The 63,340-nt window shown below is 42.0% G+C and overlaps 3 protein-coding genes across 6 annotated transcripts in view; all 3 read left to right on the forward strand.

Moving 5' to 3' along the window:
- LOC309516835 (vomeronasal type-2 receptor 26-like) overlaps nucleotides 1-8,342 on the forward strand; it is an 11,958-nt gene extending 3,616 nt beyond the window's left edge. Inside the window, exons 3-6 of the mRNA XM_082195783.1 lie at nucleotides 3,438-4,298; nucleotides 4,880-5,107; nucleotides 6,713-6,839; nucleotides 7,335-8,342. Of these exons, the coding sequence (XP_082051909.1) occupies nucleotides 3,438-4,298; nucleotides 4,880-5,107; nucleotides 6,713-6,839; nucleotides 7,335-8,236 (2,118 nt within the window). The 3' untranslated portion in view covers nucleotides 8,237-8,342. The remainder of the gene's footprint in view (nucleotides 1-3,437; nucleotides 4,299-4,879; nucleotides 5,108-6,712; nucleotides 6,840-7,334) is intronic.
- A 4,784-nt stretch (nucleotides 8,343-13,126) lies between these two features.
- On the forward strand, nucleotides 13,127-24,990 carry LOC309516924 (vomeronasal type-2 receptor 26-like). The gene is made up of 4 exons (XM_082195882.1): nucleotides 13,127-14,013; nucleotides 14,792-15,019; nucleotides 23,479-23,605; nucleotides 24,072-24,990. The coding sequence occupies exons 1-4, from the start codon at nucleotides 13,177-13,179 to the stop codon at nucleotides 24,971-24,973; spliced, it is 2,094 nt and encodes a 697-aa protein (XP_082052008.1). The 5' UTR covers nucleotides 13,127-13,176; the 3' UTR covers nucleotides 24,974-24,990.
- A 7,712-nt stretch (nucleotides 24,991-32,702) lies between these two features.
- LOC309516832 (vomeronasal type-2 receptor 26-like) lies at nucleotides 32,703-60,432 on the forward strand. 4 transcript variants are annotated; one of them, XM_082195776.1, is made up of 7 exons: nucleotides 32,703-32,819; nucleotides 35,099-35,192; nucleotides 35,547-35,673; nucleotides 51,910-52,770; nucleotides 57,016-57,243; nucleotides 58,625-58,751; nucleotides 59,234-60,432. In XM_082195776.1, the coding sequence occupies exons 1-7, from the start codon at nucleotides 32,813-32,815 to the stop codon at nucleotides 60,133-60,135; spliced, it is 2,346 nt and encodes a 781-aa protein (XP_082051902.1). In that variant the 5' UTR covers nucleotides 32,703-32,812; the 3' UTR covers nucleotides 60,136-60,432. The 4 variants fall into 4 exon arrangements, 3 of the variants coding, with proteins under 3 accessions (XP_082051902.1, XP_082051903.1, XP_082051904.1); XM_082195777.1 differs by lacking the exons at nucleotides 32,703-32,819; nucleotides 35,547-35,673 and adding an exon at nucleotides 34,125-34,246; XM_082195778.1 differs by lacking the exons at nucleotides 32,703-32,819; nucleotides 35,099-35,192; nucleotides 35,547-35,673 and adding an exon at nucleotides 35,685-35,953.
- Nucleotides 60,433-63,340: the final 2,908 nt, after the last annotated feature.

Consider the following 63,340-nt stretch of genomic DNA (forward strand, 5'->3'; position numbering starts at 1 on the left):
TTCCTACCTACCTGAGTACCAAGGGAAAGTACATGGTGGCTGTGGAGATCTTTTCAATTTTGGCCTCTAGTTTTGGATTACTGGGCTGCATCTTCTTCCCCAAATGTTATATTGTTTTGGTGAAGCCCGAGTTAAACAGCAGGGGAAAGCTTATTATAAGAAAGAATTAAATCATGAACAAGTCTATTTCACAAAACTGTTCCCCAAAGCCAACAGAGGAGCCCATGTAGCTGTTCTCCCTGGACTTTCCCCTGACAAAGTACTCTGATTAAGGGAAGCAGTGGATCATGTATCCTAGACTTATAGAGCTGGAAGGGACCCTAATTCCAAGATGCTGACTACACATTTTAGAAACTCCATGGGTTACAAGGTCTTCTTTAATGAGGTTCTAACTTCTAACTTCATCAATACACCACTGATCCCTTATTAACTAATGAAAGGGAAATTAAAATTACATTTCTGAATATGTGACAAAAACATTTTTTTCAGCAATTCCAACGGGATTCCTTAGCATTGAATGATTAACTATGGGCTATAATTGAATGATTAACTATGATGATTAACAGGGCTATAATTTGAGCTTCTGTTTCTCAAAAACCCCTGTGGACTTACAGGCACAGTGGCCACTGGCAAACCTAATGCAACGTATACTAAAATTAATTAGAATTAAACAGACTTGTGATCCACAAGTCACATTTTAGATACTCCCAGATTGTGTCTTCTCAAGAAAATAAACTACCATTTAAATGAGACCATATTTATCTTGGAGAAGATAAAACGTTTTCTCTGCATAGAACAAACAGTTGCCTTTGTGTTGAGAATGGTGGTTTTAGTGGTCTTGCTGCTGGAACTGTTTTCTTACAAAGTATGTCAGGCTCACCTAGCAAAATGCAGGCTCCAAGGTCCACACCGTCCACTTCACACGTATCATCAGCCAGGAGAGTTCCTCATTGGTGGCATTGTTTACCATGGTGGCTTCATGTCTTCTCCAGCAACATTGACTGAGGAACCCCCACCAGCGCTGCCTGAAAAGCTTGTGTAAGAACTAAGCCACTCATTTATTACAGCACAGGAATGATCAAACCAAGAGTTGCAGTCTCAGAATAATGACTGGGGCTGCAAACCTCTACCCATTGACCTAGGGGTAGCCACTTTTCATTTCAGTGGGACATATGCTGATGTAAAAATACATAGGAATGTCTTCTTAATTAAGAGAATAGTCTTGAAGCTCCCATTTCTCGATAGGGAAATGGATACAACTGTATTGAAATGTATATATATTTGTACATCTGGGATATCCCTTTTGAACAGCCTTGGTTTTGATAGACTTGGTTTGAACACACCTATTAGTAAGAATGAATTTTTAAAAGCAGCAACACCTGTACTGAACCTGAATGCTCATATCGTTTCATTTTCTGACTCAGGCTAAAGTTTGTTTCACATTGAAGGTATATATTATGAAGAATAGAATTCTGTGAATTACAACCACCGTCACTTCCTCATGAATAAGAAAGGCGTCTAACAGGAGAGAGCTCAGAAACTTTGTAAATGTCAGGGAAAGTCCTAGATGTGTCAGAGAAAGAGCTCAGGGGTTCCACCTTTCCTATGGGCACCACATTAGCAACCCCTGGTCTAGATATCATTGGCCTTAAGATTGGAGAACTGGGACAAAATGAGCAAAATGAATTTCAATAGGGACAAATGTCAGTTTCTGCACTTAGGCAGGAAATACCAGCTGCACAAATCTAAAATGGGGAACACCTGGCATGCCAGTATAACATGTGAAAAGGATCAAGGATAACATGTGAAAAGGATCAAGGAGTCTGCATCAACAGAAGTATAGTGCCCCAATCAAAAGAAATCATAGAGCAGCTCTCTTTTGCCTTGCTCAGACCTCACCTGGCGGATTGTGTTCAGTTGTGATAGCCATTTTCAAGCATCTCAAGGGCTGTCACCTAGAAGATAGAGCAAGCTTGTGTTCTCTTGCTCCAGAGGGTAGAACCCAACCCCATGTACTCAAGTTGCAAGAAAAGAGATTCTGTGCAAACATCAAGAAAAACTAGCTTGTTATAAGAACTGTTCAGCAATACACTGCACTGGGAGTTAACTCCACTGAACTCGATATGATTAACTACTGTGTTGATATGTAAAAGGATATATCAGTTCCTTATGATACTGTTTGCAACTCTCATTCTAGGGTGGTGCCTAAGGTTTACCAGCACATCGTGTCCTTGGCATTTGCAGTCAAGGAGATCAACGAAGACCCTCACATCCTACCCAATATCACCTTGGGTTTTCACTTATATGACAGCTATGCCAATGCAAGGAGCACATATCTTGCCACATTGGTACTTTTATCCATGGAAGAGAAATTTGTTCCTAATTATATATGTGATGTTGAAAATAATCTGGCAGGGGTCATTGGGGGACTTGATTCTGAAATCTCATTTTATGTGGCAACAGTTTTGGATATCTATAAGATTCCACAGGTAGGACACCTACGTACAATACCTCTATCAGCTTACACAAAGAAAGAGGCTGAATTCACAGTAACATTTCAGGGTGAGGATAAAATGGGGAACAGAACCATGTACACCACCTTCGGAGCATTGAAAAATAAAGGAGATACAGAGTTAAAATAAAATAAAGTAACCTAAATAAGAATGGCTGCAATACCAGAAAAAAAAATGCCACACCCCCAATCTCTAACACACACCTCAAGGACATCCCAAAGGCCAATGATGGGAGAAGGGGTTTCTTCATCACCAGCCATAACACCATATGTTAATGTTTAGGGGGAAAGGGCTTTCAAATTAAACATACTCTGGAGGTATGAAAATTGCAGATATAATCCAGTTATGGAGGAGAATAGTAATAGTACTGAGCAGCTGGCTCCAATGTGAAATAAATGTTCATATGATGTCTAAGAAGTTTAAAAAGAGGAGGCAGAAATGGCAGTTCTGCTTTGTCCTGGGATATGTGCATTGTGAAGATGACAGAAGCTACACAAAAGAAATGTTGCAATTCCAACCCAAGATGCAATTCTGACGTGGCTGCAGTAAATAATATCTAAAGCAGTGCAGGGCAATCCTCTCTTTAGGGCATGGTGTGTCCCTTCAATCAATTTTATCCTTCATAAAAGTCCCTACCACATTTTGCAAGCATGAATAAGCTTTTAAAAAATAAAGTTAAAATAGGAACATTATTCCTCTCTGCTCAACAGAACAAATGCTTAACAAGCAGGAATTGGAGAAGATTCCAATTTTCACCCAATCTGCACCTGTGTCATTTGTATAAATGAGAGAGGGCATGCAACCCCTGGTGGGTGACAAAGGGCATGTCTGACTAACAGGATTCACCACAAAATGTATATTAATAGTTTGAAAGAACAATGCAAATATTACAGTGTCTCATCTCTTCCTCCATTCCCTCTTTAGCTTATTTATGGATCTGCTCCAGTGATGAATGATAAAAGCCCAGGTCTTCCCTTTTACCAGATGGCAGCCTCAGAAGCCCTTCAGTATGAGGGAATTCTCTCTTTGCTTCTGCATTTCAGGTGGACGTGGATTGGAGTCATTGCAACAGACAATGACAATGGAGAAAGATTTGTGCAAACCATTTCCCCAATGTTTACCAAGAGTGGTGTCTGCTTTGCATTCCTAGGAAGGATCCCCAATTTTAGTTTTATTTCTGAAGTTGGTGACATGCTACGTCAGGGGGCAATAATAAGCCAGAAAATTTTTAGTAGCAAAGCTAACGTAGTGGTTGCCTCTGGAGAATCTTATTCCATGGCAACTTTTAGATGGCTTCCATACATTTCAGAACATGATGACATAAAAAATAATGTAAAAAGTAAAGTATGGATAATAACAGCCCAGGTTGAGTTCGCTTCATTTGTCTTTCAAAGGTACTGGGATGCAGGAATATTCAGTGGCGCTATAGCCTTTGAAATTCACTTTAGAAACCCACCAGGATTTTATCAGTATGTTCTGCACAGAAACCCTTCCAGTACAGATGGGGACGGTTTTATCAGGGACTTCTGGCAACAGACCTTTGAATGTGTATTGCCAGATATCACTGCAGACAAGGTGGAGGGGAATATTTGCACCGGAGAAGAGAAGCTGGAGAGCCTTCCTGGATCCCTTTTTGAAATGAGCATGACAGGCCACAGTTATAGCATCAATAGTGCTGTCTACGCCATGGCCCATGCTTTAAATGCCATGTCCACATCCAGACTCAGGCACAGAGGAATGGTGTACAGAGGGAGAGGGAAGAATCCAAATCCACAGTTTTGGCAGGTAAAGGCTGAACATCCTCAACTCGCAAAACCCAAAATCTATAATTCTGCAGACAGAGTTGGTGATATTGTGCTGCTTGCAATTGGCAGTAGACCCTATAGGGAAGGGAAGTGATGGTTGTGTCCTTCTTTGAGTAGGTACTGCCCTGTGTTTGAGCATAAAGCATTTGTATGAGAGAAGCTTTGCAGCTTAATGAGATCCCATGCCATTCATAGATAGGAAGCTGTGGTAACGGTTGAGAGAGATTTTCAGCATCCCCTCTATCCCATATCAAACAAATCCTTCATTAGAGCAGGTGTAGCACACCACTGCAGTGTCTTATGTGATGTTCAGGGAGAGGGATGGAGGGAGAGGGGGGAACCTCACTACCTACACCTGTTTAACTTGTGGGCACTCAGAGAAGGATTGAAAGGAAGACTGAGAGAGATGCCTGTGTGTGAAAGAAAATTGGTTGAGTCTCTCCATGCTTGGACCTGAATCCACTGACGGTTGACTGAATCACCCCCACCATTTCTTAATCCTCCGCCCTGCATTAGACTGCAGTCTTTTCCAAACAATTGCCTTTTCTGCTTTCAATCTAGCTCCATCACTTTCTGAGAAGTAAATCGTTTAACAATACATCAGGAGATGTGGTCTTCATCAACCAGAATGGAGAGGCAGCATCTAGCTTGGATATTATCAATTGGATTATATTCTCCAACCAAAGTTTGCACAGAGTGAGAGTTGGGAGGATAAATCCTCAGGCTTCACCAGATCAATCATTCATCCTTGATGAAGATGCCATCACATGGCACAGTTGGTTTAACCAGGTAGAGTTGCATTGTTTGCTAATTCAAAAGAGAGTCAGTTTTGAATAAACAATCATTATCCACCAGCATGTTTTCTCACTCTTTTCTGAGCTGCTGTTGAGGAGTGGTGTATGACCAAAGCATCCAGGTACCAGATTAAGAGCCAAAAGCTTACTGCTAGAAGCCACACAAGGAATAAAGGCAAATATTTTATTAAGGGGGTTACAAAACAGAAGAACCATTTTACTACAAAATACAGTTAAACAAGTCTAACAGACTTTAGGAGGATCCTAGTTCAGATGAAAATAAGAAAAGCTAGGTTTTCTCACCCTAATCCCAACCATTCACAGACCCTACTACAAGCTACATCCAAGCAAATGTGGTTTTTGCATCACACAATTCATCATATGAATGTGGGTCATTAGGTCCAGGTCAAATACCAGTTTTTCTATGAAAGGGCCTGGAGACAGGAGAGAAGGTTTTCTGTCAGTCAAATAGAGCCTCTGGGTTCATTTCCTCATCACAAGAGGGTATACATGCTCAGAGACCATGAAGCTATCATCTTCACGATCATTTTCACCTTGAAGCAAACTTACATCAAAAAGTGCACACAAGTGGTAAGTTGGACTAATTAAATTGATTATTTTTTTCCACTAGAAGACTTCAACCAGAATCCTAAGTATAAAATAAAACTATTGTAAAATAAACCAAGTACTGATTTCTGACTGAGTGAAAAATGATGTATGAATTGATAAGCCCCAGGAAATTGTCTTTCCTGCTAGAGAATTGGGGAAAGTATGCATAATAATACCAGAGGAAGAAACTAAGAACAGACAGCAGCAGGTGCAGGAGAACACTCATCTTCTCAGGGTGCCAGTGGAAGAGGTGGAAGGAGGAGAAGTGGTGGAGAATGAGAGAGTGAGGGAGCGACATGAGAGCAAAAGTTGTGAAGAGCAAGAAGACAGAGCATTAGAAAAATGAGTTATCTCAAAATATGTATTCAAAAGCATTTTCTTTTTAACATGCTCAGAATTGTGTTGCAGCATGCCAAGGAGGGCCTTAGGGCTTTGATAGCTTCCTTCCAATTCATGTATTTGTCCAGAATATTTTTGTATTGGAATTTACAAAGATTGTGCTCCTCAAAAATTAAAAACAACACCAACTATAATACCACCCCCATTCCTAGTAGGGTTTTCCAGCCACTCTGGGTAGCATTTTCGGAACTCTTCTCCAGGCAGCATCTGATGGGTCCAAGAACAGATGTACTCACCAGCACTGAAATCAGTTCTAGAACTGTCTACCAAGTGGACAAAATACTCAAAAGTAACAATTATAACAAAATTAACAGGGAAACTAGAATAACTTCAAAGTGTACCTTAATGGACAAAGCAATCTTTGCAGAACAGATGGGGCACCGCACATCCTAGAGCAATATAGAGGGAATATCGCATAATTTCAAACATTACTACTAATAATAAGAAAAGAAGCAATGGCTCTTTGTATAGCCATTACACATTACTGAAAGGCTGTGTCAGTTTAGTAACATAGGGAAAGTCCCAAGAACATAAAAGGTTCCAAACTAATTAGTCTCTTGATGAACCTTCTGCTGTTTCATTTATGGATTAGATTCAGCCTCTTTCTGTCTGTACTGAGAGATGTCTTCCAGGATCCAGCAAGAAAGTGAAGGAGGGACAGCCACCTTGCTGCTACGATTGCATTCCATGTGCTGAGGGGAAGATTGCAAACCAGGATGGTAAGAGAAATAAATAGTTAAATAGATCCAGACTCAGTACTAAGCATTGAAAGGTGCTGTAAGGACGGATGACTTAATTTTCAAAAGAGGAGATGATCTACTGTGTGTGAGATCCTTCAACTTTGTGATCATTGCCCTTCAGATAATCTAAATATGCTGATCGAATGAGAATGACTATGCACTGAGAGTAGTTGGATGGTATGTGGTTCAAATCATATCTAGAGGGGGATTTTCATTCCTTTTGACTTACACAGGCTGCACCCAGGCTAGTGTGATGATATGTTCCAAAATCATGAGGAGGAATGGCCCTGGCTCTGCAATTTACAGACCAATATCTTTGAACAGATTAAATGCAACAATACCACGTTACAGAGCATCAGGCAGTATTAAATGTGTTTTAATTTGAGCAGAGCACTTTTCTTCTCAGACAGAAAGTCAACATTTCAGGAAGCTGACGTGATATGAACTAAAGGTCATTTCCTTATTTTTTTCCAGATATGAATGACTGTAATAAATGCCCAGACAAAGAATATCCAAGCAAGAACCGGGATGCATGTCTACCCAAGGATATCAGCTTCTTGTCTTATGAAGAACCTTTGGGCATCAGTTTAGCCTGCTGCTCTCTTTTCCTTTCCCTGATCACAGCTCTGGTACTAGGTACATTTATAAAACACCATGACACACCCATTGTCATTGCAAACAACCGAAACCTCACCTACACTCTCCTCATCTCTCTCCTGCTCTGCTTCCTGTGTGCTTTGCTCTTCATTGGCCGACCTGAGAAGGTGACATGCCTCCTCCGACAAACAGCTTTTGGCATCATCTTCTCAACCGCTGTTTCTTGTGTCCTGGCAAAAACCTTCACTGTGGTTTTGGCCTTCATGGCTACAAAACCAGAATCCAGGATGAGGAAATGGGTGGGGAAAGGACTAGGCCACTCCATTCTCCTTTCCTGCTCCATTGTTCAAGCAGGGATATGCACTGTGTGGCTGGCAACCTCTCCTCCATACCCAGATGTGGATATGCATTCTGTGATGGAAGAAATTATACTAGAATGTAATGAGGGGAGTGTGACAATGTTTTACTGTGTCCTCATCTACATGAGCTGCCTGGCAACTGTGAGTTTTGTTATGGCTTTCTTTGCCAGGAAATTACCAGACAGCTTCAATGAAGCCAAGTTTATCACTTTCAGCATGTTGGTCTTCTGCAGTGTTTGGCTGTCCTTTATTCCTTCCTATTTGAGCACCAAGGGAAAATATATGGTGGCTGTGGAGATCTTCTCCATCTTAGCCTCTGGTGTTGGGTTGCTGGGCTGCATCTTTTCCCCCAAATGTTACATAATCATTCTGAGGCCTGAGCTGAACAATAGAGAACAGCTAATAAGGAAGAAAAAGTAAATAAATAATAACCTGTCCTTTGCTGTATCTTGTGCTTTTTTCTTTGTGTGCAGTAGAATATTTGCAAACATGTGTTCAGCTGCTGCCTTACATATTTTTTTCTAGATGTTTTTTCTAGATTTTCCTTGTGGTGATTTATGTTAGGCAATCATAGATATTGACTATTGAAGTCACTATGGAAAAAAGAGTGAACAGGGGAACCACCCCTGATGCTCTGAAAAAGCCATTTTCTGTGTTGGGGAAGCAGGAAGCTGTCAGCTCCCAGGAATCCTGACAAAGTTAAGGGACTTATAAGAACCATCATCCTGCCTCATTTTGGGATATATTGAATAATTCCCCAATGTTCAAAAAGTCACATTGTCTCCTGATTTTGAAGTGGATGTTAGAATGCTGAAGACAAATATACAGAATTCAAGGGACACTGTCATCATGTCTATTTTGTCTCTTCCTTTCTTAATGTGGGTGAAGGATTCCAGTTATAGGGAAGTTCACCACATAAATATGATGTACACTCAATAATTCATATTATTTCCATATGACACTATCAACCCATTCCTTCACTGCAGAGAAATAATTATGAAATAAAAGCTCCACAATTTATGTTTGGATTGTATAAAAACTACTTTATCACTTACTAACAGATATATCCCATTTCCACATGTAATGATCACTGCAGTTCAGGTTATAGCTCCCGTTGCTCTGTCCCAGCTTCTGCCAACCTAGCAGTTCAAAAGCATTCCAGTGCAAGTAGATAAATAGCTACCACTGTGGCTGGAAGTTTTGGATGACTTCTAGTTTTGGATTACTGGGCTGCATTCCCCCCCCAAAAAAAAATGTTATATCATTTCGCTGAGGCCAGAGTTAAACAGCAGGGCACAGCTTATCATAAGAAAGATTTAAAGCATGAACAAGTCTCTTTGACTAAACTGTTCCCCAAATCCAATAGAGCAGCCCATGTAGCTCTTCTCCCTGGACTTTCCCCTGGCAAAGTACTATGATACCAACAAGGAACACAGACAGCTCTGTGGGCATGAACCATAGCAGAGCCATCCTTCCAAGTTCATTCTTCTCTGAATTTGATGTTCTTTCCCCCTCATACTAAAGTTTAAAAAGGAACACTTCTGTACAAATATTTTAAATTATGAATTAAAAGCTAAGGGTTGCATTTCAGACTACTAAAGATATTGTTGTAAAATTCATCATATTTTACAAGTGATTTAAAAACCATGGAAGCGTAGTTCCAAGTAACTACTATGTGTAGGGTTGCAGTCATGCCACATGGCTGGTGTGAATCCAGGTCTGCTCATCCTGACTACACCATACTACATTTTGGGATCTCCATTGGTTCCAAGGTCTTCTGTGATGAACTTCTAACTTTACCAATACACCACTGGCCCCTTATTATCTAATGAAAGGAAATTAAAAATAACAGTCCTGAATATGTGACAAACACATTTCCTTCAGCAGTTCCACGGGGAATCCCTGGCTCTGAATACCTACATTCCTCCTTCGTTATTAACAGAGCTATAATTAAATCTGCTGCTCCTCAAAAAAAAATTGCTCTGGATTTTCACTGGCAACTGGCAACATAACACAAAGGATACAGCAACTTAACCAGAATTACTTAAATAGTGTCTGGGATACACCCAGATTGCATCCTCTTAGGAAACTTAACTACCATTCAAATGAGACAATTTTTATCTTGGAGAAGCTGATTATACTATTGCCAGAGAAATCATGGTTTCTGTGTAGAAGAAACAGTTGCCCTTGCATGGATGGAGGTTTTAGTGGTCTTGCTGCTGAAACTGATTTCTTACAATGCATGTCAGGCTCACATAGGAAAATGCAGGCTTCAAAGTCCACACCGTCCACTTCAAATGTACCATCAGCCAGGAGAGTTCCTCATTGGTGGTATTGTTTACCAAGGTGGCTTCCTCTCCTCTGCAGCAACATTGACTGAGGAACCCCCACCAGTGCTGCCTGAAGAGCTTGTGTAAGAACTAAGCCACTCATTCGTTACAGCAGTGGAATGATCAAACCTAGAGCATAATGGCTGAGGCTGCAAACATCTACCCATTGACCTAGGGGTAGCCACTTTTGATTTCAGTGGGACATATGCTGATGTAATAATGCATAGGAATGTCTTCTTAATTAAGAGAATACTCTATAAGTTCCCATTTCTCAATAGGGAAATGAATATAATTGTATTGAAATGTCTATATATTTATTAGCCCTTTTGAACAACCGATTTTGATAGACTTTATCTGAGCAGGAGAGTTAGTGAGAATGAATTTAAAAAAACTTTACAGAAGCTGAATGCTCTTATTGTTTCATTTCCTGATCTTAGGCTAAAGTTTGTTTCACAATGACGGCATATACAGTGGTACCTCGGGTTAAGTACTTAATTCGTTCTGGAGTTCCATTCTTAACCTGAAACTGTTCTTAACCTGAAGCACCACTTTAGCTAATGGGGTCTCCTGCTGCCACCGTGCTGCCGGAGCACGATTACTGTTCTCATCCTGAAGCAAAATTCTTAACCCGAGGTACTATTTCTGGGTTAGCGGAGTCTGTGACCTGAAGCGTATGTTTCCTGAAGCTTATGTTACCTGAGGTACCACCGTAATATGAAGTAGAGAATTGTGTGAATTACAACCACCATCTCTGCATCATGAATAAGGAAGGGGTCATTGCAGGAGAGAGATCAGACACTTTGTAAATGTCAGGGAGAGACTTCAGATGTTTCAGGGAAAGACCCCAGGGGTTCCAATTTTCCTATGGGCACCACATTAGCACCCCCTGGTCTTGATACCATTGGCCTTAACAGGCCTTAACTGGGACAAAACAAAATGAATTTCAGTAGGGAGAAATGTCAGGTTCTGCACTTAGGCAGGAAAAACCAGCTGTACAAATATAAGATGGGGAACACCTGGTTTGCCAGTGCTATGTGTGAAAAGTCTGCATCAACAGAAGCATAGTGCCCCAATAAAAAAAACCCACAGAAGAGATCTCTTCTGCGCTGCGCAGAACACACCTGATATATTGTGTTCAGTTGTGTTCAGCACAATTTAAGAAGGATACTGACAAGCTACAACATGTGCAGAAGAGGTTGACACATATGATCAAGGGTCTGGAAGCCAAACCTTATGAGGAAAAGTTGAGGGGGTTTGCTATGTTTAGCTATGAAAATAGGAGACTGAGGGGATATAGGATAGCCATTTTCAAATATCTCAAGGGCTGTCACCAGGAAGATGGAGCAAGCTTGTTTTCTCTTGCTCCAGACGGCAGGACCAGAAACAATGGATTCAAGTTGCAAAAAAGGAGATTCTGTGTAAACATGAGGAAGAACTTGCTGATTATAAGAACTGTTCAGCAGTGGAATGGACAGGGAGTTAACTCCACTGAACTCAATAGGATTAACTATTGTAATTAATATCTGTTCCTTCTGATACTGTTTGCAAATCTCATCCTAGGTTGTTGCCTAAGCTTTACCAGCATATTGTGGCCTTGGCATTTGCAGTCAAGGAGATCAATGAAGACCCTCACATCTTACCCAATATCACCTTGGGCTTCCACTTATATGACAGCTATAACAATGCAAAGAGCACATATCTTGCCACACTGCTGCTTTTATCCAGGGTGGAGAAATTTGTCCCAAACTATATATGTGATGTTGAAAATAATCTGGCTGGGGTCATTGGGGGACTTGATTCTGTAATCTCCTTTTATGTGGCAACAGTTTTGGATATCTATAAGATTCCACAGGTAAGACACCCATGTAAGATACCTCTCTTAGCTCGCATTGAGAATGAGGCTGAATTCACAGCACCAGTTCAGAGTGTATCACCAGTTCAGGGCGAGGATGAAATTGGGGGCAGAACCATGCACACCACCCTCACCAGCCATTTTTGGATTTGCAGCATTTCCTGCTTAACAGGAAGGGTATCTGAATTGAGTTGCAGGGGAAGCAGGGGAATTGGTAATAGGATAAAAATTCACAAGTATTTATGAATACAATAATTATTTGCCTTCACAACACCACACCCAATATGTCAATATTTAGGGGGAAAGGGCTTTCAAATTAAACACAATCTGGAGTTATGGCAAACTGCAGATACAGTCCAGATCTGCAGGAGATCAGCAATAGTATTGAGCAGCTGGTTCCAAAGTGAAATAAATGTTCATAGATGAAGTCTGAGAAGTCTTGAAGGAGAAAAGGCAGAAATGGCAGTTCTGCTGTGTGTTGGGGCATGTGCTTTGTGAAGACAAAAGAAGCTCCAGAGAAGAAATGTGTATCTGAACCAAGTGGCAGTTCTGAAGTGGCTGCAGTAAATAATGTCTAACACAGTGCTAAGCAATCCTTTGTTTATGACATCGTGTGTCCCTCCGTTCAGTTTAATTCTGACAGATTGGGAATATTATTATTATTATTTAAAAAAGAATATAATAGGGAAAATGCCCCTCTCTGGGCAACAGAACAAATGCTTAACAAGCAGGAATGGGAGATGACCTCAATTTTGAGCCCATCTGCATGTGTGTCTTTTGTATAAATGAGAAAGTGCATGCAACCCCTGGTGGGTGGCAAAGGGCATGTCTGACTGATAGGATTTACCACATAATAATGTATATGAATACAGTGGTACCTCAGGTTAAGAACTTAATTCGTTCCGGAGGTCCATTCTTAACCTGAAACTGTTCTTAACTTGAGGTATCACTTTAGCTAATGGGGCCTCCCGCTGCTGCCGCGCAATTTCTGTTCTCATCCTGAAGCAAAGTTCTTAACCTGGGGTACTATTTCTGGGTTAGCACAGTCTGTAACCTGAAGTGTCTCTAACCCGAAGCGTCTGTAACCCGAGGTACCACTGAAAGAACTCTGCAAATATTACTTTGCCTCTTCTCTTCCTCTATTCCCTCTTTAGCTCATTTATGGCTCTGCTCCGGTGATGAATGATAAAAGCCCAGGGCTTCCCTTCTACCAGATGGCACCCTCAGAAGCTCTTCAGTATGAGGGAATTCTCTCTTTGCTTCTGCATTTCAGGTGGACGTGGATTGGAGTCATTGCAACAGACAATGACAATGGAGAAAGATTTGTGCAAACCATTTCCCCAATGTTTACCAAGAGTGGTGTCTGCTTTGCATTCATAGAAAGAATCCCCAATTTTAGTTTTCTTTCAGAAATTACTGACATGCTACAACAGGGTGCAACAATAAGTCAGAAAATTTTTATCAGCAAAGCTAACGTAGTGGTTGCCTCTGGGGAATCTTACTCCATGGCAACTTTTATGGTGCTTTCATACATATCAAAACATGATGACAAGACAAAGAATGTAAAAAGTAAAGTATGGATAACAACAGCCCAGGTTGAGTTTGCTACATTCGTCTTTCAAAGGTACTGGGAGGCAGGAATATTCAGTGGTGCTATATCCTTTGAAATTCACTTCAGAAACCCACCAGGATTTCATCAGTATGTTGTGCACAGAAACCCTTCCAGCACAGATGGGGACGGTTTCATCAGGGACTTCTGGCAACAGGCCTTTGGATGTGTATTTCCAGATATCACTACAGACAAGGCAGAGGGGAATATTTGCACCGGAGAAGAGAAGCTGGAGAACCTTCCCGGATCCCTTTTTGAAATGAGCATGACAGGCCACAGTTACAGCATCCACAGTGCTGTTTATGCCATGGCCCATGCTTTACATGCCATGTCCACATCCAGACTCAGGCACAGAGGAATTGCATATGGAGGGAGAGGGAAGAATCCAAATCAAGAGTTTTGGCAGGTAAAGGCTGAACTTCCACAACTGGCAAAGCCCTGCTGCTTCCTGTCACTTTTTGGGTTCCTAAAATCCTATCAGCTTGCTCTTTCCTCTCAGAGTTCAAGCATTTGCACTAGTGTATGTGAAAGAAGAACCCAGAATGGAATTTATAATTCTGCAGACAGAGTAGGAGGTGGCACTGATATGATGGTATCCGAGATGATTTCCCCATATATTTTTCTGCTTGCAAATGGCTGTAGAATCTATAGGGAAGGGAAATGATGGTTGTGTCCTTCTTTGAGCAGTTATTGCCCCATGCTTGAGGAGAAAGCATTTGTTGTGATGGAAGCTTTGCAACCCAATGAGATCCCATGCCATTCATAGATTGGAAGCAGTGGTAATAGTTGAGAGAGATGTTCAGCACTCCCTCTATCCGATATCAACCAAATCCGTCCTTAGAGCTGCTGGTCACAAACCACTGCCTTGTCTTCTGAGATGCTAAGAGACGGAAGGAGAGAGAGAGAGAGAGAGAGAGAGAGAGAGAGAGAGAGAGAGATTGCTGCTTAAACATTTTTAATTTTTGGACAATCAGAGAAAGAATGATTGTAAGGAAGATTGAGAGAGATGCATGTGTGAGAAAGAAAATTGGTTAACTCCCTCCATGCTTTGGCCTGAATCCACTGACAATTGACTAAATCACCCCAACCATTTGCTGTAGGTTCTTCCCATAGAAACAAAATACTCCTCCCTGCATTAGACTGCAGTCTTTTCTAAACCCCTTTCTTTTCTGCTTTCAATCTAGCTCCATCACTTTCTGAGAAACATCTCATTTAACAATACGGCAGGAGATGTGGTCTTCATCAACCAGAATGGAGAGGCAGCATCTAGCTTGGATATTGTGAATTGGATCATATTCACCAACCAAAGTTTGCACAGAGTGAGAGTTGGGAGGATAGATCCACAGGCTCCTCCAAACCAATCATTACTCCTTGATGAAGATGCCATCACATGGCACAGCTGGTTTAACCAGGTAGGGTTGCATTGTTTGCTAATTCAAAGAGATTCAGTATTGAATAAGCAATCATTATCCACCTGCAGGTCTACTCACTGTTTTTTGAGCCACAAGTTGAGGAGTGGTTTATGACCAAAGCAATGAGGTACCAGATTAAGAGCCAAAATCTTACACCTAGAAGACACACATGGATTAAAGGCAAATATTTTATTAAGGAGGTTACAAAACAGAAGAACCCTTTTACTACAAAATACAGTTAAGCAAGGCTAACAGTGTAAATATGCCTTAGGGGATCCTAATTCAAATTGAAATACAGTGGTACCTTGGATTACAGACGCTTCAGGTTACAGACTTTGCTAACCCAGAAATAGTACCTTAGGTTAAGAACTTTGCTTCAGAATGAGAACAGAAATCACGCAGCAGCGGCGCGACAGCAGTGGGAGGCCCCATTAGCTAAAGTGGTGCTTCAGGTTAAAAACAGTTTTGGGTTAAGAACGGACCTCCAGAACAAATTAAGTTCTTAACCCAAGGTACCAATGTAACAAAAACTAGATTATCTCACCCTAATCCCAACCATTCACAGACCCGACTACAAGAGCATCCATGCAAATGTGGTTTTTGCATCACACAATTCATCAGCTGAATGTGGGTCATTAGGTCAAATACCAGTTTTTCTTTGAAAGGGCATTGATATAGAAGGGCAGGTTTTCTTCCAGTCAAATGGAGCCACTGTGTACATTTCCCCAGCACAAGAGGGTATACATGCTCAGAGACCATGAAGCTATAACGTGGATTTGGAACACATCCCCAGGAATCAGATGGGTGGAAGAATAAATGTACCCACTGGCACCAAAATCAGTTCTAGAGGGCGTGTTCTCCTTCAAAATGAGAGCACGTGTTGCGGTTGGGAGAATACAAGCCACCCTGCTGTTACTAGGCAGTTTTGGATAAAGGCAGAACCCTTAAAGGGTTAATTGAGTTACTGGGGAGTTTAGCATGTTGCCGATTTCTGGAGGAGGGCAGAGGCTATAAATACAGGTCGCTTACGTCAGGGCGTCCTCTTGGCCTCTGCATCGGATCACGGAGCAGATCGTGTCTGGAGCCGGTTGTATTTTAAGCTGCTTCTAATTATTGTTTGTTTTCTTTTAAGTCCCCTTCTGCCTTTGTTCCTTCCTCCTTTTGTTTTATTTCCCTCCCACACTCCCTCCCTTTATTTTCCCGTTTCTTTGCCTACCTTTTCTTGAGTTAATTTTAATTGTGTTTAAACAGCGTTTTACAGTGAGTGGTTATTCCGCGCCCCCCCCCAGCCCGGGGGAGGCTTTCCTCCCGGCCTCGGGGAAGCCCCCGCGCTCGTACCGGGCCGCGGCCCACTCTTCCATCTCCCCCCCTCCAAGCTCCGTAGTTGCGGAGCGCCCCCGGGGAACCCTCCTCCTTCCCTCCCATCGCCGCGTGGCCGGCGCTTACCTGGACTCGCTGCGTGGGCGGCCGGATTAGGCCCTATTCTCTCCTGGGGGCCGTTGCCGCGTGCGGCGGCCTCCCAGCGTTCCAGGCCGGGCCCGCGCGGCTGCGCCGCGACGCCGAGGGGGCGCTTACCGGCGGGGTTTCCACAGGCCTCATTCTGAGCGCTTGAACGGCCCGCCTGTCTCGCACTAACGTGCAAGGGCCTGTCGGACCCGGGGTGTCGTCGCCGCTGCGGCCTGAGCCCGCTGCGGCCTGGTAACATTTTGCTGTGTAATCCCTGTTAGCTCCGCCATTTTCTTTAGCGTCTTGCCGGCGTGGTGCTCCCCCTGGTGGCGCTGAGGGGTATTGCGCCTCTTTTGGATTGTTGAGGAGCTAGGCCGCACCTCCTTCCTACCCCCCCTGCTGGCCGTTTGGGTATTGCACCTTGTCTATTTGCTTTACTTAAGCTGGTCAAGCATAATTGTTGCCTGCTATTGTTTTTTCTTGCCTCTGGGCCGGCTCTGAGGCCTCTTAGGTTGGCTCCAGTGTTTAGGAGAGTTTAGATAGATAGATAGATAGATAGATAGATAGATAGATAGATAGAAGTTAGTTAGGCACACCTTTGGGCTAACGTTTGGCCAAGAGTTATTATTTATTTATTTATAACTTCTGCATAGATTGCATTTGAAGAGGGCTACTGAGTAGTAGCTGGTGGTAGGCCCAACAGTGGTTAGTGGTTGGAGGTTGCTAGCGGTTTATCTGCTGTAGTGCTGGGAATTTAACTGGTTTTGATTTTATTTCCTGCTAGCAGGTATGGCTCCAAAGAAAGCTGCTGCTCGCTCCAGCTCTGCTATCACTTCAAAGCGGCCTATTAGAGGTCCATCCCAGGCGCTTCGTTCACCCTCTTCCAGCCAACCAGTGGGGCGAGTGCAATCATTGGTGGAAGGCATGGCTGGTGACCCTGTAGCTTTATCTCGCTTCGCAGCGGATTTGGACGCCTTCTTGCAGCATCGTTCCGCCCAACCGTCCACATCTGGAAGGCCGCCCTCCTCAACACTGGTGGCATCTACGGTTTCATCGTCATCTAGCGAGGATGAGGGAGAGGGATCGTCGCCACAGGGTTTAATTTTGAATCCACAGTTATCCCAGTCCCCTGACGTACCTGCAATTCGGAACCAGCCTCGGAGGTCGGGCCGCCTCTCTGGGCGGGCCTCCAGAAAAAGTGCCCCTTTGGCTGCGTCCACTCGCCGGCGAACGCCCGCCCGGTCTCCCACGGATGGGGCATCCGCTTCTGGTATCTCACGTGTTCTCTCTATGCAGTCTGTTTCAGTTCCGCCTCAACTGAATCCCGATTCGGAGTCCTCTATCGAAGACAGTCTACCGGTCCCTGCCAAGAGGTCGCTGGGAGGGAAGCGTCGCCACAAGAGGTCATCCCGAAAGCGTGCAAAGCGGAGGAAGGATGACTCCTCTTCCTCTCTTTCGGGTACGTCTTCCTCTAGCTCCGACGATGAAGGTAGCCACATGGAACTTTATTGGGGTTTTGGCGAATCGGTGTCAGGGCTTCCTCGGTGGGCTTGGGAGCGCAGGTCCAACACTCATCGGGCGAAATATGGAGCTGTTCAGGAATGCAGGGATGGCGTGTTGGTTCCTGACGTTAAAGTCTCAACTAACTCGGCCAGGGACATCATTCCAGGCTCACATTTGTCATCGAAATTGCGTTCCCGGATATTAAATGGACGATACGTGGATATGTTCAAACTGGCCCCACCTTCTGAGGAGCAAGAGAAGGGGAGTGTTTCAACCAAGAAACGCTCAGGGGTCTCTGCGGCAGGCAGGACTTTTGAACATTGGCTTGACTCCTTTCAGGTCTTTGCTGGTATAGTTATGGCAGCCTATCCGCGTAGGTCCCTTCATTTGTTGGTTTATTTATCCATCGTGCGCTCTGCCTTCACCAAGGCTGGGGAAAAAGCTGCGATCAAGTATGATGAGAATTTTAGGCGTCGTGCGGCTAAGATTCCCTCCGCACGTTGGGATCGAAAAGATCTAGATGTGTGGACTACTTACGTTGCTCCGCTTATTGACAAAAAGGTGCCGGAGCAACAGAAATTGGGTATCTCTCCTTTTAGGCCTGGCCGTCGGTTGCCTTGTTGGGATTTTAACAGGGCTTCTTGTCAGCGTTCGACCTGTAGATTTGCGCACACTTGTGAGAAATGCAATGGATTGCATCCGGCTTCCTCTTGTTTTGGTGGGCGGCGGCCCTTTCGTGGAGGAAAAGGGGGCTCTCAACAACCCCCCAAGTCAGTCCCCCCCACACCCTCAACCTCAGGAACAGCAAAATAAGGTGCTGACTTCCTTGGCCCAGACTCCCATACGTCTGCCGGCCCTTAAAAAGTGGCTCAGGTTTTACCCAGATAGGGAGGCCGCTCGTTACCTGAGCGATGGTTTTTCTGTTGGTTTTCGGATTCCAGTAGCCATGCCTCCCGTGGCTCGGAATTCGGCTAATCAGAAATCAGTTCGTGAATTGCCCGAAATTGCCCGAAAAAAGGTCACAAAGGAGGTGGCTATGCATCGGATGGCTGGCCCCTTTTGTGCCCCTCCATTTCCAAAATTGCATGTTTCCCCACTGGGTATCGTGCCAAAGAAAGCCCCTGGTGAATTCCGTTTGATTCATAATTTATCACACCCTAGGGGTACTTCAGTTAATGATGTGATTCCTCCAGAGCTTTGCTCAGTTAAGTATGCTTCTCTTGATCACGCGATCAAGATGATTCGGAAATTTGGACCAGCTGCGTTATTGGCAAAATGCGACATAGAGTCGGCATTCCGTTTGCTGCCGATTCATCCGGAGGATTTCTGGCTGCTCGGTTTCCAGTTTGAGGGAAAATACTATTTTGACAAAGCCATGCCCATGGGCTGTTCAATAGCGTGCGCAGCTTTTGAATCTTTCAGCACCTTCTTGGAGTGGGCCCTCAAGTTGAAAACCGGGTTGGATGGGGTTACTCATTATTTGGATGATTTTTTATTGGCTTCTGATTGTAATACTGGCAATTGCTCGGTTCTGTTGCGTGCCTTAGCTGCCCTTACTGAGGAAATAGGGGTCCCGTTAGCGGCAGAAAAGACTGAGGGCCCCTCGACTCAGCTTACGTATTTGGGTATCCTTTTGGATACGGTGTCTCAAACTTCCAGCTTGCCAAAGGTTAAGCTGGTGGCTTTGAAAAAGGTTATAGAGGAATTGCTTCCCTTAAAGAAGGTGTCCCTACTGCAAATCCAATCGCTGTTAGGTCACCTGAATTTTGCCTGTAGGGTGGTGGCCCCGGGTCGCCCCTTTTGCTCCCGTTTGGCTCGCCTCACGGTGGGCTTGAAGGCCCCGCATCATCGTGTCCGTCTTTCTAGGGAGGTGAGGGCTGATCTCAGCATATGGCTTGAATTTTTGGAGGAATTCAATGGGGTATCGCTATGGCAAGACACTTTGAACTTGCAGAACGATTTTCAGGTGCATTCAGACGCAGCAGGGTCCCAAGGTTTTGGCCTATATTGGATGGGCAGGTGGTGTGCCAAGCGCTGGCCTCTTGATTGGCAGGGAGCAGCCATTACGCAGGACCTAACTTTTCTTGAGTTCTTTCCCATTGCAGTGGCAGTGCACTTGTGGGTCGAAGAGTTCAGGGACCGACGTGTCTGCTTCTGGACTGATAACCAGGCGGTGGTGAATGTGCTGGCCAAGCTGTCGTCCCGCTCTCCTAGGGTGTCGGCCCTTTTGCGGGCTTTTGTTTTACATTGTTTACGTTATAACATAGTGTTTTCCGCTCGTTTTGTTCCGGGGGTGTCTAACGAAATTGCCGATGCTCTGTCCCGTTTTCAGATGGAGCGGTTCAGACTTCTGGTTCCAGAGGCTCGGAAACGTCCGGAATGTTTCCCGGATCATCTCTGGAGCCTTGGCAGGAGCTAGTTTTTCAGGGAGTAATGGCTTCTATTTCCCCTTCTACTCTCAGGTCATATACCAAAGCATGGACTGATTTTTTGTCCTTTACATATCAGTCAGCCGGGGAGCAAAGGTGGACTCCCCCCTCTACTTCTCAGGTGCTAAGATATTTGGCGCACCTGTTTCAGTTGGGACGTGCAGCTAAGACGCTAAGAATTCAGGCAGCTGCCATTGCCTTTTTCTGCAAAGCTTATTTCGACAAAGATCCTTGCGCTAAGTTTGCCGTGCGTAAGGCCCTTGAGGGATGGGGTAGGCTTTGTCCTTCCCAGCCAGCTACTAGGCACCCTATCTCATATGATTTGCTGTGCAAGATGCGCAAAGAGTTGAGGAAGGTTTGCTGGTCCAGGTATGAGGCTTGCCTTTTTTCTGCGGCCTTTTCTATTGCTTTCTTCGGAGCACTAAGGGTGGGTGAGCTCGTATGGGAGGAGCACAAAAATGGCCGTTCTAGGGGATTATTGCTTCAGGATGCGCAGCTATCTCCGGATGAGCTGAGACTCCTCATTAGGAACTCAAAAACGGATCAGGGTGGAAGGGGAGCCCTCATTCGTCTCCCGGCTACAAGGGAGGTGGGACCATGTCCGGTCAAAGATGTCAGGAAGTACTTGTCCATCCGGGCCCCGGGGGAAGGTCCACTGTTGCAACACGAAGATGGGTCGCCTCTGTCTAGGCGACAGTTTGCAAGGGTGATGCGGAAGGCCATTGTGGCTTGTGGTGATTCTGCTAGTGGTTTTGCCCCACACTCTTTCAGGATTGGGGCTGCCACGACGGCAGCGCATTGGGGCCTGTCTGCAGGCAGAATAAAGAATTTGGGTCGCTGGAAGTCGAACGCGTTTAGAGGCTATGTTCGCTAACATGATGTTTTTGTATTTTGTTGTCTATACCAGGTTTAGCAGCCGTACGCATATGGATGGTGGGGCACAGTATCGTACATTGGGCCGGCGTTGGAGCCCGGCAGCTCAGATTGGGACCAGGTCTCGGCCTTCCTCCTCACGTGCACGTATCTTGGCTGGCCAGAAGGGGAATGTCCTGGACAGAGTTTCTGCCACTGATTCGTAGGCAGCTGGCTGAGGAAGGGCCGCCCACGGCCATCGTGGTGCAGCTGGGTGAGAACGACCTGGTTTCTAAGGACTGTGCTTCGTTACGTGCCGCTATCCTGGGTGATCTTGAAGTGCTGCGAGCATTGGTGCCGGCAGCAAAAATTTTCTGGTCAAAGCTTTTGCAAAGGCGCAGTTGGAGAGGCAGTCGTTGCCCAACTGCCACCGAAAGGGCTAGGAAGCGGATCAATTCAGCGGTCTCAAAAAAGGTTTTTGAGTTGGGAGGTGACGTGATTTCCCATCCTGAGATTCTGGCCAGGGATGAATCTCTTTTCAGGGATGATGGGGTGCATCTTTCAGCCTTAGGGAATAAGGCGTGGCTGGGGGCTGTGGTGGCTAAGCTAAGGTCTTGGCTGGGTTCGTGAGTGGTTTGGCGGTGAGCGTAGGGCTCCATTGGCGGTTAGGCATTGGTTAAAATTGGTTGGTCGAGGGGTAAGTGCCTACCCCTCCAATGGTGGTGCAAAAAGGGAATTCCGTTAAAGGAATCCAGGGGCTTGCCATTCTTTCGTCCTTGTCCCCGGAGTCGGACCTGGGCCGTGCAAGCCCCACAGGAACATGAGGGTGAGAGGTGTGGGACTGTTACCCAGCTTCGCCTTCTCACCCAATACTTGTTTCCCAGGCTGGCTTCCGCTGGAATCCGGAAGGCCAGCCCTGTCCCTGGGCGAGGACAGATAGTCATAACCAATGCCTAAGCAACCACTCACGTATTTGTATTTTAATAAAGTTGTGGCCAAAATCATGCCAAAAACCTTAAACAAAATTAACGTGTGAAGTGTGAATTATTTGGTGAGGGTGGCTTTGTGGGACTCAACACGCAAGGCGTGTTCTCCTTCAAAATGAGAGCACGTGTTGCGGTTGGGAGAATACAAGCCACCCTGCTGTTACTAGGCAGTTTTGGATAAAGGCAGAACCCTTAAAGGGTTAATTGAGTTACTGGGGAGTTTAGCATGTTGCCGATTTCTGGAGGAGGGCAGAGGCTATAAATACAGGTCGCTTACGTCAGGGCGTCCTCTTGGCCTCTGCATCGGATCACCCGCCCACCCTCCCTTTTAAAGGGGGGGGTTTCTGGTTATTTGACCTTGCTATGCCTGTCATGGGGTCGTCCGCCTTGGTGCGGGGGCCTGGTAGGAATTTACCACTTGGCTGATTGGCTGGTGCCATTTGGGTTTCGCCTACTGCGTAGCAAATAAGTCACAACTTGTAAGGTTGGCGGTTAGGCATTGGTTAAAATTGGTTGGTCGAGGGGTAAGTGCCTACCCCTCCAATGGTGGTGCAAAAAGGGAATTCCGTTAAAGGAATCCAGGGGCTTGCCATTCTTTCGTCCTTGTCCCCGGAGTCGGACCTGGGCCGTGCAAGCCCCACAGGAACATGAGGGTGAGAGGTGTGGGACTGTTACCCAGCTTCGCCTTCTCACCCAATACTTGTTTCCCAGGCTGGCTTCCGCTGGAATCCGGAAGGCCAGCCCTGTCCCTGGGCGAGGACAGATAGTCATAACCAATGCCTAAGCAACCACTCACGTATTTGTATTTTAATAAAGTTGTGGCCAAAATCATGCCAAAAACCTTAAACAAAATTAACGTGTGAAGTGTGAATTATTTGGTGAGGGTGGCTTTGTGGGACTCAACACGCAACTATCTACCAAGTGGACAAAATACTTAAAAGCAACAATTATAACAAAATAAACAGGGAAACTAGAGTAACTTCAAAGTGTACTTTAATGGACAGAAAAATATTTGCTTAACAGATGGGGCACTGCACATCCTACAGCAATATAGAGGGAACATCACATAATTTCAAACATTAATATTAATAATAAGAAAAGACGAAATGGCTCTTTGTATAGTCATTACATATTACTGAAATGCTGTGTCAGCTTAGTAACATAGAGAAAGGACAAAGAACATAAAGGGTTCCAAATTCATTAGTTTCTTGATGAACCTTCTGCTGTTTCATTTATGAAATAGAGTCAACCTCTTTCTGTCTGTACTGAGAGATGTCTTCCAGGATCCAGCAAGAAAGTGAAGGAGGGACAGCCCCCTTGCTGCTACGATTGCATCCCATGTGCTGAGGGGAAGATTGCAAACCAGGATGGTAAGAGAAATAAATAGTTAAATAGATCCAGATTCAGTACTAAGCATTGAAAGGTGCTGTAAGGATGGAGATCTTAATTTTCAAAAGAGGAGATGATCTACTGTGTGTAAGATGCTGCTTCTTTGTGATCATTGCCCTTCAGACTATGCATTGAGAGTAGTTGGATGGTATGTGGTTCAAATCAAATCTAGAAGGGGATTTTCATTCCTTTTGACTTACACAGGCTGCACCCAGGCTAGTGTAATGATATGTTCCAAGATCATGAGGAGGAATGGCCCTGGCTCTGCAATTTACAGACCAATATCTCTGAACCGATTAAATGCAACAATACCACGTTACAGAGCATCAGACAGTATTAAACTTGTGTTTGAATGTGAACAGAGCTCTTTTCTTCTCAGACAGATAGTCAACATTTCAGGAAGCTGACGTGATATGAACTAAAGGTCATTTCCTTATTTTTTTCCAGATATGAATGACTGTAATAAATGCCCAGACAAAGAATATCCAAGCAAGAACCGGGATGCATGTCTACCCAAGGATATCAGCTTCTTGTCTTATGAAGAACCTTTGGGCATCAGTTTAGCCTGTTTCTCTCTTTTCCTTTCCCTGATCACAGCTCTGGTACTAGGTACATTTATAAAACACCATGACACACCCATTGTCATTGCAAACAACCGAAATCTCACCTACACTCTCCTCATCTCTCTCCTTCTCTGCTTTCTTTGTGCATTGCTCTTCATTGGCCGACCTGAGAAGGTGACGTGCCTCCTCCGACAAACAGCTTTTGGCATCATCTTCTCAACCGCTGTTTCATGCATCCTGGCAAAAACCTTCATGGTGGTTTTGGCCTTCATAGCTACAAAACCTGAATCCAGGATGAGGAAATGGGTGGGGAAAGGACTAGGCCACTCCATTCTCCTTTCCTGCTCCATAGTCCAAGCAGGCATATGTACTGTGTGGCTGGCAACCTCTCCCCCATACCCAGATGTGGACATGCACTCTGTGATGGAAGAAATCATACTCGAATGTAACGAGGGGAGTGTGGCAATGTTTTACTGTGTCCTCATCTATATGAGCTGCCTGGCAACTGTGAGTTTTGTTGTGGCTTTCCTCGCCAGGAAATTACCGGACAGTTTCAACGAAGCCAAGTTTATCACTTTTAGTATGTTGGTCTTCTGCAGTGTTTGGCTGTCCTTTATTCCCTCCTACCTGAGCACCAAGGGAAAATATATGGTAGCTGTGGAGATCTTCTCCATCTTAGCCTCTGGTGGTGGGTTGCTGGGTTGCATCTTTTCCCCCAAATGTTATATAATTATTCTGAGGCCTGAGCTGAACAATAGGGAACAGCTAATAAGGAAGAAAAATTAAAGAAATAATAAATGTCCTTTGCTGTATCTTGTGATTCTTTTCTTTGTGAGCAGTTGAATATTTGCAAGCACGTGTTCAACAGCTGCCTTATATGGTTTTTTCTAGACGTGTTGATTGTTGGTAGCCATTCATAAATATAGAATATTGCATTCCCGCCGGAGAAAAGTGTGAGCTGGGGATTAACCTCTGATGCTCTGAAAAAGCTGCCTTAATAATGATGCTGTATTGTTTTTAACACTTGATTGGAAGCAGCCCAGAGTGGCTGGGGAAACTCAGCCAGAAGGGTGGGGTTTAAATAATAAATTACTATTATTATTATTGGGAGACCAAGAAGCTGTCAGGTCCCAGGAATCCTGACAAAGTTAAGTGACATGACTGGAAGAATCAACTTCTCATCCCCAAAACACACAAAACCCCCGAGGGCATGGGGTTTGCCAAAGCCTCCCTTTTGTAATTATCTCTGAGGTGGCTATAATTTATGACTGAGATAAGTTTTTATCTTTTCTGGTGGAAATTTACATTCTGTGATTGAGCTGCTTTCTGGCTTTTAATAGAAGGGAAGAGAAGTCGATCATGAATGGGCTGAAGTCAGAATAAAATGTATGCGCTAATTAAAAATGTTTTAAACAGGCTTCCGGTTCTGGGTGCCTTGATGGAGCCAGGTCCCACCATAATGGGAGATCATTGGCAAAGATGAAACAAGGATGATTGAGAGTAATTAACCTTGCAAACTCTCTCCCAGGATGGGGAAAATGGGCTGCGCTCGCAGTTCATCTTGGTACCTGGCTCCCGCTCCAGCATGGAATGCGCAAGGCAGGGAGGCACTGAGTGCAAAAGGTATCCCTTTCTTGTTGGTATCCCTCCTATGACACCATTAAGGAGCAGAGGTTCTTCTGTTCATTAGAGATTATTTTGTTACATAAATGACTCAGCAAACCCACCAAGAATACCAAAAACTTTTTTATGTAGCAAGTGAAGATGAGGGGAAACGGGAATACAGATATGGATTACAATTCCAAACAGAACTAAATAAAATAAAATAATTTTTAAAAGGCTTGGAATTCATAACAACTGGGTGGAGTTAACTTTCACTTTATCTCTGGCTGAGCGGAGAAAAATTGGAGCTTAAGGACTTGCCAAGGTTTTGCCAGGTTGCCAGATCACTCTTCTGTGAGTAGATTTCTTCTCTTCGGTAGATTTATTGCTTTATTGTTCGGCGCCCAGCCACGCTTCCCCTGGGAGCCGTAGATTGTAAAGCAATTAGCAGAGTAACACAGCGACGTGTGTCGAAAGAGCAGTAAAAGAGTCCCAAACGTTTCTTCTGCCCTAATATCTCTTTATTGGCACAAAAGTAGCGTATTTACAAACTCCAACTTCCATCTGATTCAAGCTGCACCTTCTCCCTCTGCTTGCAGCGACGCAACATACTGCTTTCGGTTTCCACTCAGTACACAGCATTCCAAGCTGCTTTCGTCACGTCCTGGCTTACTTCCCTTGTAAGCCCATCCCCTCAGTCTCGAGACACAGAAGGTTAATCCTTCACTACACCCAACAATAGCTATGGGGCTTTTTGCTGGACAGAGAAGGGAGAACCTGGAGATGTGCCAGGGCTTTGGCGGGGAAGCTACTCCTTTTCCTAGACTGAAAAGAAATGGCGAAGAGCAGTGACAGAGCTTTGCTACTACATCCAGAGGTGTTGAAAAAAGAAGAGATTTCTTTAGAACGACATCGAGACAACAATGCCACAAGGCATGATGGGGATCAGGAATAACCAAGATAGACATATGATTTGGCAAGGACAAAGGGGAATAATTTGGTTAAAATAAATACCACACACAGGAAGAATAAAGGAGAGCTTCACTTGCAGATTCATAAATTATTAAATGTGTCAACACGAATTGAAGTTAAAAACATTGTACTATTGGATAAGGGATTATTATTAAGATTGGATTGTAAGTGGACTGAACAACAGTTTGGAAGCAGAATTAAAGGGAATTATTAAACCTTGAAATTTAGCACATGGGGGGCCACCTAAATTGGGTAACTGGCTATCTGATTGATTGGTATTTGAATTGGTATTGTAATTTGGTATTGATATAATAAAGCTTACATTGGATTTTTGTAACTGAAAAATAATAAAAAATATTGCAAAAAAGAGAGGGAATGTTTTACACAAAGGAGTTCTGTATGCTAAGAAATTTTATTTTCTTCTTATTTATCAGTTAAAGTGTAGCCAAGAAATTGAAAGTAACTTTACCACTTCATGTTTCCTCTGTGGGAAATAAAGGTGTTTAATTTTATAAGAGTTAACTCTGTGAAAATCTCAAGGTAAAGATGGGAGATTTAATGCATATTTATTCACCATTTTATGCATCTCAGCTCTGAGCTCCTTCACTTGCTCATCCAATAATTGCTGCATGATGCCAACACTCCGTGGGGATGTTCAACAGTATATTTGCCACCCTAGCAGTCTCTGCCTTGAACACTTGTGTCTCTCTCCTTATCAGAGGAGCACATTCCTTCCCACAGTTTCCCACAGATTTCAGTTTCACTTTGAAGCCAGCACTTTCACAAAAGGGATGAAGCGTTAAAAATAATACAAAATGAAAAGTTAACAATCAGAACACCTTTCCCTATTAATAATCTTTCTTAGTTGGAAATAATAATAACATGCTTTTTGTTTTGTTTTCAGCCTGTTAAAAATGACCTCTTCTTAAGCTAGCTGTCACCTCACATACCAAGCAAAATTTCCAATTAGCAGACTGATCACATGTCATAATTTATCACCATCCTTAACCACCACATAGTTCTATTTAACAATGGAGTGTCAACAGTAGATGACTAGCCAACCATCTTTGCTCCCAGAAGTCTTCACTCTCTTGGTCTCCCGTTCAGAATGACTCTGAGAAGACTTTTGCTGAAAAGCAATAAACATGTTTTCTTTAGTAATATTGCAAAGAATCTAGAACACAAGTCAAGCGATTACCTCACCTGTAATTATCCCATTATTCATAATAGCATCCTTCCAATGCCCTCAGGACTTATCCTGGCCATATGCAAAGGAAGGTCTCGTTAATAACTATTCAGAGCTGGTTATATATTGTACTATTCTGGCTTTGCATCATCTGAGGGAGTGACCATTCAAGTCAGGCTTTGCTACTCAGGATCATTTGAATAGCAATGGCAGAATAGTTAATTTTTTGCCAGAAATAAAGAATCCCTTGCAAGATGGTAGTATTTTTATTGCAGGTGGTATTACTGCCGCTACAGGGTTTGTGCAAGTTTCTTCCTCTTCCTCTGTGTTCTGTCAGAGAGCCAGTCCGTATTCTTCACAAATATTACCAGGCAGGTGACCTCATCGTTGCTGGTATTATTTCTCAGATCTATATCTTTTCAGACACCATGACCTTTGAAAAATACCCAGCTCAGGAACTTTCAGATGACCATATGTAAGTAGTTGAATTTTTAAAAGCCATGTTCTAAAATGATGCTATTCACAGCCAACCTTGTCCTTGGACAAAATAAAAAAATTCCTTCCAGTAGCACCTTAAAGACCAACTAAGTTAGTTCTTGGTATAAGCTTTCGTGTGCATGCACACTTCAGCTTATACCAAGAACTAACTTAGTTGGTCTTTAAGGTGCTACTGGAAGGAATTTTTTTATTTTGACTATGGCAGACCAACACGGCTACCTATCTGTAACTTGTCCTTGGAGTTGGACTTCCACTGGATATACCCAGTGGGCTGGCAAATTATTGGAGTTTCAGTGGTTCTACCAATTCATTTAATCTACCCCCATTTGATCTTGTGTTTATGCATGTAGTTCTAATATTTGTCTCCACATGGCCATCCTGTTTTGCTATGAGACACCATGCGTAAGTAATGAATTCATGCAGCATGGGAGTTTAACAAGCCATTTTTATTTCTCTTCTATTTTTGATGTTGCTGGCAGATTTAAAGTGGTTTGACTGCAATATGAAGTCACATTTTGAATGGCATCTTTAAAAAAGAAATCTTACGATTCACTTGGGGTTCTGAAAATTTCCTATATTGATTAAGCCTGTAAACAAAGATATAAGAAATCAGAACAAAATAGGTATTTTTTCCAAGACATCTTAACATAAAGTGTGATTTTAATTCAAAGGGCACTGCATACATCCAGTACATGAAGTCATATGGATGTTCCTTGTTCATCCCCCTCTAGTCTGCAGGATTATCCTTGAAGTTTCACCCTAGTATTCTGCCTGACAAGATGGCTTTTCTAAAGATATGTCTATCACTGCTGAATTTTCATGATGATTTTTTAGGATAAATGCAACATGATGTGATCATGCAGAAAATTAAATTAGGAAAAAAGAAATGACAGATTGCTTCATCTCTAACACACAAATACACACAAAGAGCAACCATGAAGGAGTTGCTAGGGCTGTGCAGCAGATTCAGACAATGTTTGAATCTTGAAATGAATCAGGCAAATTTGGGTGGACCTGGACTTTGACTGAGTTAGGTGGAAGCAGCCCCAGACTGCCCCAGGTTGGGTCTGGCCTCTAGGAAGCCTCTGGGACAGTCATAGTCAAGGTGTCAGGTGTCTTGCCCAACAAACCCTATCATAGAATATGATTTTGAGAACAGCAGCAGCAGCAGCAGCTGGGAAGAGATGAGTTCAGGGATATAGTATATTTTTTAAAAAAATAGTTTCATATGTTTTGTGTCTTTATTTCTCAATTGATCCTTTTACGTGATTTTGTATGTTTTCGGTATTTTATGCATTTTGACTGGCTGTTATTTTTATTGATTATAGATTGGTATTTCTTTATTGTGATTGATGTGCAAACTGTATTTATTATTGACTGAAGTTTAATTTTACTGTTTCCTATAAGATTCCGATGGATTGTTGAATATTGCTTTGTTTGCTATAAATTGTTTATTTTAAAGTTATTGTGACTTTTATATTGGATCAGATTGTTACTATTAATGTTTGATGTTTTATTATGTTTTCCTGTGTTGGGAGCCAACCAGAGTGGCTGTGGCAACCTAGCCAGATGGGCAGAGTACTATATAGATTATTATTATTATTATTATTATTATTATTATTATTATTATTATTATTAGGTTCCCCAGCTCTAATCATATGACAATATATTGTGGTGCACCCTTCAACTCTCAATACAGGATGATGACTCAGCTCTACCAGCAAATCCTAGCCTTGGCATTTGCTGTAAAGGAGATCAATGAAAATCCCTGTGTCTTGCCCAATGCTACTCTCGGATTCCACATGTATAACAGCCATTTTAGTGAAAAGTGGACCTTTCAAGCTTCAATAGAACTTCTCTCAAGAAGGGCCAAATTCATCCCTAACTACAAGTGTGATGCTGAGAATACTCCAGTTGCAGTCATTGGAGGACCAAACTCTTATATTGGTCCAAACATAGCACCTATCCTGTGTACCTACAAGATACCTCAAGTAAGATTTATATGTGGAAGATAAATACACATGTTTAAGAAACATTTTGAACTTCTCTTGCATTTCAGACATTATGCTATTGTGCTACATTTTTTCTTCTAATTTTCCTGTTTAATACGTAAAGCCAAAGATACAAATTGTAGAGTGAATCCATATGCTTTTAGGACACCAAAAGAGTGATTTCAATTCTACAGACAGTTTTACAGATTCAACAGAAATTATGGTCATGCTTGTCCTAGACTATATCCGTTTTACAAGAAGGTGTTTGAATGTGTCTCTTTCCCAACATTTTGAACATAGTAAAGTGCTTTTCGTACAATCACTCTAGCATTCTCTCTGACAAACTAATTGTTTGTCCATGCAATCTACAGTAACTTCAATAGGTTCACACGTGTGCTAATGATACTTTTACAATTTTTTGTATACATCACAAATCCATTGTGAGGGTGGAGAAGAGGATTTAGCTGGTGGGTCACACCTTGAGTTTCCCCATTCCATAGACCACCTTCATAGGGACAGAGGTGCCCATCTGTCACCTGATATTTATCTTGTGGTTTCAAGCAGCTTCTTCAACTTCCCCATCCCTGATATAGTCTATAATGTGAAACCTTGGAAATGTGCTTATGGCTTGTCCAAGATGGCATGTTGGGCCAATATCCAAGGCTTGGTAGAACAGAGGTTTCCTGCTACAGATCTGTAGTGTGCAAAGTGAGAGTTTAACACAATTTAATCTATTAAAACCCATAGCTATACTCCATTCCAAGATATGTACCAAGCTAATTTGAATCTAAAGAGAATTCCCAACGTATGAAGTCCCCTCATATGAAATGTGTGCACTTTAAGCTTGGTGGGTATAAGAATAAGTAGGTGTGCATTCAGTGTATTCTATATTGTTTCAAGGAAAGGTTAGAGAATGTCTTCCATAGCTGATTCTATGATCTTAATTTCACTGAGAAAACTTTGAGGCAAGTATGTCATAGACCAGATTCCTGATGATGAGAGGATGGCACAAGGCACTTTTTAAAAAAAAATAATAATAATTTTTATTAAATTTCCAATTAACAGAACAATCATATCACATTAGTTTCAAATTATACCAATACATAATAAACTCCAAATATTTCCAAATGTTTAGCCAAATTTTGTTGGGGGTACCCATGTTTCGAGCTCAGAAAGGGTCCAATCCGCGGCAAAGGCACATTTGCAGACTTCCATACCATACTTGGTTTTGTCACAATGAAGAGGCACCAGAACATCAGTAGAAAGGCTGGCCAGAACAAAAGCACTCAGCTATTTTATCCCGATGCCTATCAGCCTGTTTAGCTTTATCACAAATTTCCAACAAGTGATCCACCATGTTGAGTAAGCTTAATGTATTGCCTCCTGCTTATAAGGCATATTTTCTAACCCTGTGTCACATTTCTAAATTCATATTAGGAGTGGATATAAGCTAATATAATCACATGATTTTCAAATATAACCCAAATCACTCTCTTTCATATCCGTTTAACATTTTTGAAATATTATTTAGCTCATATATGGTTCTGCTCCAGTCATGAATAAAAAAACTGAAGGGATTTTCTTCTACCAAATGTTCCCAAATGTGAACCACCTATACAAAGGGATTCTCCAATTACTCTTGCATTTTGCATGGACATGGATTGGGATGCTTTCTCAGGATGAGGACACTATAGAGAAGTTTAAAGAGGACATGTTCCCATTGTTTTCCAAAAAGGGCATCTGCTTTGACTTCATAGAGAAATTCCCCAAACAAACTTCTTCCAGTGATTTTGGTGACATGCTAGAAGAGGGCTTGAAATCTATCAAAGTTGTTATGGAAAGCACTGCCAAAGTTGTGGTTGTATATGGAGAAATTCAGAGTATAATGGTAATGAGATCAATGCACCAGCTTTTACACTTTGCAAATATATCAATGAACATCCAGACAAAAGTCTGGATTATGACAGCTCAGATGGATTTCACATCATTTCTGATCCAAAGAGGTTCAGACATAAATTTCCTCCATGGTGCTATATCTCTTGCAATTCACTCAAAGGAGGTGTCAGGATTCCATAAATTTATTCAGCATAGGAACCCTTACTCAGAAAACAAAGATGGTTTCATAAAGGACTTCTGGGAAGAATCATTCAGCTGTACATACCCCAATTCTTTTGTAGACAAGATGAACAAGAAAGTCTGCACTGGGGAGGAGAAGCTAGAGACCCTTCCCGTATCTGTTTTTGAAATGTCTATGACAGGAAATAGCTACAGCATCTACAATGCTGTCTATGCAGTGGCACATGCATTCAGTACAAGGCATTCATCCCAAGTCAAACACAGAGCAATGGCAGATGGAGTAAGATTGGACCAACAACCATGGCAGGTAATGTCCTGCTCACACTTTTAAAGATTGGGGTATGCTCCCATATCTGTAGGTGCAACCAGTGGGGTACGAAGGGGGGCAGAGGGGGCGGGTCACCCCAGGTGCCACCCGGGGGGTGATAAGATGGGCTGCTGCCTCCCCCCAGCTGTGGGGCAGCAAGGGGTGCGTGCACAGTCAGTATGGGCGCCGCTCACACAGCATCTATGTGGGCTGCCACTTGCACACTGTGTGCATACAGGCTTTCATATGGCTGCCGCAATTCGCCCCGCCCCTCGACGTTCTGCCCCAGGTGACGGAGAGGGTCTCTTCGTCACTGGGTGCAACAACTTCCCATTGCATGCATCTCCACCCAAGACCTCTAGCAACTATTCGCTGATTTTATGGCAAGCAGAGATAGGTGAGACTTAGAAAGCTCTTTTCAGTTTAACTCAAAATTTCTCTGTGGTAGAACAAGGGGGGGGGACCTGATGTATGAGCTAGAAAAAAGTATCATTTCCTTTCACCAATTCCTGTCAGTTGTATCCACTTGTATTCCTGGGAGTTGAGTGAACACATTGAGGGGGCAAACACAGAAAGTTGAGCAAGAATGCCACATCCTATGAAGAACCACCTTCTTGCCCCTTCTTTGATGATTTTCACTTCGAAATTGATCCAACAGGCCAATGGCCAGTGTGGTGTAGTGGTTAAGAGCGGTAGTCACTAATCTGGGGAACCGGGTTCGGGTCTCCGCTCCTCCACATGCAGCTGCTGGGTGACCTTGGGCCAGTCACACTTCTGTGAAGTCTCTCAGCCCCACTCACCTCACAGAGTGTTTGTTGTGGGGGAGGAAGGGAAAGGAGAATGTTAGCCGCTTTGAGACTCCTGAGGGGGAGTGAAAGGTGGGATATCAAATCCAAACTCCTCTTCTTCAAAATTACGATGATGATGATTCATTTCATTTCTGTACCACATCTGGGAATTCCCAGACATTTCATCTTTTGTGGGTCCTACATGCCCATCTGGGGGGAATTTTATATGGGCTGCTGCTCCATGGCACTGTCTCAATTCCATTCTTGCTTCTTATGGGCAGCAACCCCAGACATTTTGCCACCTCCAACAATAAAGTTAGCCAGAGCATTATTTTATTTTATTTTATTTTATTTTATTTTATTTTATTTTATTTTATTTTATTTTATTGTGCACCATGGCCTTCTGTGCCAGCTAACATTTCCCTTCCACCAACCATGCTTAGCAGATTATTGATCTTCCCATCAGCTGCTTGTGACATCAGCGCTGGTTCTTTTGCTACAGCCTTTCCATATTAACCTAGCAATGGTATCTTATGTGCGTGTGTTTAAACTATCTCTTCAAGTCTAAAAACCAAGAGGAAAACTCAAAGTTTTCTCTCCTTATTTTAGTGAGCCCCTTTTCATTTTAGTGATTATGGGGTAAGTGGGTAGGTGTGGATTCTTCAATTTTTTTTCTAGGGGAAGAATTACTGGAAACACAGAGGAGAAAGCACATTTTCATAGGTGCCAGAGCATCCCTCCTGCACTGTGCTGTATTTAGAAAAAGGGAGCGGGTGGTGCTGTGGTTTAAAACACTGAGCCTCTTGGGTTTGTAAGGTCGACAATTCAAATTCATGCAATGGGTGAGCTCCCGTTGCTCAGTCCCTGCTCCTGCCAACCTAGCAGTTCAAACGCATGCCAATGCAAGTAGATAAATAGGTACTGCTGTGGCAGGAAGGTAAACAGCATTTCCATGTGCTGTAGGACGGTGTCCTGATGCGCCAGAAGTGGTTTAGTCACGCTGTCCACATGAACCAAAAAGCTGTCTGTGGACAAAGACCAGCTCCCTCAGCCTGAAGCGAGATGAGTGTCGCACCCCATAGTCAAGTTTTACTTAGCCATCCAGGTGTCCTTTACCTTTACTTGGAAGGGCATATGTCATAATCAAGCACTATCTCAGGGCCACTGTGGGAAATAAATACATCTCCTGACCTTTTAGGTGGTTTACTATCATTTCTACCAGAATTAGCCTGCATACATCCTTTCAAGGAAACATAATCCAAAATCTTTATGTCTGATAGATTATAACCTTGATGTGTATTTACATCCTTTGCACCTTTTAAGTACAGACTCCTATTTTTTCACCCTCATAAATTAGCTCCACCATGTTCTCAGAAGTATTTCTTTTAACAACAGTGTGGAGGAAACAGTTTCCTTTGATCAAAACGGCGAATTATTTGCTGGATTTGATATTATAAACTGGATCACATTTCCAAACCACTCCTTCCTCAGGGTCAAAGTTGGAAAGATTGAGCCCATGGTTCACCAGGACAATGTCTTCATCATTAATGAGGATGTCATCGTATGGCCCAACCAGTTTAAACAGGTAGTAACTGTGCACATTTTGGGATCTATTGAATAATTTCCTCAATGTTCAAAAAGTCACATTGTCTCCAAATTTTGTTGTGGGTGTTAGAATGCTGGAGACAAATGTACAGAAATCAAGCAATACTGTAATCATGCATATTTTGTCTCATGTTTTCTTAATGTGGGTAAAGGACTCCAGGTATGGGGAACTTCACCACATAAACACAAACACAACATGCACTCAAGAATTCATTATATTTTCTTATGACAGTATCAACCCATTCCTTCACTGCAGAGAAATAATAATGAAATCAAAGCTCCACAACCTGTTTTTGGATTTTTTTAAAAAAACTACTTTATCATTTATTAACAGATATGCCCCATTTCCATATGCAATGATCACTGCAGTTCAGGTTATAGAAGAGCTAAAAAAGAAGGGATGGCATTTTGCTGCTATGATTGCTTTCCATGTCCAGAAGGGAAGATTTCAAACCAGAAAGGTAAGGAATGTCATATGTAGATGTGTTCTGTTCAACAGTTGCCACCTATTTAACAGATGAATACTATTTATTTTATAAATAGATCGGCTACAATCCAGCTTGCTCCCATCAGCCTTTTAAATGCTTAAATCGATTGCTCTAACATTCAAGATTGTGAAATGTTAGCACACACAAAGCATATGTAAAGGGTTAATGGCAAGAACCGTAGAACTCTGTGACGTCATACATTCTGTGGCAGTTATGGCAGTTAGTTGAACGGTCTTAACAGTTAGAACAGGAGGTTTGTTGTGTGGTGCTGCTGTCTGCCTAAGAGTTATCTGAAGAAGTGTGCATGCACACAAAAGCATATACCCAGAACAAACTTAGTTGGTTTCTAAGATGCTACTGGACAATTTTCTTATTTTAGATAGATTAAACTGTTACATGGATTAAACTGTTAGCAATCTAAGTATCACCTACCTGCATTGAACATAACAATCTGCAACTGCAAGAATACTAAGTCAAAGTTATTTGTTCTTTAAACTTTATACAGAGAGTATCTTGTGTAGTTTTTATAGGAGGGAAAATAGAAATAATAAAAGGGTCAAACGATCCAGGGCTGTCTTCCACATATTTCACATGAGGTAACTTGGGTGACTGAAGAGAATATCAGACAAATTCATAGATGATAAGAATATTAGTGGGTTGGATCAGTTGAAACAAAAAGACTGTGCAAGCCCCAGTCCCGAACACACAAATCACAAAGTGTGACACCTTCAGCCTCTAGCAGGATGGCTGAGATTTGTTTATATTTCTAGATTTCTTGGGACCCATGAGAAAGCAGAATTTCTATTATAATTACAGTGATACCTCAGGTTAAGTACTTAATTGGTTCGGGAAGTCCGTTCTTAACCTGAAGCGTTCTTAACCTGAAGTGCACTTTCCCATTGAAAGTAATGGAAAAGTGGATTGATCCTTTCCAGACAATAAAAAACACCCCCTAAAACAGCAAATTAAGACGAATTTTAGTGTCTAACAAGACCATTGATCCATAAAATGAAGGCAATAATCAATGTACTGTACTATAAAATAAATAAGACAGTATTGTAGATGAAAAAAAATTTAAAAAAAAATTCTTACATGCACTGATGAAAGTCATTGTTTGGATAGGGGCTTTTATCCATTTCTGAAGTCACACAATCAACCAGTGGCTGAATTGGGCTCCACATGATCCCCAAAACAATGGCAGAAGGCAGAGTCCCCCAGAAGTCCCACAAACGAAGGAACAAAGCAGAGACAAAGGCACAGGGCAAACCTCGCTAGGTGCTACACCTGGGGATGGGGCAAGGGTTGGTAAAGGACTTTTCAGCCCAGACTCATCTTTCTTTTCTTAACAGCTTCACTGTTCTTGGTCTTCGTTAGGTAAGTGCTTCTTACCTAATTTTGGGGCTGGGATGCGACCTCCTGGGCATCCTCCTGATGTCAGGGCCTGGCTCCGGGAATTTGCAGAGGCCTCAGAGAGCTCTCACTGCTGGAGCCCCAGTCACAGAGCCTCCGTAGGCCCCACGGATGTCTGGGCTTGCTCTGGGCAGCGGTGAGGCCTCCAAGAGCTTGGAACACTTACTTCCGGGTTAAAAACGTTCGTAACCCAAAAAACCGTAACTCAAGGCATTCGTAACCAGAGGTACCACTGTACTACAAAATTAACATTTGATATTTCAAGTTCACTACCCACATTCAGGAACAGAATGCCATACTTAAATATCATATTATATCTATTTTTCATATTTGATTTCAGACATGGATGATTGTTTTCAATGTTCAGAAGATCATTATCCAAACATTGGCCAAGATGGATGCCTCCCAAAATACATAAGCTTCCTGACTTACAATGAGCCTCTGGGAATTATATTGACCACATTTGCAGTTTTATTTTCTTTAATCACAACTTTGGTTCTTGGAATATTCCTCAAGCACCAGGACACTCCCATAGTCAAAGCCAATAATCGGAACCTCACCTATGTTCTCCTGTCCTCTCTCCTCCTCTCCTTTCTTTGTGCTTTGCTATTCATTGGCAAACCAGATGAAGTGACATGTCTCCTACGACAAACTACTTTTGGTGCAATCTTCTCAGTGGCAGTTTCCTGTGTATTAGCCAAAACCACAATAGTAGTTCTAGCTTTCATGGCTATCAAGCCAGGCTCTAGAACGAGGAGATGGGTGGGAAAACAACTGGCAACCTTTATTGTTCTTTCCAGCTTCCTTGTTCAGACGGTTTTTATTACTGTGTGGCTGGCAACCTGTCCCCCATTCCCAGATGTTGACATGCACTCAATCAATGAAGAAATTGTACTAGAATGCAATGAAGGGTCAAATACCATGTTTTACTCTGTTTTGAGCTTTATGGGTTTCCTGGCTATTGCCAGCTTAACTTTGGCTTTCCTAGCTAGGAAGTTGCCCGATAGTTTTAATGAAGCCAAGTTTATCACTTTCAGCATGTTGGTCTTCTGCAGTGTGTGGTTGTCTTTTGTCCCAACTTACTTGAGCACAAAAGGGAAACACATGGTGGCTGTGGAGATCTTCTCCATCTTGGCCTCCAGTGGTGGCTTACTGTGCTGCATCTTTTTCCCAAAATGCTTTATCATTTTGCTGAGGCCAGAACTGAACAGCAGGACACAACTAATACGAAGAAATAAAGAATAATCAAGTACCTCATCAAGTCAACCAACACATCTGTAATCTTACTGATTTCAATTGCATCAAAATAATTGATGATTGATGGATATATTCCAATTCACAAATGATGTTTTTTGAGTTGCAACGAGTGATATAAATATGCAGTTCTCAACACACTAGGTGATACTCAGAGTACATCCACATAGATATAATCCATAACTCCCTTGAATTTAATGGGCATGCTCTGAGTATGACTTGGATTAGATATCACCCTTTCAGAATAATATGGGAGTACATTATAATTATTATTGCTTTGAAGTACTTCCATTTTCAAAAATTTTCTAAATATCAATAGCTCACTAAAAAGAATAAAAGAAGGGGCCTAGCATCTATCTCTCTCACTTAAGAAAAGGCTTTGGCTGAGATATGATAAACATGTTTTCTTTAAAATATTGCGCAGCATCTGTGATTCAAAGCAAGTGATTACCTCTCCTGTAATTATTCAGAATTACATCTTCTATCCTGCTCTAGGGTCCTCTTCTGCCCACATGCAAATGATGAAACTAAGACTGGAGGGTCTTATTAATCACTATGAACTCTATTTGGTTGGGTCTATAGACATACAGAGACTCATGAGTCTGGCTTTGAATCAGCTGTGTGAGTGACAATTCAAGTTAGGCTTTGCTGCTCAGGATCACGGGAATGGCAGTAACAGAAGAGTACCTAAATAAAGAGTACCTTTCAAGATGGTAGTGTTTCGATTGCTAGTGCTCTTACTGTTGGTGCATGGGATGTGCAAGTTTCATCATATTCCTCAATGTTCCATCAGGGTACCCGTCCCTATTCTTCACAAATATTATCAGTCAGGAGACCTCATCATTGCTGGCATTATTTCTCAGATCTACATATTTTCAGATACCCTATCCTTTGAGAAACACCCATCTCAGGAATTTTCAGATGACCATATGTAAGTAGGTGCTTATATGTAAGAATAAATAAAAACACCTTATTGACTTTTGTCTTCTGTAGTTGTATTAAAAAAAATGATTTACCCATTTCAAACACTCATTTCTTTCATTCCAAATTTTATTGAAGAATTTTAAAACATTTACGAAGCATAAAGTATTGGCTTACAGGACAAACACTTGTATAAATGTCAAGTCTTGCCTGCAGACATCCACGTGGCATCAAAACAGTCTTGAAACATGTATTACATTACAAATTAAAATTCAAATATTCATGAACCAGTTTACTTTTATAAGTCTGTGAGATGTGAGATTACAACCTGTTTTTGTACAGTATCTGAAATGGATACTGAACTGAAAAGTAGTCAATGTTCTAATCTGAAGTAGATTACCTTTGATGCAGCATCTAACTCTCAATACAGGGTGCTGACTCACCTGTACCAGCACATCTTGGCCTTGGCATTTGCTGTAAAGGAGATCAATGAAACTCCCCAGATCTTGCCCAACGTCACCCTGGGCTTCCACATTTATAACAGCCATTTCAGTGCAAGCTGGACCTACGAAGCCTCAATAGAGCTTCTCTCAAGAAGGGCCAAGGTCATCCCTAACTATAAATGTGATGCTGAGAGCACTCCAATAGCAGTCATTGGGGGACCTAACTCTAATGTCTGTCTTCACATGACACCCATCCTGTCTACCTACAAGATACCGCAAGTAAGATCTAAATGCATTCACACCTCAATTTCACTGAATTCATGCTTTCAGAAGCAATACATGAAATGCAGCCATTCTTTGAAAGTCCCACTTCTCCGGATTTTGCAAAGCAGTTCTCCAATCAAATAATGTGTCAAAAAATGCACAGATTAAGGAAAAGTTTGCATAAAAAATGCACATTAGTAAAAATATCCTTCAAATTCGTTGTATTCGTGAATATTGCTTTACAAAGATGTGCATGTTAGGCAAAATTTGCATATAACAAGTTTTGTGTTTTAGGAGAAATTTTCATGAAGCTTAAAAAAAACGCCTCATTCATGCAGTTAAATAACTTAAATAGGACTCACCAACACTAGAAAGAGGTGTGAAGGCCACTCCCTGCAAGGCCCTGCTGAAGAGGCTCCTCATGAGGCCAGAGGAACATAGCCTGGCTGTTGTTTTATTGATTTAATATGTTGTAAACCGCTTTGAGATTCTTATTAAAAATATAAAGCGGTATAGAAATAAATAAATAAGAAACTGAAGAGAAATATTGAGAAATATTGACAAATCTTCCCAATCTTAAAACACATACACAGGGAAAGAGAAATCAGTAAAAAGCTGCAAGGGTTGGGGGTCAGATTTAGCCAAAGCCCAAATACTGAATTGGACAAATTTGGGTGGAACTAGATGAATTAGTTAGAAACAGTCCCAGATTTGGTCTGGCCTGCAGGAATGATCTGGGGTTGTTGGGGCGCGGTCTTGGTAGGAAGAATGAGATTTGTTTTCACATGGCTGTACAAACCAGCGGATTGAAGCACACTGTAAAACTGAGCAATTATATACCCTAGGCTCAGTATCCAGTGAGTTGAGGTTTCAATCCTGCTAGTTGCAGGGGCCTGCTTCCTCAGAGTGTTGTTTGCAGGAAATGCACAGGGAAAGTAGACTCCAATAGGTGAACAGATAATTCAATCCTACTATCTGCAGGATATACTTAACCATTATGGTCCCGGCCAGAAATGTGCAGAAGAAAGAAAACACAAGTACATACAATTATTTCATATTGAAAACCATTCTTCTTTTTCTCTCTTTTTTTAATATAAAAAAACCCTTAGCTCATATATGGCTCTTCTCCAGTCATGAATAAAAAGTCTCAAGGAGTTTTCTTCCAGAAGATGTTCCCGAATGGGGACCATCAATATAGAGGAATTATCCAGTTACTGCTGCATCTCCAGTGGACATGGATTGGAGTGGTTTCTCAAGATGGGGAAAATACAGAAGGTTTTATAGACAATGTACTTCCAATGTTTTCCCAGAGTGGCATCTGCTTTGACTTCATAGAAACATTCCCAAAGCTAACATCTTCCAGTGGAATCACTGACATGGTGGGGGAGGGCTTTCACTGTGTCAGTGTTATTATGGGAAGCACTACCAATGTTGTGGTTGTACATGGAGAAATTCAGACGATGATGGTATTGAAAATGGTGCCCCAAATTGTAAAATTTGAGCATATACCAATAAGAACCAAGGGTAAAGTCTGGTTCATGACAGCCCAGATGGATATCACATCATTTCCATTCCAAAGAAATTGGGACATAAGTTTCCTTCATGGTTCTCTGTCCCTTGCCATTCACTCAGTGGATCTGTTAGCTTTCCAGAAGTTCCTTCAGATCAACAACCCAACCACAGAAAAAGAAGATGGTTTTATCAAGGACTTCTGGGAAGAGTCATTTAACTGTTCATTCTCCAGTTCTGTTACAGATAATATAGGTAGGCAAATTTGCACGGGGAGGAGAAGATGGAGGCACTTCCTGTGTCTGTTTTTGAAATGAGAATGACAGCTCATAGCTACACCATCTACAATGCAGTCTATGCGGTGGCACATGCTTTGCACATCAGACATCCATCCCAATTAAAGCTCAGGGGAATGGCAGAGGGAGCAAGATGGGAGCTTCCAAATCCACAACCATGGCAGGTAATGTCCTGAAGATACCTCCATATATTTTGGTGAGGAAATATGGGCAAGCTTTCTCAACCTTCCATGAGATTAACAAGAAATTTATTTTCGGAGAAAAACTTTACAATATATCTACCATTTGGTCCGTCCCCCCTCTGCAGCACCCCACCCCAGAAATTGACAAAACTCCCCGTAGTTTGTTAAAGATTTTCTTACCATCCCTTCACCTGTGGACCTGTGCATTTTTGGGGGAATGAGTTTCATAACTTGGTGCTGCTCTGAAATTTTGTCCAGTATTTAATTCAACCATTCATTGAGGGGAATGGGAATGGCAACATTTATCTGATCAAATCTTTGATTAGCTATAAATTAATCTATTCTTTGGTAGAGAAGGGCATGCCTGACATATTGGATCTGTTTGACTTCTGCTGTTGGTTTTTTAATATTTTATTCAGCTATTTCATGTAGGTCTGATTATGTATTGCACTTCACGCTAGGATTTCGAAGTCTAGAGTGGGCTTGAAATACATTTTTTTTAAGCAAAAGAAAAGAAATAACCAAGATGGGGCTGGGGTTTCAAAGGTTTATTTAGAGTGTCTTACATTACAAAGAAAGTCACCTTCTACCGAGTACAGACGTACACTCCATGCAGATCAGTGTTGTCTACACTAACTGGCAATACTTCCGCAGGATACCAGGCAAAAGCCCTTCCCAGCCCTACTTGGAGTTGCCCGGGATTGAACCTGGGATCTTTTGCATTCAAAGCATGTAACATCAGTCTCAGAGCAACATGCTCTGGCACCAGGAGTGGCGAACAGGCAGGGGGGTGACTGTTGGGGGTCGCGGGGGCATAGTGCATGTCGCGGTGTGTGCACAATGAGCTTCAGGGGGTGGCGTGCAGCGCACATCCCGGGGAGTTGGCGAGCGGTGCATGTTCCCAGGGATGGTGCGAATGGCAGCCGGGGCAGCCCGTTGCCCCTACCCCTGCCCCACCTTCGTCCTCAAGTGTGTACCATACCACTGAGCCAAAGCTCTTCCCAAGGTGCCTTCCTGGTTAAGTATCTCCTTCTACAGTGGTACTTCGGGTTAAGTACTTAATTCGTTCCAGAGGTCCGTTCTTAACCTGAAACTGTTCTTAACCTGAAACACCACTTTAGCTAATGGGGCCTCCTGCTGCCGCCGCACCGCAGGCGCACGATTTCTGTTCTCATCCTGAAGCAAAGTTCTTAACCCGAGGCACTGTTTCTGGGTTAGCGGAGTCTGTAACCTGAAGCGTATGTAACCCGAGGTACCACTGTATTCTCATTAGATTTGCCAATATCACAAGCAGCAACAGCATCAGAATTGCTAATCTATAATCAATTAAAAACAGCAAATCACAATGCATAAAAGTGTTCCTGAACTCCTCTCTTTCCTGCTGCTGCTGCTCTCAAAGTCATGTTCTGGGAAAGACTCCCAGGGCTGGATGGTGATACTGCTGCAGATGTAGACAATATTCCTTGATGTTTTAAGTTTTAAGTGACCTTTTGCTTTTTCTAACATTAGCTTGCAAAAAGCTTTCATGGAATCATAATCCCGTGCCTTGGTTGTACTTTCACCTGTTTATGATAACATAGTTTGAACTTTTATATATATCTTCCATTTTATTTTCATTATTCAGCTCCATCAGATTCTCAGAAGTATTTCATTTAACAACAGTGCAGGAGAAAAGGTGCGTTTTGACCCAAATGGTGAATTAATTGCTGGCTTTGACATTATAAACTGGCTCATGTTTCCAAATCAGTCCTTTCGTAGAGTCAAAATTGGGAAGATAGACTTCCTGGGCACCCAGGAAAAACCGTTCACCATTCATGAGGTTGCCATTGTATGGCCCAACCCATTTAACCAGGTGGGTTCTATGCACCTTTCAGGGTTCTTTCCATCACTTGTCCCATAGTTGTTTCTCAGCATTCTGTAAATTTATTGACCCAATTCAAACTATGGCTTTCAATCTGAACATTCACATTGTAGTTGAATAATAATGTGCCAATTAATGTTCATTCTGGGGGTGGCGGGGGAGACTTTGGCAATTCCACTCACCACTGAATTCCATGTGTTCTAACTATATGCAAAATGTATATATGTATGTATCCCCAAAATATAACCGTCTCATAATTTGAGTGTGGACTTCATACATATCAATGAAACAGGTGAAGACACACTTCTTCCAGGATGCTTTGACTTTTGTAATTAAATTTTGTAATTAAATTAAATTATTTTTGATTAAAATAATCATTTTACGTGTTTGAGTCACACGGTTACAGTTTTGTGTTATTTATAAGATTATTTAGGTTCAACATATCTTGCCTCTTTCCATACATAAGCTTTTAATTATTAATATTCCCTCTTGGTACTTCTGCCACCCTCAGAAACCTGGGGGATGGTAGTCTAGGAAAGGGAATTATCTGTGGCAGTTCCCAAAATATGTCCCCTTCCCCACAGTGGGATGTCAAACAACCTCATTTATAGTTACTATGGATTGGTGAAAATGCACCGCTTTACCCTGGCCACTGTTAACAATTTTTGAGTCAAACCATTTCTATTGTTCGACACACATTCCTTTGTTTTGTTTTTAAATATTTTATTGATTTTAATGACTTTTTATGTTTTGATTTAATAACATATATATGGACTATATATATGTTGCTCACTGTTGGCCTTTGTTGGCGCCGGGCTCCCACAGCTTGCGGAGAGTTGCCTGTTCTGGGGGCTGGGGTCGGGGGAAGCTCAGGCTTCTCCCGCCCCAGCCCCGCACCTGGGGGGGGAAATAATTTTTCCCCCTTTATTTCCCCCCCAAAAAAAACTAGGTGCGCCTTATGGGACGGTGCGTCCTATAGGGCAAAAAATATGGTAGATAAACCATACCATACCATAATATGAGCCAAGGACTCAAGTTCTAAAAGTCCACTGCATTTGTAATACTTTCTAGTGTTCGCAATATTTCCTAAAACATTATATTTTAATATTTATGGACAGACTCGGCCCATTTCTATATGTAATGACCACTGCGGTTCAGGTTATAGTCGGACCAAGAAGGAAGGGGAGCCATTTTGTTGCTATGGTTGCATTTCATGTCCAGAAGGAAAGATTTCCAACCAGGAAGGTAAGAAAGGTTAAAAAATGCACACAGATTCACCTTTAAAATGAGCTGAGTAACAGCTGCAGAATCAGAAAGTGTGGAACCACCCATTCGGGTCAGCGGTTATTCTATTGAATTCCATCAAAATACTGAAGTAGTTAACAAAGTGTACAAGTATTTGCATTATTCCACAGAAATGACATTGAGTCAGAAATGATAAAATGTCGGGGGGGGGGCGGCGTGGCTCTGTCTTTGTGAGCCAACAGAGACTTTGGTGAGTCAAATAAAAAAGAGGGATATAAAGCAAAAAGACTGTGGAAGCCTTCCGACCACCTCTGACTCTCTTTAAGAGCGTGTAATTATTATCTTCCTTCCTTCCTTCCTTCCTTCCTTCCTTCCTTCCTTCCTTCCTTCCTTCCTTCCTTTCTTTCTTCAGACATGGATGACTGTTTTCAATGTATAGAAGATCAGTATCCAAACATTGGCCAGGATAAATGTCTTCCAAAAGATATAAGCTTCCTGTCTTATGGTGAACCTCTGGGAATCAGTTTAGTCACATTTGCTCTTTTATTGACTTTCACTACAACTTTGGTGCTTAGGATCTTCATCAAGCACAGAGAGACTCCTATCGTGAAAGCCAACAATCGGACCCTCACCTACGTTCTCCTCATAGCCCTCAATCTTTCCTTCCTTTGTCCTTTCCTATTCATTGGCCAGCCCACAAAAATAACCTGCCTCCTTCGACAAACTGCTTTTGGAGTCATCTTCTCAGTAGCAGTGTCTTGCATCTTAGCAAAAACAACTATAGTGGTTCTAGCTTTCATGGCTACCAAGCCAGGCTCCAGAATGAGGAGATGGGTGGGGAAACATCTGGCCATCTCCATTGTTCTTTTCAGTTTCCTCATTCAAATGATGATGTGTAGTGCCTGGCTGATAGTTGCTCCCCCACTCCCTGATTTAGACAACCACTCAGTGACTAAAGAAATTGTACTGCAATGTAATGAAGGATCAGTCACCATGTTCTACTGTGTCCTAGGCTTCATGGGAATGCTGGCCATGGTCAGTTTCACTGTGGCTTTCCTAGCTAGGAAGTTACCAGACAGTTTTAATGAAGCCAAGGTCATCACTTTCAGCATGTTGGTCTTTTGCAGTGTGTGGCTGTCCTTTGTTCCTACCTACCTGAGTACCAAGGGAAAGTACATGGTGGCTGTGGAGATCTTTTCTATTTTGGCCTCTAGTTTTGGATTACTGGGCTGCATCTTCTTCCCCAAATGTTATATTGTTTTGGTGAGGCCCGAGTTAAACAGCAGGGGAAAGCTTATTATAAGAAAGAATTAAAGCATGAACAACTCTATTTCACAAAACTGTTCCCCAAAGCCAACAGAGGAGCCCATGTAGCTCTTCTCCCTGGATTTTCCCCTGACTAAGTAGTCTGATTAAGGGAAGCGGTGGATCATGTATCCTAGACTCATAGACCAGAGAGGGACCCTAATTCCAGGATGCTGACTACACATTTTGGAAACTACATTGGTTACAAGGTCTCCCATAATGAGCTTCTAACGTCTTCCTTCCCCAATACAACAGTGGTCCCTTATTATCAAGTGAAAGGGAAATTAAAATAACAGTTCTGAATATGTGACAAACACATTTTCTTCAACAATTCCAGAGGGAATTCTAAGCACCGAATGAATAATTAAATTGCTTCTTGATCATTAACAGGGCTATAATTTGAGCGGCTGCTTCTCAAAAAACAACGGGGACTTACAGTGGCCACTGGTAAACCTAATGCAAAGTATATTAAAATTAATCAGAATTAATCAGACTTGTGATCCACAAGTCTGATTTTGGATACTCCGACATTGCATCGTCTCAGGAAAATAAACTACCATTTAAACGAGACAATTTTTATCTTGGAGAAGATAAAACAGAGTTTTTGCATAGAACAACCAGTTGCCTTTGTATTGAGAATGGTGGTTTTAGTATTCTTGCTGCTGGAACTGATTTCTTACAATGTATGTCAGGCTCACATAGCAAAATGCAAGCTCCAAAGTCCACACCGTCCACTTCACATGTATCATCAGCCAGGAGAGTTCCTCATTGGTGGCATTGTTTCCCATGGTGGCTTCATCTCCTCTCCAGCAACATTCACTGAGGAACCCCCACCAGCGCTGCCTGAAGAGCTTGTGTAAGAACTAAGCTACTCATTTATTACAGTACAGGAATGATCAAACCAAGAGTTTCAGCCTCAGAATATTGACTGAGGCTGCAAACTTCTACCCATTTACCTAGGGATAACCACTTTTCATTTCAGTGGGGCATAAGCTGATGTAAAATCCATAAGAATCTCGTGTGAATTAAAAGAATACTGTAGAAAGCTCCCATTTCTCAATAGGGAAATTAATATACCGGTAAATGTATTGGTGGGTGTGGGTGTGGGTTTGTCTGAGATAGCCCTTTTGAACAGCTGATTTTGATAGACTTTATCTGAACTGGAGTGTTAGTGAGAGTGCATTAAAAAAAAACTTGTTCTGAACCTAAATGCTCATATGGTTTCATTTCCTGATAGAATAGAATCATAGAATAGAATCATAGAGTTGGAAGAGACCACAAGGGCCATCGAGTCCAACCCCCTGTCAAGCAGGAAACACCATCAGAGCACTCCTGACATATGGTTGTCAAGCCTCTGCTTAAAGACCTCCAAAGTAGGAGACTCCACCACACTCCTTGGCAGCAAATTCCACTGTCAAACAGCTCTTACTGTCAGGAAGTTCTTCCTAATGTTTAGGTGGAATCTTCTTTCTTGTAGTTTGGATCCATTGCTCCGTGTCCGCTTCTCTGGAACAGCAGAAAACAACCTTTCTCCCTCCTCTATGTGACATCCTTTTATATATTTGAACATGGCTATCATATCACCCCTTAACCTCCTCTTCTCCAGGCTAAACATGCCCAGCTCCCTTAGCCGTTCCTCATAAGGCATCGTTTCCAGGCCTTTGACCATTTTGGTTGCCCTCCTCTGGACACGTTCCAGTTTGTAAGTGTCCTTCTTGAACTGTGGTGCCCAGAACTGGACACAGGACTCCAGGTGAGGTCTGACCAGAGCAGAATACAGTGGCACTATTACTTCCCTTGATCTAGATGCTATACTCCTATTGATGCAGCCCAGAATTGCATTGGCTTTTTTAGCTGCCGCGTCACACTGTTGGCTCATGTCAAGTTTGTGGTCAACCAAGACTCCTAGATCCTTTTCACATGTACTGCTCTCAAGCCAGGTGTCACCCATCTTGTATTTGTGCCTCTCATTTTTTTTGCCCAAGTGCAATACTTTACATTTCTCCCTGTTAAAATTCATCTTGTTTGTTTTTGCCCAGTTCTCTAATCTGTCAAGGTCGTTTTGAAGTGTGATCCTGTCCTCTGGGGTGTTAGCCGCCCCTCCCAGTTTGGTGTCATCTGCAAATTTGATCAGGATGCCCTTGAGTCCATCATCCAAGTCATTGATAAAGATGTTGAATAAGACCGGGCCCAAGACAGAACCCTGTGGCACCCCACTAGTCACTCTTCTCCAGGATGAAGAGGAACCATTGATGAGCACCCTTTGGGTTCGGTCAGTCAGCCAGTTACAAATCCACTGAGTGGTAGCATAGTCAAGACCGCATTTTACCAGCTTCTTTACAAGAATATCATGGGGCACCTTGTCAAATGTCTTGCTGAAATCAAGGTAGGCTACATCCACTGCGTTCCCTTCATCTACTAGGCTTGTAATTCTGTCAAAAAACGAGATCAGGTTAGTCTGACATGACTTATTTTTCAGAAATCCATGCTGACTATTGGTGATCACAGCATTCCTTTCTAGGTGCTCACAGACTGTTTGCTTAATGATCTGCTCCAGAATCTTCCCTGCTATTGATGTCAGACTGACTGGGCAGTAATTATTTGGGTTCTCTCTTTTCCCCTTTTTGAAAATAGGGACAACATTTGCCCTCCTCCAGTCTGCCAGGACTTCGCCTGTTCTCCAGGAATTCTCAAAGATGACTGCCAGTGGTTTTGAGATCACATCTGCCAGTTCTTTTAATACTCTTGGATGCAGTTCATCTGGCCCTGGAGACTTGAAACTAGCCAAGTATTCTTGTACTATCTCCTTAGTTATTCTGGGCTGTTTCCTCTGCTGAATCATTTGCTCCAAATTCTTCAGGTCGGGCATTGTTTTCTTTATCGGAGAAGACTGAGGCAAAGAAGGCATTGAGGAGTTCAGCACTTTCTGTGTCCCCTGTTTGCATTTCACCATCTTCTCCTCTGAGTGACCCCACTGTTTCTTTGTTCTTCCTTTTGCTACGAACATACCCATAAAAGTCTTTTTTGTTGCTTTTAACCTCTCTAGCAAGCCTGAGTTCATTCTGTGCTTTAGCTTTTCTGACTTTGTGTCTACACATGCTGGCCATTTGTTTGAATTCCTCTTTGGTGGTTTCCCCCCTTTTCCATTTTTTGTACACATCCTTTTTTAATCTTAACTCAGTTAAAAGTTCTTTAGATAGCCACCCTGGCTTCTTTAGGCACCTTCCATGTTTCCGTCTCATTGGTATTGCCTGAAGTTGTGCTTTTACTATCTCCCTCTTAACAAACTCCCAGCCATCATGAATTCCCTTTCCTTTTAGTGTTACTGTCCATGGGATCTCACCCAGCACTTCCCTAAGTTTTATGAAGTCGGCTTTCTTAGGCTAAAATTTGTTTCACAATGATGGCATATAATATGAAGTATAGAATTCTGTGAATTACAACTACCATCTCTGCCTCATGAATAAGAAAGGGGTCTAACAGGAGAGAGCTCAGAAACTTTGTAAATGTCAGGGAAAGTCCTAGATGTTTCAGGGAAAGACCCCAGGGGTTCCAATGTTCCTATGGGCACTACATTAGCAACCCCTGGTCTAGATATCATTGGCCTTAATAGAATGGAGAACTTGGACAGAAAAACAAATTGCATTTCTATAGGAACAAATGTCAGGTTCTGCACTTAGGCAGGAATACCGGCTGTACAAATATAAGATGGAGAACACCTGGATTGCCAGTGCTATGTCTGAAAAGGATCAAGGAGTCAACAGAAGTATAGTGCCAGAATCAAAAGAAGTAATAGAACAGCTCTATTCTGCCATGCTCAAACCACACCTGGAGTACTGTGTTCAGTTATGTTCAGGATATTGATAAGCTGCAACATATGCGGAGGAGGGTGACACGTATTATCAAGGGTCTGGAAGCCAAACCTTATGAGGGAACATTGAGGGGGTTGGGTATTTTTAGCTATGAAAATAGAAGACTAAGGTGATGTAGGATAACCATTTTCAAATATCTCAAGGGCTGTCACCAGGAAGTTGGAGCAAGCTTGTTTTCTCTTGCTCCAGAGGGCAGGACCAGAACCAATGGATTCAAGTTGCAAGATAGGAGATTCTGTGTAAACATCTGGAAGAACTTGCTGATTATAAGAATTGTTCGGCAATAGAATGGACTGGGCGTTAACTCCCCTGAAGTCGATATGATTAACTACTGTGTTGATATGTAAAATGATATATCAGTTCCTTCTGATATTGTTTGCAACTCTCATTCTAGGGTGATGCCTAAGGGTTACCAGCACATCGTGACCTTGGCATTTGCTGTAAAGGAGATCAATGAAGACCCTCACATCCTACCCAATATCACCTTGGGCTTTCACTTATATGACAGCTATAACAATGCAAGAAACACATATTTTGCGACACTGCTTCTTTTATCCAGAGTGGAGAAATTTGTTCCTAACTATATATGTGATGTTGAAAATAATCTGGCTGGGGTCATAGGAGGACTTGATTCTGAAATCTCCTTTTATATGGCAACTGTTTTGGATATCTATAAGATTCCGCAGGTAGGGCACCCATGTACAATGCCTCTCTTAGCTTGCATAGTGAAAGAGGGTGAATTCACAGCACTAGTTCTGAGTGTATCACTAGCTTAGGGCAAGGATGAAATTGGAAGCAGAACCATATTCACCACCTTCAGATCCTTGGGAAATAAAGGTGGTACAGAATTAATATAAAATATAATAACCTAAATGAGGGGAAAGAAATTCTGCAATAGCAGAAAAAAATATGTCACCCCCCTCAATCTCTTACACACACCTTAAGGAAATCCCAAAGGCCAATGATGGGAGAGTGGGTTTCTTCATCACCAGCCATGACACCATACCCAATATGTGAATGTTTAGGGGGAAAGACTTTCAAATTAAACACACTCTGAAGGTATGACAAATGGCAGATATAATCCACTTATGCAGGAGAACAGTAATAGTACTGAGAAACTGGTTCCAAAGTGAAATAAATGTTCATAAATAATGTCTGAGGAGTTTTGAAAAACAAGAGGCAGAAATGACAGTTCTGCTGTGTGTTGGGGTATGAGCATCGTGAAGATGAAAGAAGCTCCAGAGAAGAAATGTGTATCTGAACCAAGTTGCAGTTCTGACATGGCTAAAGTAAATAATGTCCAATGCAGGGGTAGGCAATCCTGTTTGGGGCATGGTGTGTCCCTCTAATCAGTTTTGTCCATCATAGAAGACGCTGCCAAATTTTGCAAGTATAAAAATAAAATTGGAACATTGCCCCTCTCTGGTCAACAGAACAAATGCTTAACAAACTGGAATGGGAGATGACCCCAATTTTCAGCTCATCTGCATGTGTGTCTTTAGTATAAATGAGAAAGTGCATGCAACCCCTGGTGGGTGGCAAAAGGCATATCTGACTAACATGATTCATCACATAATGTATATGAATAGTTCGAAAAAACTCTGCAAATATTACTTTGCCTCTTCTCTTCTTCCATTCCCTCTTCAGCTCATTTATGGCTCTGCTCCAGTGATGAATGATAAAAGCCCAGGGCTTCCCTTCTACCAGATGGCAGCCTCAGAAGCCCTTCAGTATGAGGGAATTCTCTCTTTGCTTCTGCATTTCAGGTGGACGTGGATTGGAGTCATTGCAACAGAAAATGACAATGGAGAAAGATTTGTGCAAACCATTTCCCCAATGTTTACCAAGAGTGGTGTCTGCTTTGCATTCCTAGAAAGAATCCCCAGTTTTAGTTTTATTTCTGAAATTTCTGGAATGCTAACACAGGGGGCAATAATAAACGAGAAAATTTTTAACAGCAATGCTAACGTAGTGGTTGCCTCTGGAGAATCTTACTCCATGGCAACTTTGAGATTGCTTTCATACTTTTCAGAACATGATGACAAGACAAAGAATGTAGAAAGTAAAGTATGGATAATAACAGCCCAGGTTGAGTTTGCTTCATTTGTCTTTCAAAGGTACTGGGACGCAGGAATATTAAATGGCGCTATAGCCTTTGAAATTCAGATTAGAAACCCACCAGGATTTCATCAGTATGTTGTGCACAGAAACCCTTCCAGCACAGATGGGGACGGATTTATCAGGGAATTCTGGCAACAGGCCTTTGAATGTGTGTTCCCAGATATCACTGCAGACAAGGCAGAGGGGAATATTTGCACCGGAGAAGAGAAGCTGGAGAACCTTCCTGGATCACTTTTTGAAATGAGCATGACAGGCCACAGTTTCAGCATCCACAGTGCTGTCTACACCATGGCCCATGCTTTACATGCCATGTTCACATCCAGACTCAGACATAGAAGAATTGCATACAAAGAGAGGGGGAAGGATCTGAATCAACAGTTTTGGCAGGTAAAGGCTGAACATCCTCAACTGCGAAAGCCCTGTTACTTCCTGACACTCTATGGGTTGCCAAAATCCTATTAGCTTGCTCTTTTCTCTCAGAGTCCAAACTCTTGGGAAGGTGTATTAGGAAGAAGAACCCAGAACTGAATTTATAATTCTGCTGACAGAGTAGGAGGTGGCAGGGATATGGTGGTACCCTAGATAATTCCCCACATATTGTGCTGCTGGCAAATGGCAGCAGACCCTATACAAAAGGGCCATGGTGGTTGTGTCTTTCTGTGAGTAGGTACCACCCTTTGTTGTTTTTTATGATATTTATTAAGGTTTCAAAGAAAAGAATTACATGAATTTTAAAAAAACAAGAAGAAAAGAAAGACAAAAGTAAAAATAAAAGAAAAAATACAAAAGATAAAAAAGATAAAAAACACTTAAAAATACATCAGTCTTTCCATACCTTACATTCATTTTCTTGTTTCCCTGACCTCCTCACACCTCCCTTTTTTGTATTCCAATTCAGTTAGTTAATTCAGCAATTTCTTTCCCTCTTTGTTTTTATCTTAATCCTTTAACTTAATATATTATAACTTTGGTTTCTCACCTGTTAATAATCCATTTTTACATACACCTTTATAACATTGCTGCTTAAACCACTTAACTTCATTCTGACATCATTCTAACATTCATTAATTTTGCAATATTTCTGTAAATAATCTTTAAATTTCTTCCAATCTTCTTCCACCGACTCTTCTCCCTGGTCTCGGATTCTGCCAGTCATTTCCGCCAATTCCATGTAGTCCATCACCTTCATCTGCCATTCTTCCAGAGTGGGTAGATCTTGTGTCTTCCAATACTTTGCAATAAGTATTCTTGCTGCTGTTGTGGCATACATAAAGAAAGTTCTGTCCTTCTTTGGCACCATTTAGCCGACCATGCCCAGGAGAAAGGCCTCTGGTTTCTTCAGAAAGGTATATTTAAATACCCTTTTCATTTCATTATAAATCATCTCCCAGAAAGCCTTAATCCTTGGGCACGTCCACCAGAGGTGAAAGAATGTACCTTCAGTCTCTTTACATTTCCAACATTTATTATTGGGCAAATGATAGATTTTTGCAAGCTTGACTGGTGTCATTTTCATAATATTCTCTCTTAAGGCATTACATGCTGTGAATTTCATACCTGTGGTCCATAACTGTTCCCAGTCAGCCATCATTATGTTATGTCCAACATCTTGTGCCCATTTAATCATAGCAGATTTCACCGTTTCATCCTGTGTATTCCATTTCAACAGCAAGTTATACATCTTTGACAAAATCTTAGTTTTGGGTTCTAGCAGTTCTGTTTCTAATTTTGACTTTTCCACCTGGAAGCCAATTTTCTTGTCCAAATTGTATGCCTCCATTATCTGATAATAATGAAGCCAGTCTCGCACTTTGTTTTTTAATTTCTCAAAACTCTGCAGTTTCAGTCTATCTCCCTCTTGTTCCAAAATTTCACTTGCAGAGTTAGCTGTCAAAGAGTATTTTCACCAACAGCGCATTCACAGTACGGCATTCTTACAGTTCACTGGCAACCCGTCCCCAGGTTTTAAGCGGTGGATTTTAGCTTCCTTTTCTCTCTTTTTGCAGGGAAATACAATTCAGACCTTTCCCCCCTCCTCTCCTGCAATCAAGGGGGGAAATCGCTTGTTTGATGTTAGAATTACAGTCCTTTTCAAATGTCTTTCAAGGTTTTCGCTTTGCTCTATTTACAAAGAACGGAAGGCAGACTTCCTGTTTATGCCTCTCCGCTTCGGTGTCAAATTGCTTCTTTGTTCCTTTGTTTCCCAAATTAGCCTACTCACGGATAGTTGTTTTGTAGACAAATTGTCCCAGGAAAAAGGCAGCGCTCTCCGGTAACGGCTGTGCGGCTTCGCTCCACGGAAGAAGCAGTTGACTTACGGCACCGCGCCGCTTCCCCACTCCGCTCCGGAACCCGTAATCGGGCTCCTTTGCAAGTTGGGGGGGGCGCAAAAGGTGCCCGCCGAATCCCACGGTCACAGGCTTTACCCGCCTGTGATTTTTTCAAGGGTCCCCGCTTCGCCGCAGCGGAACAGACCCGATTCCCGCAGAGCTGGTCCCTCCGAATCAGAGGGAGTCCGCCATTACCGATGGCGCCACCCCGGAGGTCCCCAGGTACCGCCCTTTGTTTCAGGAGAAAGTATTTGTATGATGGAAGCTTTGCAGCCAAATGAGATGCCACTGCATTTGTATATAGCAGGCACGTCCAACAGGTAGATCACGACCTACCAGTAGCTCACTGGCCGTCTGTGGCAGATCACTGGTAGATCAGTGGCTCCCCTCCAAAAAGCTTAACAACTTTGGCTCCCCTAACAAAAGATTAACATTTTGTACCTTATCTGCCAAAAATGGTCCTTCGTCCTCCCTAAAAATGCTCAACAACTTTGTTGTTGTTTTTTTAAGATATTTATTAAAGGTTTTAAACAATAAAATCACCAAACATATAAATTACCATCACCAAGATATAACAAACAAAGAAAACAGAGAAAAGCAAAAAGATAAACATAGAATAGAAAAAGTACAACGAAAACAACTGTCCATAAATCCTATTTCCATAACCTTTTGGACTTCCTCACATCTCCCTTTCCTGCGTTCCCAATTATAAAATTATAAACAGCAATTTATTACCTTATTTCAATTCTTATTTTGTAATTTTCAAATATTATGTCTCCGACTTTAGATGTTTTTATCAAAGACTTAAGTACTTAATTTAAACATAATATTGCTCCAGATTTCATCTTTTTCTTAAACATCGCTTATTCTCATATTTCTTTCAACTAAATTGCTGATGCCATGTTGTTTTCTATCCTGCATCTTCTTAACATTCATACAGTTTATAATGTTTTTGTAGATAGTCCTTAAACTTTTTCCAGTCCTCTTCCACTATCTCTTCTCCCAGGTCTCAAATTCTGCCAGTCATTTCTGCCAATTCCATGTAGTCTATCAGTTGCGTCTGCCATTCTTCCAGCGTGCACAAATCTTGGGTCTTCCAATGTTTTGCGATAAGTATTCTTGCTGCTATTGTTGCATACATAAAGAAAGTTCGATCCTTCTTTAACACCCTCTGGCCAACAATGCCCAAAAGGAAGGCCTCTGGGTTCTTTGGGAAGGTATACTTAAATACCTTTTTCAACTCATTATAGATCATTTCCCAGAAAGCCTTAACCCTTGGGCAAGTCCACCAGAGGTGAAAGAATGTTCCTTCAGTTCCCTTGCATTTCCAACATTTATTGTCAGGCAAATGATATATTTTTGCAAGCTTGACTGGGGTCATGTACCACCTATAAATCATTTTCATAATATTTTCTTTCAAGGCATTACATGCCGTGAACTTCACCCCGGTGGTCCATAACCTTTCCCAGTCAGCAAACATAATATTGTACCCAATGTCCTGTGCCCATTTTATCATGGCTGATTTAACCATTTCATCTTGAGTGTTCCATTTTAACAGCAAGTTGTACATTTTTGAAAGTACCTTAGTCTTATGTTCTAACAGTTCTGTTTCTAGTTTCAATTTTTCCACCTGGAAACCTGTTTTTTTATCCAAGTTAAAAACCTCCCTGATCTGAGCATAATGTAACCAATCTCGCACTTTATCTTTTAATTTTTCAAAACTCTGCAATCTCCAAGTATCTCCAGCTTTTTCTAATATTTCCCAATATTTCGGCCATTTGGCCTCCATATTGAGTCTTTTCTGAGCCTAAAATGCTCAACAACTTTGACCTGAACCCCCCAAAAGGGGGTAGATCACTGCTAGTTTTTAACTCTGTGAGTAGATCGCAGTCTCATGGGAGTTGGCCACCCCTGATATATAGGAAGCAGTGGTAATGGCTGGGAGAGATGTTCATCATTCCCTCTATCCCATATCAACCAAATCCTTCCTTAGAACAGGTGGTTGCACACCACTGCCATGTCTTCTGAGATTTTCTGGGAGACCAGGGAGGGGGACAAACCTCTCTACTCATACATATTTAACTTGTGGGCATTCGGAGAGAGAAGGGTTGTAAGAAAGATTGAGAGAGATGCATGTGTCTGAAAGAAAATAGGTTGGCTCTCTCCATGCTTAGACCTGAATCCACTGACAATTGACTAAATCACCCCCACTATTTGTTGTAGGCTATTCTCATAGGGAAGCTTCACCATGCATTAGACTGCAGTCTTTTCCGAACTGCTGTCTTTTCTGCTTTCAATCTAGCTCCATCACTTTCTGAGAAGCATCTCATTTAACAATACGGCAGGAGATGTGGTCTTCATCAACCAGAATGGGGAGGCAGCATCTAGCTTGGATATTAACAACTGGATCATATTCGCCAACCAAAGTTTTCACAGAGTGAGAGTTGGGAGGATAGATCCTCAGGCTCCACCAGACCAATCATTACTCCTTGATGAAGATGCCATCACATGGCACAGTTGGTTTAACCAGGTAGGGTTGCATTTTTTGCTAATTCAAAAGAGATTCAGTATTGAATAAGCAATCATTATCCACCTGCAGGTCTTCTCACTGCCTTTAGAGCTGCACGTTACTGAGCTGTGTATGACCAAAGCATCCAGCTACCAGATTAAGAGCCAAAAGATTACTGCTAGAAGCCACACAAGGAATGAAGGCAAATATTTTATTAAGGAGGTTACAAAACTATATTTTAACTATGAAATGAAGTTAAGCAAGGCTAAGTGTGTAAATATGGCTTTGGGGAATCCTACTTCAGATGAAAATAGCAAAAGTTCAGTTGTCTCAGCCTAATTCCAACCATTAACAGTCCCCACTGCAAGCTGCATCCATGCAAATGCGATTTTGCATCACACAATCCTTCATTTAAATGTCGGTCATTCAGCCAGTTAGAGCCTCTGGGTACATTTCTCCACCACAAGAGGGTGTGCACGCTCACAGACATGAGAGTAAATGTGTGAAGAGCAAGAGACAGAGCACTAGGAATAGATGAATCAATTTATAAAAAGATGGATCTCAAAATCTGTTTTCAAAGGTATATTTTTTTCTTAACATGCTGAGAATTGTATTACAACATTCCAAGAATTCTCATAGGCATTGCATTGCTTCAATCCAGTTCATGTGTTTGTCCTGAATATTTTTAATGGAATTCAAAAAGATTGAATTTAACAACAAGAACAACAACAACAACAACAACAACAAACAATACCCCCACCTGGGTGGGTTTTCCTTGCCACTCTGGGTGGCACATTCAAAACTCTTCCTTAGGCAGCATCTAATGGGTCCACTGGCACCAAAATCAGTTCTAGAGCTGTCTACCTAGTGGACAACATACTCAAAAGTAACAATTATAACAAAATTAACAAGGAAACTTCAAAGTGTACCTTAATGGACAGAGCAATCTTTGCAGAACAGATGGGGTACTGCACATACCAGAGCAATGTCAAGGGAATATCACATAACTTCAAAAATTACTATTACTAATACCAGAAGAAGCAATTGCTCTCTGTATAGCCATTACATATTACAGTGGTACCTCGGGTTACAAACGCTTCAGGTTACAAATTCCGCTAACCTGGAAGTAGTACCTTTAAGGGTACTACTTTACTTTACTTCAAGATGAGAACAGAAATCTAGTGGCAGCAGTGAGAGGCCCCATTAGCTAAAGTGGTCATCAAGTTAAGAATGGTTTCTGGTTAAGAACGGACCTCTGGAATGAATGACATTCTTAACAAGAGGTACCACTGTACTGAAATGCTGTGTTAGTTTAGTAAAGTAGAGAAAGGCCCGATTACTTAAAGGATTCCAAACTCATTGATCTCTTGCTGATCCTTCTGTTCTTTCATTTACGGAATAGACTCAGCCTCTTTCTGTCTGTACTGAGAGATGTCTTCCAGGATCCAGTAAGAAAGTGAAGGAGGGACAGCCCCCTTGCTGCTACGATTGCATCCCATGTCCAGAGGGGAAGATTGCAAACCAGGATGGTAGGAAAAATAAATAGATTAAATAGATCCAGACACAGTACTTAGGATTGACAGGTGTTGTAAGGATGGCTGAGTTAAATGTTCAAAGGTGGAGATGCTCTAATGTGTGTGTGATCCTGCCTCTTTGTGATCATTGCTCTTCAGATAGTCTAAATATGCTAATCAAATGAGAATGACAATGATTTGACAGGAGCCGGGTGGTATGTGGTTCAACTTAAATCTACAAGGGGCCTTGTCACTCCTTCTGACTTACACAGACTGCACCTAGGCTAGTGTAATGATACGTTCCAATATCACGAGGAACCATTTACAGACCAATAGCTCTGAACCAATTAAATTCAACAATACCAGACTACAGAGCATCAGACAGTATTAAACATGTGTTTTCATTTGAACAGAGCTCTTTTCTTCTCAGACAGATAGTCAACATTTCAGGGAGCTGATGTAATATGAGCTAAAGGTCATTTCCTTATTTTTTCCAGATATGAATGACTGTTATAAATGCCCAGACAAAGAATATCCAAGCAAGAACAAGGATGCATGTCTACCCAAGGATATCAGCTTCTTGTCTTATGAAGAACCTTTGGGCATCACTTTAGCCTGCTTCTCTCTTTTCCTTTCCCTGATCACAGCTCTGGTACTAGGTACATTTATGAAACACCACGACACACCCATTGTCATTGCAAACAACCGAAACCTCACCTACACTCTCCTCATCTCTCTCCTGCTCTGCTTCCTGTGTGCATTGCTTTTCATTGGCCGACCTGAGAACATGACGTGCCTCCTCCGACAAACAGCTTTTGGCATCATCTTTTCAACTGCTGTTTCTTGTGTCCTGGCAAAAACTTTCATGGTGGTTTTGGCCTTCATAGCTACGAAACCAGAATCCAGGATGAGGAAATGGGTGGGGAAAGGACTAGGCCACTCCATTCTCCTTTCCTGCTCCATAGTCCAAGTAGGCATATGTACTGTGTGGCTGGCAACCTCTCCCCCATACCCAGATGTGGACATGCACTCAATAACAGAAGAAATTATACTAGAATGCAATGAAGGATCTGTGACAATGTTTTACTGTGTCCTCATCTACATGAGTTGCCTGGCAACTGTCAGTTTTGCTGTGGCTTTCCTCGCCAGGAAGTTACCAGACAGTTTCAACGAAGCCAAGTTTATCACTTTCAGCATGTTGGTCTTCTGCAGTGTTTGGCTGTCCTTTATTCCCTCCTATCTGAGCACCAAGGGAAAATATATGGTAGCTGTGGAGATCTTCTCCATCTTAGCCTCCGGTGGTGGGTTGCTGGTTTGCATCTTCTTCCCCAAATGTTACATAATCATTCTGAGGCCAGAGCTGAACAATAGGGAACAGCTAATAAGGAAGAAAAATTAAAGAAATAATAACCTATCCTTTGTTGTATCTTGTGCTTTTTTCTTTGTGTACAGTAGAATATTTGCAAATACATGTTCAGCAGCTGCCTTATATGGTTTTTTCTAGACGTGGTAATTAATGATTGCCCATCATAAATATTGACTATTGAATTCACTCCGGGGAAAAGTGTGAGCAGGGGATTAACCTCTGATGCTCTGAAAAAGCTGCCTTAATGCTGTATTGTTTTTAACACTTGATTGGAAGCTGCCCAGAGTGGCTGGGGAAACTCAGCCAGTTGGGCAGGGTATAAATAATATATTATTATTATTATTATTATTATTATTATTATTATTATTATCATCATCATCATCATCATCATCATCATCATCATCATTATCATTATTATGAGACCAAGAAGCTGTCAGCTCCCAGGAATCCAGACAAAGTTAAGTCACATGATTGGTTTGCAAAAGCCTCCCTTTTGTAATTATCTCTGAGGTGGCTATAATTTATGACTGAGAGTAGTTTTTCTCTTTGCTGCTGGAAATTTACATTCTGTGATTGAGCTGCTTTCTGGCTATTAATAGAAGGGAAAGGAAGTTGATCATGAATGGGCTGAAGGCAGAATAAAATGTATGCTCTAATCAAAAATGTTTTAAACAGGCTCCCAGTTCCGGCTGCCTTGATGGAGCCAGCTCCCACGACAATGGGAGATCGTTGGCAAAGATGAAACAAGGATGATTGAACGTAATTATCCTTTCAAACTCCCTCGTGAAACGGGGGAAGCAGGCTGCACTCACAGATCACCTGGGACCTGGCTCATGCTCCAGCATGGAATGCGAGAGGCAGGGAGGCACTGAGTGCAAAATCACTTTGCCTCTTGGTCTCCCTCCTATGACGCCATTAAGAAGCAGAGTTTCTTCTGTTCATTAGAGATTATTTGGGACTAATGTACAGACGCGTGTGGGGAAAGATGGGATAAGATCACAAACTGCCGAATTGAAACAACTACAAGGTCGTTAAGATTTGATTTAGAAAAAAGACTTCTTTCAATGCAAACAACGGTATGTGGGGGTGGGGGGACCCTACGGATTCTTTCTATTTCTTTTGTTACATAAATGACTTGGCAAAATGACCCAGAATGGAGAAGGGAGAACTTGCAGATGTGCCAGGGGTTTGGCGGGGTGCCACACTACTCCTTTTCCTAGACTGAAAAGAAATAGCGAAGAGCAGTGGTGGAGCTTTGCAAGTACATCCAGAGGTGTTGAAAGAAGAAGAAGAGATTTATTTAGAACGACATCAAGACAACAATGCCACAAGGCATGATGGGGATTAGGAATAACCAAGATAGACATAACATTTGGCAAGGACAAAAGGGAATGATTTGGTTAAAATAAATACCACACATAGGAAGAATAAAGGAGAGTTTCACTTGCGGATTCATAAATTATTAAATGTGTCAACACGAATTGAAGTTAAAAACATTGTAGCTTTTGTATAAGGGATTATCATTAAGATTGGATGGTAATTGGACTGAATAACAGTTTGGAAGCAGAATTAAAGGGAATTTAAATTAATTTAATTAATTTAATTTAATTAATTTAAATTGTGTAACTGGCTATCTGATTGATTGGTATTTGAATTGGTATTGTAATTTGGTATTGATATAATAAGGCTTACATTGGATTTTTGTAATTGAAAACTAATAAAAATTATTGCAAAAAAGGAAAGGGAATGTTTTAAACAAAGGAGTTCTGTATGCTAAGAAATTTTATTTTCTTCTTTTTATCAGTGAAAGTGTTGCCAAGAAATTGAAAGTAACTTTACCACTTGATGTTTCCTCTGTGGGAAATAAAGGAGTTTAATTTTGTAAGAGTCAACTCTGTGAAAATCTCAAAGTGGAGATGGGAGGTTTAATGCATATTTATTCACCATTTTATGCATCTCAGCTCTGAGCTCCTTCACTTGCTCATCTAATAATTGCTGCATGACGCCAACACTCAGTGGGGATGTTCAACAGTATATTTGCCACCCTAGCAGTTTCTGCCTTGAATACTTGTGTCTGTCTCCTTATCAGAGGAGCACATTCCTTCCCACAGTTTCCCACAGATTTCAGTTTCACTTTGAAGCCAGCACTTTCACAAAAGGGATGAAGCGTTAAATGTATTATAAAATGAAAACTCTTAACAATCAGAACACCTTTCCCTGTTTTAAATCTTTCTTAGTTGGAAATAATAAAAAGTGCTTTTTGTTTTGTTTTCAGCCTATTAAAAGTGACCACTTCTTATGCCAGCTGTCATCTCACATACCAACTGAAATTTCCAATTAGCAAACTGGTCAGATGTCATAATTTATCACAATCCTTAACCACCACATAGTTGTATCTGTCAATGCAGTGTCAGCAGTAGATGACTAGCCAACCATCTTTGCTCCCAGAAGTCTTCACTCTCTTGGTCTCCCGTTCAGAATGACTCTGAGAAGACTTTGGCTGAAAAGCAATAAACATTTTTTTTAGAAATATTGCAAAGAATCTAGAACCCAAATCAAGTGATTACCACATCTGTAATTATCTCATTATTCATAATAGCATCCTCCCAACACCCTCAGGGCTTATTCTGGCCATATGCAAAATGCTAAAACTAAGACTATTTAAAAGGAAGATGTCGTTTATAACTATGAACTATTCAGAGCTGGTTATATAGACACACAGAGACTCTTCAGTGTGGTGACCCTTTTTTATATATTGTAGTATTCTGGCTTTGCATCATCTGAGGGAGTGACCATTCAAGTCAGGCTTTGCTACTCAGGATAATTTGAATAGCAATGGCAGAATACAGTGGTACCTTGGGTTACAGACGCTTCAGGTTACAGATGCTTCAGGTTACAGACTCTGCTAACCCAGAAATAGTACCTCGGGTTAAGAACTTTGCTTCAGGATGAGAACAGAAATCGTGTGGCATCAGTGCGGCAGCAGTGGAAGACCCCATTAGCTAAATTAAGGTTAAGCATCTATCTCTCCCACTTAAGAAATGGCTTTGGCTGAGATATGATAAACATGTTTTCTTTAAAGTATTGCACATCATATTTGATTCAAAGCAAGTGATTACGTCACCTGTAATTACCAGATTATTCAGAATTACATCTTCTCCACTTCCCTAGGGACCTCCTCTGCCCACATGCAGAATGATGAAACTAAGACTGGAGGCTCTTATTAATAACTATGAAC

Source organism: Podarcis vaucheri (assembly GCF_965113315.1).
Source record: "Podarcis vaucheri genome assembly, chromosome: 13".
NCBI lineage: Eukaryota > Metazoa > Chordata > Lepidosauria > Squamata > Lacertidae > Podarcis > Podarcis vaucheri.

Bases quoted from the DNA above. Each gene is read 5' to 3' on its own strand.
- LOC309516832 (XM_082195776.1), top strand. The intron at 35,193-35,546 runs GTAGTAACTGTG...ATTTATTAACAG, and splicing joins GGCCCAACCAGTTTAAACAG to ATATGCCCCATTTCCATATG. The intron at 52,771-57,015 runs GTAAAGGCTGAA...CTTTCAATCTAG, and splicing joins TGAATCAACAGTTTTGGCAG to CTCCATCACTTTCTGAGAAG.
- LOC309516924 (XM_082195882.1), top strand. From the start codon at position 13,177: ATGAATGATAAAAGCCCAGGGCTTCCCTTCTACCAGATGGCACCCTCA. The intron at 14,014-14,791 runs GTAAAGGCTGAA...CTTTCAATCTAG, and splicing joins CAAATCAAGAGTTTTGGCAG to CTCCATCACTTTCTGAGAAA. The intron at 23,606-24,071 runs GTAAGAGAAATA...ATTTTTTTCCAG, and splicing joins GAAGATTGCAAACCAGGATG to ATATGAATGACTGTAATAAA.